This window comes from Sabethes cyaneus, chromosome 1 (assembly GCF_943734655.1).
Source record: "Sabethes cyaneus chromosome 1, idSabCyanKW18_F2, whole genome shotgun sequence".
Lineage (NCBI taxonomy): Eukaryota > Metazoa > Arthropoda > Insecta > Diptera > Culicidae > Sabethes > Sabethes cyaneus.
In genome coordinates this window covers 38497322-38553601 of record NC_071353.1, presented here as the reverse complement: position 1 = coordinate 38553601, position 56280 = coordinate 38497322, and the positions used below count along the sequence as shown (strand labels likewise).

Here is a 56280-nt window from a genome sequence, read left to right as displayed (position 1 = left end):
ACAAAGCTTTCGTAGGCGAACTGAAAGCTTTGGCGATGGCTTATGACTGTTTCAGGCTTTCGAAGCGCGTGAATGAAATTGACTGTGGAAAAATTTTACTCCTTAACTTCGAAGTTGCTAGACAATTTACTGAGTGTTCTTTGCGGTAAAATTATTGCAGTTTTATAAGGATCACATTTGCAGAAATAGTTGTAAAAATTATTAGGCCATTAGGCACCGTATTAGAGTCTGACTGAAAGTAAATCTGGACGCTTCTCGTTCAAAATTTTGGAATTTTGGACAATAGACCATTTCTTACGAATTGACAACAATGCTGATATTGATATCACACATTCCAGCGTTACAGGACACCATGTCCACCACGCAAATCAGTTCCTATTTAAAGAAATACCTGGCATACAACTGGAAAGTAAAGTCCCCTTAGGTTACCAATTTTACAAGCTATTTGCCAATAATTTGGTCTATTGTCAAACAATGACTTCGACGAAGCGGGGAGACAGTCGACAGTCAACAGTGCTAAAGAAATGCGTCTAAAATAGAAGAAACATACTGATTTAGTCGTCTCTTCAACAGTGCAGGGTGATGTTCTATTAATTTATAAATGGAATTAAATAAAAATACTGCAATCCAGTCATTTATGATTTGTTTGCGATACTCCAGCGCCGAATTACAGGCTGTTCCGTGCGTCCAGATTAACTTTCAGCCAGGCTTTGTTTTAGGGTTTTGAACTCGAAAGGTTAGGTAATTTCACAAAATATTCCAAATAGCTCTACGTTTTACGTTACCGTTGAGCAAAGCATTGTAGATTTCATGCTTTCTTGAAATTTTATTCTCCGTAAGTGGACTTTTGTGGTATTAAACCACCCAGGTAACCAATAAGCATTAGTATAAGCAGTAAATCAATCGTTTATTAGCATCCCTGGCGTTTTATACTGCAGGTTGCTGTTTATCAGCCTTTTGACTGCAGAACTGTACTTTTTCGTTATCTTCCAAGCAATAAGTGCGCCGAAGAGACCGAAACGATTTAAGTTAAAATAGAACTTTTATGAGCGATATCGCACTTTGGATGGTACAATTTTCCTTGCAATTGACAATACTGAATGGCTCAAACTTTAGGAAAAAAATATAACATATTTCTTTTCAATAAAAATATAAAGTTTCTGCCCAGGTAACCAGTAAGCATTTCCAATGCAATTTACATGCAAGCCAATAAGCATTTAACCGTTATGTGTTCGGTTGGGTACCCGGGTACCTTTTGAGACTTTATTGCCTCGAAAAACAAGGTTTACGACAACTCAGCCAGCTAAAACTCGTACAATGCTCCTAACTAGTGGGAATAAACCATTTGTCATCAACAGATTGCCTGTAGCAGCAGGGGGGGTCGAAGGGGGGGCCTTCGAATTTTTTTACCCCATAAGTGTTCGGATGGGTACCCGGGTACCCACCGAAATGAAATGCTTCTAACTTTATCAATTCTTGACCGATTTTGGATCTTGAACCGTCAAAAGATTGGAAAATTTATCTACTTTTAGAGCATGAGACTTACCAAGCCTGGAACCACGTCTAATTCCCGTAAATCCGGATCTCCGGTACCATGTTCCGGATCCAAAACAAATATGTACAATTGTCAATAAAACCACACAATATTGGTATCAAAATTCACGAAATCACTCCAGGAGTTGAGTTTTATCCATTTTCAGTTCATTTGATAAGCTGTCCCCGGAATGGCCACTCCGGAGCAGGTTCCTGTGGGGCTCTATGAGACCAGTAACATGTTTGGATAGAAACCCTAGCAATATGTATATCAAAATTCGTGAAATCATTCCAGGAATTGAAATTTATCCTTTTTGAGTTCAGTTGATGATATGTCCTCGGAATGGCCATTCCGCGGCAGGTTCCTGTGGAGCCTTATAAGACCTTTAACATGTTTGGAAAGAAACCCTAGCAATATGTATGTCAAAATTCATGAAATCATGCCAGGAGTTCATTTTTATCCATTTTGAGTCCATCTGACAAGTTGTCCTCGGAGTGGACATTCCGAGGACAACTCATCAAATGGACTCAAAATGGACAAAAATCAATTTCTGGAGTGATTTCATGAAGTTTGACATACACCTTGCCGAGTTTTCTTTTTATATCAAACAAGCTAGTGGCCATATCGGGCCCCTCGGTAAGTTACTCCGGCATGGTCATTCCTAGGACAACTCGTCAAATCGACTTAAATGGACAAAAATCAATTCCTGGAGGGATTTCATGAATTTTGACATACATATTGCTAGAGTTTCTACCCAAATATGTTAGTGGCCTCAGGGCCCCATGGGAATCTGCTACGAAGTGGACATACCGGGGACAACTCATCAAATGGACTCAAAGTGAATAAAAATCAACTCCTGGAGTGATTTCATGAAGTTTGTTATACATATTGCTAGGGTTTCTATCCAAACATGTTACTGGTCTCATAGAGCCCCACAGGAACCTGCTCCGGAAAGGCCATTCCGGGGACAGCTTATCAAATGAACACAAAATGAATAAACCTCAACTCCTGGAGTGATTTCACGAATTTTGATATACATATTGCTAGGGTTTCTATTCAAACATGTTACTGGTCTCACAGCCCAGATAACACAAAATCGTAATAGAAAGTTCACATTAAATCGTTTTCATGTCAATTTCATATTGGAGTTGTATAATGATTAGAGTATGTCAAATCGAAGTGAACAATAAGTTGTTTTGCAGTCGTGCGTGTCTTCATATACAATTCATGGCTGTGAATAATAAAGCAGGATAGACAATTGCAATATTTGATTATATCTATATCATATATTCAGGAGTATTTAGTTGCGTGTTATAAAAACTGCGCAAAATAGAATTACAAATAGTTGTCAAAATTTTCGCACGTATATCGCCTCCACTTTGGTACATATATGCTCTTATATGGCGTGAAATATAACTTTTTCGTTCAGATATGATTTCGTATACCTCAGTTGCAATCGAGATATACAAACCAAATGGTTTACTGGGAGGGCCCCACAGGAACCTGCTCCGGAATGGCCATTCCGAAGACAACTCGTTAAATGGACTCAAAAAGGATAAACATCCTTCCGAACACTTATGGGTGTTAAATTTCCCGTACACATAACGGTTAAGTTGCCATAAATGCTACTTAAATGCTATTTTGGCAAAATATGCGGCTACTTTACTGCTAGCCCTCTTATAGTGCTGACAATGCTTATTTGCAGCTAGTTACTGACAAGAAGAATTTAAATAGAATTGTGGATTCCAATTTACAACAGTTCTGCAGTCAAACATTTGCAATATCTGAATGCACTGTTTATTTTACTGTAGTGCAGCTAGTGATCGGACCTGGAATGTATTGACAGTAGTTTTTTCCGAAATTCGAACACAGATGTACCATCTTTTGCGTAGATTAGCAGGTGATGCCAGGTTTTGCTGAAGAAAAATCGGTAGTTTTATCATCTGTGTTTTAATCACAGAGGAAAGGGTTATAAATTATAAAACCGAATCAAATTTTAAGTCAACTTTTTGATTTAAATGACAGTTTGATCGACATTTATTCTTCATATAAAGTGATTCTCAGTTTTGCTAAAAAGTGACATTTTTTCTCGCATAGGTATTCTTGATTGCATTTGAAACAAAAATAATACTTTGTCGAATCGAATCAGTTAATGATGCATTTCAAATTTCCTCTATATTATTGAAGAACGCATAATCTTGACTTTTGTTATTCGCCTTTAGCCTTTATTTTTCCGAATTCTTTCATTTTTCGTCGTTTGGTTATTTTGTATTTTGTTTTTAATTTTTCGTTTTGTTTGTTTTGCTAAGTGTACTCCGTCAACTTTTCCGCCATTATTGTCATCTTCTTATCGTTTTTTGTTTGTTTTAATGTAATTATAGTTACTTTAACAGCTTGGGTCATTCGTGGTTACTGTGGGACTGGAATTTGAACTCGAGTCCTCGACATGAGAGATGTGAATGCTAACGACTACACCACGTTACGTCTCGTTTCTTTGTTGTCTTTTAACGTTTGTTGGTCTTTTTTCGTAATTTTTAACGTCTGGTATTCTATCATCGCCTTTTTGTCTCTTTTCAGTGATTCTCTCAGTGTTTCTCTGTTATATTTTTATCGTCTTTTTATGCTTTTTTTGCCATCTTTCTATCGTATTTTCGTTTTATGACATTTTGCCGCCTTTTCCTCGTTTTCATTGTCATTTTTTATCATCTCTCGTCCTGTTTGTTGCCAAGACAACAAAATTATTGTATTTTTCTTGTCTTTTCGTTGTTCTTTCAGCGTCTTTTTGATCACGTATATTCGCCATATTTTTGTAGTCTTTTTTGAATGTTTTACCGACTGTTTGACGGATTTTATCGTATTTTTACCATCTTTTCATCCATTGACTTTTCATCGCTTTCTGAAAGTCCAAGAGTTTTTATTTGTCACATATTGAAGAGGATATTGAACATTGATGCATATTGAACAAGGATTCCATGTACTTGGTTAAAAAGAACAACCTTATTCGCTTGATTTTGAAATTCTATCGCACAACAGAAATTTAATTACAGAGCTGCCAAAATGTGGGAAAAAATAAAAATGAAAATATTTAATAACCATTTTACCGCACTTCAACCAGGAAAATATCAGTATTACTATAAATATCTGCCGTCAAAGCGAAAAATGCTAGTTTTTATTAACAGCAATAAAGCAAATCTTCCATTTTTAATAAACTTCTCATTAAAGAAAAGTATTCTATTCGCTTCTTTCTCTCAGAAAGAAAAAAGTTATGCTTTTCGGGATATTATTCATTTCATGTAACCCACACGTAATTGTTGCCACTAAATGAAACTTTCAATCTTTACCGCAAAGTTTATGAAAATCCGTAGATTTGAGTACTTGATCCAAAGGTCCGTAGAAAATTCCTAAATCCGTAGAACTACGGATAAATCCGTAGATCTGGCATCACTGAATAGCGCCCCTATTCTGTATTTCGAACGAATCTTTATTTCGTTTGACATGTTTCGAACGAGATGTTTTGCCCATTTGATTTTGCTGGCGGAAACTTCGTTAGAAACAACTTTCGTTCGAAATTCCGATCCGTTCGAAATATAGAATAGAGGTGTAGATCAATTTGATGAGCTACTACTATTGTCGTTCATGATTTTCCATAGCTCTTTTCGGTCGATGGTGCGGCTTTGAAGTCAACGAACAAATGGTGCGTAGGAACTCTGTATTCACGGCCCTTTTGGAGGACCTGCCGCAGTGTGAATATTTGATCCGTTGTTGACTGTCCTTCAACGAAACTGACTTGATAAATTCCCACTAATCTGTTCGCAATTGGTGATAGATGGTGGAAAAAGCACCGTAGGAGGCATTGAGAACGGTGATCGAATCGCTCGATAGTTATCACAGTCCAACTTGTCGCCCTTCTTGTAGATCGGGCAGTTAGCCCGTCTTTTCACTCCTCTGGTAGTTGTTCTAATTTTTTCCTATCCGACAAATCCTCCAGAATTGTCAGGAGCAGTGCTAGGAAACCTCATATTGAATTTATGCAATACGTAATATGCAATACGCCTGAAATATCAGAGCCGGCGTTTAGGCCGGCAAACCCGTGCGGTGGCACAGAGCCTCGCGCTTGGTTATGACTAGAGAAAAATGTTTAAAAAATATCTAGCGGGCAATCCCTGCCATTAAATACAATACAACACATTTGTCTGTTTAGAAATAGTTGCATGATTTCCATTGTTTCCTTTTCTCTTCTATAATGTATTAAGAAAAAATCGATGAAATTAGGCCTCGCTGCTCTGGAATGGGTCGTTACATAATGTGCCAAACGGATCGGCTCAGTTTGCACGCCGATTGTTTACGGAGGCTTCGATGAAATGGGCACTTAGCTCTTTTGAACCAGTGAAATCTCTAGATCCAGATGGCATTCCGCCTTTATTAACAGAAAATAGACAACGTTATAAGGTCCGAGTTCATCAACCGTTTTCGAGCCAATTTCGCTTTGGGACGCATCCCGGAGTATTGGCGGAAAGCAAAGGTGGTATTCTTGTCTAAGGGGGATAAAAAGAGAAAAGCATGCATAGGGCTTTAAGACCAATAAGTCTGATTTTAACGCTTCTCAAGTTGATAGAGAAAATTCCAGATAATTATATTTGCAACGAGTTTCTGAAGAGCTCTCCATTGCATGGAAATCATACCAAACCAACATGGCAAATCTACGTAAACCGCACTGCGCTGAGTAGTGACGTTAATTGAGAAATCACTCAAATATCAGGAAACGGCACTTTGTTCTTTCTGCGATATTGAAGGAGCTTCCGTTTACACATCCCTCGTTTCAATTATTACGACTCTTTCAAAACGCAATCGACTACACTACAATGAGCTATATTCAAGCAATGCTTTCGAGCGGAGAAATCACAGCATCATTGGGAGATACGTCGGTCACGATATCGGTGATCAACGGATGTCCACAAGGAGTTCTCTCCCCTTTGATTTGGACACTGGTGGCATAGGCAGTCCATAAACAGTATAGAGCAATCGAAGCCTGTCTCAAAAGATGGTCATTAAAACTGCCACGGCGGCTTTTTAATCCAATGCCCTTGTCGTATACACAAAAAGCCTCGCTGCCTAATCTTCACAGGGCCTCGCGCGTTGTAACGCCGGCTCTGCCAGCGCAGCGTTCTCCTCATCCATGACCCTCTCACGTTCATCGTCAATCCAATCGTTCCGTTGATTCCGTGCCACATGCCCGATCGTGGTGTTCGCTACAATGCTAATAGCAGTTTTGATGGTGTTCCAACAGTCCTTGAAAGTGGTTTCGTCCAGCTTGTCCTCTACTGGTAGCGCAGCTTCGAGTGAGTGCTTAGCCAGTTAACCGAGGATGGCGTCGCTACCGAATGCTGCTCTCAACGGAGAGTTTTGGGCCCATTTCGTTGGTCAGTGAATGGAGACGACTTCTTCGTACAGCAGAGGAAACCACGGCCTGGAGCTGATTAAGTCAAGTCAAGTCGTTGGTCAGTGGGTGCGCGCTGAACCCTAGAATCACCGGTTTGTATTCCTCCTCGTGGTCGAGCTGAACACAAAATCCCCAATGACGATTTTGATATCGTTGATGATGCTTATGTTGATGCACATTGATGATACTGATGTTGAAGAACCGGGTCTTGATTCTAAACCTGCACATTCGAAGATTGATTGGCCACTACCATACGTTTCCGCATCTCGGCCGTCACTAGAAAAGCTACTAGCTACCCAGCTCGTGTGTTTTGCCGCAGATGGTATGTCCATATCTGAGCGTACGAACCGTTGAGATCTTCCAGCATACCTTCTGCTGAGGCTCGAGCTGCCCACTGGGGTCGAGCTCACAGGCTTCACCGATGGTATCGTCCTAATAGTGGTAGGCGAGTTCCTAGAAGAGATGGAAATGCTGGCATCTGACGCCATAAGCATAATAGAGGGCTGGATGGCTAGCGTCAAACTACGATTGGCACAACATTATCGTTGGGGGACAAGTGATTGGGATTGTCTTCAAACGTAGTGTGAATTACGTGGGTGTTATGGCTGACAACAGGCTGAACTTCACCAGCCACGTGGATTATGTTTGTGGTGAAGCGTCAACAGAGGTTATTGCGCTATCTAACATTATGCCGAACTGCTATGGACCTAGCAGCAGTAAGAGACGCCTAATGGCCAGCGTTGCCATGTCGGTGCAGCCATGATCCACTTATGCAAACTTCTAGCTGAGGACACAGGTGCCATAGGCAGAGGAACGTCAGGGGCGCTCGGGACAGAGTTACGCTGGACTCTATTAGGCGGTGGCAGGCGGAATGGGACCACGCTGAACAAGGCAGGTGGACCCATAGGCTGATCGGATGAATTTTCAAAGCTGAAGCTGTTGAATGTGTATAAACAACGTCGAGGGTTGCTAACCAATAGCTCAGCGCACTTCTTTTCTAGAAACTGTAAAAAATAGAACACCTATTTTAACTCACCTTGGTTTGGACCTACACCAAACACCACCAAACACCAAATACGGGCACGATGGAGTGCTTATGCACGTCCTCCCTCCTGAAGTAAACCTCACGGTAGTTCCGGGAGGGGTTCAGGAAACGGGGAGCAGAAAAGTTTTTAGTAGGTAGGCGCAAGTTGGCACCTTGCGAATAAGAGGCAGTGAACCATTGGAAAGTGGGGATTTTTTAACATAAAAGACGTTTATCTCAATATCTTCAAATGCCGCTGGGCTACATTCAATATTTTGATATCAAAAGAAAGGTATTTTTATGAGAAGATTCCAACGTGTGGTTCTTGCTTACGGCAAGCGTTTGTTCCTAGCAGTTTTGGCCAAATGAACGGGATTTTGCTTTTCGAAATTACATAAATATATAGATTAGTAGCTCTGGAATCCGTTGGGATTTTCCACTGTACCTTGTAGGGCTTATTTGATGCCTACAGGTGCGCAAGGCATCGACGATACGCATTATTCACCCGTTTACCAGCCAACAAATAGGAGCAAATGAACAACATTAATTCATTCAGCTTAAACTCGGATTGAATAAACAAATTTGCTATTCCAGCAACACCTTATTTGCTTTCATTGAGTGAAACAACTACCCATCTGTCAAAGTATAAAATGGTAATTAGTTAACTGATAATGTCATCACCAAATGCTGTAATTACCCAAGCAACCAAAAGTTCGAATTTCACTTAAGAAACAAACTTGAAAGTTCATATTTGGTTCAAATTTGGTTCCGCAGAACTTTCTTGCTGAACAACCAGACACTACATTTGTAAACCGAACTTCATTCTCATTAAAGTACCGCTAATATCTATAGTAACTTGAAAGTCCAACATGCAGCTTGAAAGTTCAACATATAACTTGAAAGTAACTTAGAGTTCGGATAATGGTGTCTAAGGAAGGTTAACAAGCTTTATGTCTATGGATCTATAGCTGGCTAAGCAGCTTTACCTGTAATTGACCGAACTCAAAGTTGCCTTAGGTTCGCTGCATAGAGCGCTAAGCAGCTTCTAAAGAAACTTTGGCAAAAGTTTATAAAACAGCACTTTTAGTTCTATTTTTAAACTTTTCTATTTTCTTCCTCCGCCTCCATCCTAACTTTTGTAAAGTCGGTTGCGTCGGTCATGCGATCAAGATAGACCATATAAAAAAAGCCTAACTAACACCGACCGCTGCTGGATTTGAACCCGGGCGTTCCGCGTTGCAAGCCTATCCTAATGCATTGCACCATCTCTGATGCCGCTAGTGGCATGAATTTTGCCGATGAATTGTTATTAAGTGTAAGTTCGTTTCGGGGCTGTGATAAATGAGAAATTAGCACATCGAGTAAAAACGATGCAAATCACATATTCCAGCAACGGAGCAGTGGTATGCGTCTAAGTCACCGAAAAGAAGTACTCGATTTCAAATCCCCGAGATTTTGGTTGGTGGTGTGTGGTAAGTTACAATAAATTAATATTTAAAAAAAATAGTCGGTTATTAACCGAAATTAAGGCGGAACCGAAAGTGGCTAACGTTATTGTGTTAGTGCGACAAACACTGTACTGTTGTACAGCTCATGTGTTCGTTAAAAACCTAAACGTTTATTTGAATATTGCATTAGTATTGGTAATATATGTCAAATAGCGGAGCTTGCAAACATATACAGCTGATCCGCAGCCAACCGCACTGACTACAAACATCCCGAAAAAGGGTTTGTTTTCTTTATCAAGGCATTCCGATTCAATCAAAATTAACAGCAGCAACTGAATAAAATGCGTAGGATCACTAAGATGTTTAATTAATACGCTTGCATCGGATTGCGTTTTTGATTCCTGCGTTTGCGTTTTGTTTGTTTACCTCACTCTAAGCTCATTGATGCGGCGAAAGTTGAAAACTCTTTAAAAGCTCATTGATGTGACGAAAGTTTGATACTGTGTTGCTGCTTTTTCAGAAATCGCTAGTTCAACGAAATATGTGCGCAACCAAATATCTATTAACTAATTCCAAATTATACATTGGTCGCTTTTATGAACACGTAATGATCGATATGATCAGTTAAATTTATTTTCCATTAGCAATTATGTTTTGCTGAGCGTTTATTGATACATAGCAGATCGATAACTTGAATTACAAGTTTTAGGAAATTATAACAGCGCTGGAAGCACTGATTACGTGGCGAAAGCGTTCTCTGCCAATACAGATGCATTTTTAAGGTGCAAAACAATACATGCTTCGAATGGTAGCCATTTACCCAGCCATCTTTGAGCCACTTTCGGTTTCCCCTTAAATGACTTAGTTAATGAGAAATGTCATGAATCTGCAAAACAAAAAGAAGTGGGAAAATATTCCCCCAATCTTTTTTTTATTTCTAAAATTATTGGAGTTTCTTTTTGGGCTGAACAGTGTTCTATATAGCGACTTAAGTATAGTTTTTGCGAACTTTCTAGTTCTGTTAGAAGTTACTTTGTATTCCCTTCGAAGTTTAATCATCAAATACGAACTTGAAAGTAGGGTTAATTACTTAAAAATGAAGTTGAATAGAGTTCTATTCATAATCATTTCGTTGGCTGATTAAGCCAAAAAATCCCCTTTTATCGGAACTTTTGGTTACCTGGGTACACTTACCAAGCTAGGGGAAAGATGCATTGCTAATGCAGCGTGTTCTTCGGAATTTCGCATCATACTCGAATACTGGACATCCTTCGGTACTGACTGCAGTTGCTCAGCAGTCTCTGACTGCAGATTGGATATTCGGACGTGTATCATTTCTAAAAGGTCTACTGACGGTGCATTTTTCCTAAAAAATATTCTGGTTAAAAAGAGTAATAAATATCAAAATTTCTTATGTTTCGTCAGAAACATGTAGCACGAACCATGCAATGTTGCAAATTTTCATCACGATGAAGGCTCATCACCTGCTCATCAGCGATTTAAATCTTATCAACTGGCAACTCTAACGTATCCTGATTGCTCGCGATGAATCGCCGACGCAAAAACTGGTGAGCAAAATATAAATTGATTACGTTCGAAAATTCTCGCTCGGTATCTCTGTCTCACACTCATCGCTTTAATCATCGTTAATCGCTGTCATCCAACCGAGAATGTATTTTGCGATGAAACGTAAACAAACATATTTTTTGGCTAATCTCAAAAGAAATATTGCTCGTTCAAATATAAAACGTTATTCGTATCACATATAATAATTATGAACTTGTCAAACGTCAACATATACTTGCAACGCCATTTACACAACCAGTAACTTCAAGCGGCACACGGACAAACAAAATGGTTTCAAGATTTAGTTTCAATGAAATGCAAACCTCGTGCAATATTATTATTATTAATTGGTGCCTCGAAGGTTCGACGCTATGAAAAATAATACATCTACTTCTTGTGTGACTAACGATGAAGGCTGATAATAAAAATATCGTCGGCTACTGTTCAAAATTTGATCCAGGTGCACTCAACGTGAATGTTGAAAAATTATGAATAGCATGTTAAAATAAGTTTATGAGATTAAAAGTCTTTTGGGTGTAGAAGAACGTTGATGTTTTGAAGTGCATTTATGTATTATGTCGCAAAAATGTATGTTCCAAGTATCTCAGGTGCTAGTCGAAAAACCAACATAAATGTTAGGTACATGTTTTTTTGACGGTATAATTCAATATCCGATAGCGCTTTTGACTGTTTTCCAAAATTGATAAATCAAAGCTACTCATCACGATGAGTCAAAACGCGAGGTATTCGTTTTTGATTGATATCACTAGCGATCAAATCATTGCATGAAAAAGAGTGAGTGGTAATTCGCTTTTCTCTCACTCGCATTTAATAATTCTCAGCTAGAAAAGCAATGCCAGAGAATTTGACGTTATGGAATCACCTTTGAGTGTGTTTCGAACCGAATCAGTACTTTTATCGATGAATAGCAAAACTGAATTATAACATTCACTAGCGATTAATACTGTCAAAGCAATAAAAAAGTCTTAGCGAAGCGAAGCACAAAATCACAATTTATCCATAGAAAATCTATGTTTGCTATTATTTTTATTTAGGTTTTCTTATTAAATAGCATTGTCAAATTGACAGGGTAGCTAAAATAAGATCATATCTGTGTATTATGCTTTACACAATCATAATTTCTATTATTACAATCAGATTTTGGACTCGATCCTAACCTTTCAATGCAGAAGAAGTACAAATTGGGATATTACGTGCATCATGCAAATGTTTGTTGGGCATTTATCAAACTAATAAAATTAGCTGATCAAATTCAAGTGTTACTTTTACAATTAATGCATTCTTTTAGTTCTTTATGTTGAACAATATTGGAACTGTGCACAATGTGTTTCATCGAACATCTCATTACGCCTGCCATGCCACATCGACATTCGAGAGCTAGGTTTCTTGCTGAACATTACAGTGCATCGAAATCTTTCGATTTATAGCGCAAGCTTTCAAGCTAGGTATCTAACACCGTATGAAGGAGCGAGAAAACTAGCTGACACTGTTCGTGGGCGTGATTCGATGCAGCTGACGTTTATTATCGTGCAGCGAAACAGCAACCCTACAGCCGGCGCTAATATGTGCGGTTGCCTTGGTTGCCAGGTCGCTACCATGGGACCGCATTTGTTTATCGGAAAAAACTTTTCATTTCCGGATTTGTGCCGGTTTGATCAGTCGGGTAAAACGTATGTTCGTAATAAAATCGATCGAAAATGGCATCATCGTTGAAACCGCTGCCGGAAAACGTATCCGGCGTGCTTCGGCGAAGATTGGATGCGCAGCGTGCACAAATCCGTGAACGTTGGCTTCCGCCACCAACTCCACAGAAGGAACTGAAAACGGTCGAAACTCCGGTAAGTGTAGTGTCCATCGCTAGTGATAGTGTCGCCGGAGTGAAGACCAAGCTTGGTCTCATCGATACCTGTTTCCCGGAGAACAATACCCCCGCATTCGAAACGATCACGGATTTTCCGGACTCATACAAACGACTTAGTTCGAAGGAAAAACTGCTGCTGCTGTTCGCCGAGAGCTTCCGGCGTCAGTACAAGGAGAAGTTTCCGCACCGGAAACCACTGGTGCTGGCCGTGCCGAATGAGTGCGATGTGCAGAAGTTCGTGTGCACCACGTTGCGACCGGCGATCTTCCTGTTTCCGGACTTGATAGGATCGTGGCAGGAGATTGCATCGTTCGTAGCGGACTTCATCGTGTACGAGCCAATGGTGGATCAAGTTAATATGGTGAGTACCACATAATTCTTGTTAAAATTTATATTGTTAAATTTCTATTGAAATGAGTGATGTAAGAGTTGGTAACGCTTGCTGTGCGTCCACTGTTAACGCGTCTAATGCAAACCAGTAAACAAGCAATTGAAAGTCGTTGATACTGATTCGCTGGTTGATTTACTGATTGATTCATTGTATTTTTGAACAGCTTGTTGTTTCAAAATTTGGTTTGAATCGAATTAGTTCCACTTAATAATTATCTAAACCCTCGTTACGCATTGTTTTTCCATGATTAAAACGCTGATAAAAAGCAAAAATTACCCTGAGATTACTAAAACACACTTCTAGAAGATAATAGGTGTAACAATCACTACCATAATGATACAATGATTGTACTATGCTATATATAGAGAATATACTGCCGTGAAATGCATACTCCTATTTATATAGGAAACTCCATAGAAAATGGGACTGTTATGCGATTCACGGCAGTATAGCATCGCATGCATGCATGTAATTGCTACAGCTTTACAAAATGGAAGTGTTGGTGAAAATAGTGTCGTATCTTACTTATTTTTTACTAAATAAAATCTAAAATTAGACAAGGAGATTATGTACCGTACCGCAATTCTTTTAAATCATTCTTTTCCCTCTACTACAAGTACAAACAAGTTCTTCTAAGCAAACAAAGAACAGACTTTTCATCCGAATCGGATTTTTTTTAAAGAAATGTTGGTCTAAGACGGAAACATGTGAGGCAATTTTTTTACATGTTTCATGGAGGGTTACTAATATTAGGAAAAATTTAATCATTGAACATATTCGTATCGATTGAAAATTTCAAACAATTTTGGCAGAGATCCTATTGAATACAAAAAAAATCAAACTGAAGATATAGACTTGGTGTAGACCTTATTTTCTGATGTACAATTGAAGTGTTTGATAGGTAGAAAAAAATCGAGTCCAAAAAATGTCCAACGAGCAATTTATTCTAAAGAATCTGTTAATTCTAGTTCATAACCCGTCTACGAGCTCTTAAACTAACATAAAGTACACTCAAGTTTTTTTTACACCGGGGTACGTAGTGGGTACGTACGGGGTAAGCTGCGTTATTTTAAAAAGTGTTGTAAAAAGCGTTAATTAAAAATCATCGTAAAATAAACCGCGTAAATACAAAAATCGACGTAAAAACCCCGCGTTATTTAAAAAATTACCAAAAAAGCTATTTTAAATCCAAAAGTTGTTGAAAAAATCGTTCGAATTTAAAAATCGCTGAAAAAACCGCGTTAATTTGACAAATAATGTAAAATAAACCACGTTAATTCAAAAACCGTCATAAAAATATACCGTGTTAATTGAAAAATCTTAAAAAATTGCAGTAACTCAAAACTCGTAAAAATAAACCGTGTAAAAAAGACTTGAGTGTGCTAATTTGTGCCCCTAAAGTCCACCCACCATCCTACACTCAAAAAAATCGACACGTCGCATCCACGAGAAAAATCACGTAAACTTCTGTACAGCAACTTACATGAACTTCATGTACTAATTAATGGGAAAGTTGATAAAATTTACCGGGATCGCACGTAAACTGGTTAGTATGAGTGCGAGTTACCAATAATTCACGTGAATGTTACATGAAAAGTGTGATGGATGAGAATTACCTATGTTTTCACGTAAACTTGACGTGCAAATTTTTTTGAATGTACTAAATCTTCTGGGGTTGTTCAGCCCATTAACGTTTCTTCGGCTACACTTTCTGTACGAACATTTTTCGGCTGACGATTACTGATTCGATTAAATCTGAAGAGTAACATACCACACATTACAACATGTTTTGTAACAATAGCTACAGCGGTCCATTTCCTAAGTTTAAACGTCCTAAGTTTAAATTTAGACGTGCGACTTGCCAATCATCATCACCAGTCATCATCGGCATATCCCAAGTAACAATTTTAAGGCGCTTGGTTTTATTTAGATTTTATTAGGGTTTTCTTGCGGTATCTACCACATAAGCACTGCTTATACTGCTTATAAAGCATCACGACTTAAATATAGGAGGCTAGCTCATTAGAGATAAACATAAAATGTGTAATCATCATCAAATTCGTCGGCGTAAACATTGTACTAGGCCTCAAATTGTTTTGCACGTGGTAAATGTTTTTTCCATTCATAATACTGAAAATTGCGTTGGGTTGTTAAGGAAACATAGTAGGAAAGTTTTCGGTGATGGAAACAATCACTTGGAGATGAATTGGGAAAAACTGTTTGTTTATTTCATTTATTTCATCTGTTTGTTTATTTGTCGAACTTACCAATGTCACAAAAAATAGCTGGTCGCGGAGTAGCAAGCCTTGTGTATTAAAGTCGTGATAAAGCATATTTATTGGGGTTGCTTATATTACCACGATAAAACTAGTTGACTGCGGCACATTTCTTATAACCTTCCCTTGCCTGGACATAGCAATGCAATATGTCGCTCCAATCAAAATTGATCTTATTGCGGCTGTTTGTCAAACCGCAATAAATCTTTTAGTTTTATAGTGCTACTAGCTTACCCGACAAACTTCGTATTGTCACAAATTAACCTGTGTTGAACATGAATCATGAAGCTCGGATGATCTTTGTCACAATCTCGAGCTTTGCAAGTTTCTGAGGAGTTCAACCTTAGATGATTCATTTTGGCAGTTACGTAACTATGAAATCATCCCAGGTAACCAATAAGCATCACCAATGCTATTCAAATGTAGGCCAATAATCATTTAAGTCGCCTTAAATACTACTTAAATGCTATTTTGGCAAAATATACAGCTACTTTACTGATAACCTTCTTATAGTGCTGACAATGCTAATTTACAGCTAATTACAGATACGAAGAATTTGAATACAATTTTGGATGCCAATTTACAATACCTATGCAGTCAAAAAACTAATATACAACAACGTGCAATATAAAATGCCAGATACGCTGATTTGCTGCTTATGTTAATGCTTATTAGTTACCAGGAATGGGTAGTTTAACATACAAATTTGCAATTTTTCCTCACATTAAAGTAGAAAACAACTCCCCTGTCCCTTCATTCCATAGCCAGAAAGCGGATAGTAATATTCGCCATGATTGTACAACATTTCGCCGAATATCATTTTGCGAAAAACCTTAAGCGGAATGTACCATTTCACGGAAAACTGTTTTGTGGAAAGTACCATTCCGCGATCCTCTCCTTACTCGCTGTCGCTCGTTCCAGGAAACCCAAGTAGACCTAGGAAAACAAAAAAACCTAGACAGTAGTGATTTCTGCAGGGAGTTGCCTCCCCCCAGCGGGCGGCGCTTCCGACGGCGGATCACCGGCAACACTCGCGGCCGTCTCGCCCTGAATGATCTAGAGTTACTATTGATAGTTTTTGTGGTCTTGTTATTGACTAATGTTTTATGGAAGAGTCTCGAATTTCTCGAGTTCGATTAGTTTTTGAGTTTCGCAAAAATTTCTGTTTTATTAGTATGAGAGTCCATATCCCCCTACCACAGGGGTGAGAGGTCTCTAACTATCATAAAATAAATTCAAGACTCCAAAATCTCCCACATGCCAAATTTGGTTCCATTTGCTCGCTTAGTTTTCAAGTTATAAGGAAATTTGAATTTAATTTGTATGGAAGCCCCCCCTCCTAACCAGGGGAGAGGTCTTAATTCATCATAGAAAAAATTGCTGCCCCCTAAAAGCCCCACATGCCAAAATTGGTTCATTTGCTTGATTAGTACTCAAGTTATAAGGAAATTTATATTTCATTTGTATTGGAGACCCCCCTCTTAAAAGGGGTAGGGGTCTTAATTCACCAAAGAAAAAATTTCTGCCATCTAAAACTCTCACATGCCAAATTCGGTTCCATTTGCTTGATTAATTCTTGAGATAAGAGGAAATTTGCATTTCATCTGTATGTGAATGTATTCAAATTGATTACGATCGGTGAAATATCAAAACTCATTTGATTACGTTTCGGCCTACTGTCTTTTATTCAGCCATCATCAGATACTATTGTCAACAGAAATAAAACAAATTTTAATTTACCTATTTTAACAAACAAAATGACAAAACTTACAAGAAAATAATCTTATCGCTAACTAAAACAAAACTTTTGTCGTCCACTGTAGTTTCATCTACGACGCTAAGTCCGTCCGCGTCGTTCCCTTTTGCTCTGTTCAAATCTTCTGAGCTTGCACAGGGCGCCGTCGTATGTGTTGGAGAAACTTAGAGCATCCCGTTGGAGGTTTACTGTATTGCCTTCGCGTAGCTTGATGTGTAGTGTCTCTGCGTTTAGTCGTTTGCTCTCATTGCTCTCTCTTTCTACACACTTAAAAAAAAGTACCGAGTTCGGTAAAATATCGTAAATTTTACCGAACTCTGAGCAGCAGAACGTTCGGTAAAATTTTTTTATGATGCCAAACATTACTAATGATCCGTAAACGTCGATTGGCACCATCGAATTTTACCGAACGTTCGGCTGCTCAGAGTTCGTTAAAAAAAATTAAGTGTGTAGTATAGCAGTGTCGGGAAACTTGAACACATGCCCGGATTCAACTGTATGCTGTGTGAGACCGGTCATTGATGATTTGGTTCGAATTGAATTTTGATGCTGTTGCAGACGCTTTTCTAGAGTTTGCGAGGTTTGTCCAACGTAAACTCTATCAGCACATGCGCCACATGGTACACTATATACAACGTTAGTTTGTTGCATTTTTGATATTCTGTCCTTTAGCTTTGAGAAAACTGTCTTTTAATTTGTTATTCGGTTTATGGGACACTGTGACGTCATGCTTCCGTAATACCTTCGCAACTTTTTCACTTACGCATGGAATGTAGGGAAGCGATACATTGCTTTTGGTTTTCTCAGTGTTGCTGCTGTTTTGTAGCGTGTTATAGAGTAAGTGTACTCTCTTGGCTAGCGTCCGATCTATTAGCTGTTCCGGATAGTTGTTTTTGAGCAGCGTGTTTTTTGCAACCTGTATGCTTTCCTCTCGTTTTTTGGGATCGGTTAGTTTTAATGCACGATCAAAGAGGGCTGTGGCTGTGTTTAGTTTATGTGTGTAGGGACTTTCTGAGTGGAAGTCGAGATACCGACCGTTCTTCTGCTTGGGATGCCATGATTTCTCTATACTGAGGAAATTTGTATTTCGTTTGTATAAGAGCCCCCCCTCCTAAAGTGGGGAGGGGTCCTAATCCATCATAGAAAAAAAATCTTGCCTCCAGAAACACCCACATGCCAAATTTGGTTCCATTTGCTTGATTAGTTCTCGAGTTATGAGGAAATTTGTATTTCGTTTGTAAAGGAGCTCCCCTCTTAAAGTGGGGAGGGGTCCTAATTCACCATAGAAAATATTTTTGCTCTCGAAAACTTTCACATGCCAAATTTGGTTCCATTTGTTGGATAAGTTCTCGAGTTATGAGGAAATTTGTATTTCATTTGTATGGAAGCCCCCTCCCCTCTTAACCCTTTATAAGGCCGTGGCAATTATATTGCCACCAACGAAAAATATTTGTTTTGCGTTTATAATGACATCAATATAATTATAGAAGCAAAATAAAAAATTTTTGTTGGTGGCAATATAGTTGCCACTGCCTTATAAAGGGTTAAAAGGGACAGGAGTCATAATTCCCCTTCTAAAGAGGAGAGGGGTCTCAATTTACCATAGAATAAATTCTTGTCACCAAAAACACCCACATGCCAAATTTTGGCTATGCCAAAATTATGCAGAAATTTGTGTTTCATTTATATGGGAGCCCCCCTCTTAGTAGGGGGAGGGGTCTCTAACCATCTCTAAAACCTTTCCTGGCCCCAAAAACCTCTACATGCAAATTTTCACGCCGATTGGTTCAGTAGTTTTTGATTCTATAAGGAACATCCCGACAGACAGACAGACAGACAGACAGACAGACAGACAGACAGACAGACAGACAGACAGACAGACAGACAGACAGACAGACAGACAGACAGACAGACAGACAGACAGACAGACAGACAGACAGACAGACAGACAGACAGACAGACAGACAGACAGACAGACAGACAGACAGACAGACAGACAGACAGACAGACAGACAGACAGACAGACAGACAGACAGACAGACAGACAGACAGACAGACAGACAGACAGACAGACAGACAGACAGACAGACAGACAGACAGACAGACAGACAGACAGACAGACAGACAGACAGACAGACAGACAGACAGACAGACAGACAGACAGACAGACAGACAGACAGACAGACAGACAGACAGACAGACAGACAGACAGACAGACAGACAGACAGACAGACAGACAGACAGACAGACAGACAGACAGACAGACAGACAGACAGACAGACAGACAGACAGACAGACAGACAGACAGACAGACAGACAGACAGACAGACAGACAGACAGACAGACAGACAGACAGACAGACAGACAGACAGACAGACAGACAGACAGACAGACAGACAGACAGACAGACAGACAGACAGACAGACAGACAGACAGACAGACAGACAGACAGACAGACAGACAGACAGACAGACAGACAGACAGACAGACAGACAGACAGACAGACAGACAGACAGACAGACAGACAGACAGACAGACAGACAGACAGACAGACAGACAGACAGACAGACAGACAGACAGACAGACAGACAGACAGACAGACAGACAGACAGACAGACAGACAGACAGACAGACAGACAGACAGACAGACAGACAGACAGACAGACAGACAGACAGACAGACAGACAGACAGACAGACAGACAGACAGACAGACAGACAGACAGACAGACAGACAGACAGACAGACAGACAGACAGACAGACAGACAGACAGACAGACAGACAGACAGACAGACAGACAGACAGACAGACAGACAGACAGACAGACAGACAGACAGACAGACAGACAGACAGACAGACAGACAGACAGACAGACAGACAGACAGACAGACAGACAGACAGACAGACAGACAGACAGACAGACAGACAGACAGACAGACAGACAGACAGACAGACAGACAGACAGACAGACAGACAGACAGACAGACAGACAGACAGACAGACAGACAGACAGACAGACAGACAGACAGACAGACAGACAGACAGACAGACAGACAGACAGACAGACAGACAGACAGACAGACAGACAGACAGACAGACAGACAGACAGACAGACAGACAGACAGACAGACAGACAGACAGACAGACAGACAGACAGACAGACAGACAGACAGACAGACAGACAGACAGACAGACAGACAGACAGACAGACAGACAGACAGACAGACAGACAGACAGACAGACAGACAGACAGACAGACAGACAGACAGACAGACAGACAGACAGACAGACAGACAGACAGACAGACAGACAGACAGACAGACAGACAGACAGACAGACAGACAGACAGACAGACAGACAGACAGACAGACAGACAGACAGACAGACAGACAGACAGACAGACAGACAGACAGACAGACAGACAGACAGACAGACAGACAGACAGACAGACAGACAGACAGACAGACAGACAGACAGACAGACAGACAGACAGACAGACAGACAGACAGACAGACAGACAGACAGACAGACAGACAGACAGACAGACAGACAGACAGACAGACAGACAGACAGACAGACAGACAGACAGACAGACAGACAGACAGACAGACAGACAGACAGACAGACAGACAGACAGACAGACAGACAGACAGACAGACAGACAGACAGACAGACAGACAGACAGACAGACAGACAGACAGACAGACAGACAGACAGACAGACAGACAGACAGACAGACAGACAGACAGACAGACAGACAGACAGACAGACAGACAGACAGACAGACAGACAGACAGACAGACAGACAGACAGACAGACAGACAGACAGACAGACAGACAGACAGACAGACAGACAGACAGACAGACAGACAGACAGACAGACAGACAGACAGACAGACAGACAGACAGACAGACAGACAGACAGACAGACAGACAGACAGACAGACAGACAGACAGACAGACAGACAGACAGACAGACAGACAGACAGACAGACAGACAGACAGACAGACAGACAGACAGACAGACAGACAGACAGACAGACAGACAGACAGACAGACAGACAGACAGACAGACAGACAGACAGACAGACAGACAGACAGACAGACAGACAGACAGACAGACAGACAGACAGACAGACAGACAGACAGACAGACAGACAGACAGACAGACAGACAGACAGACAGACAGACAGACAGACAGACAGACAGACAGACAGACAGACAGACAGACAGACAGACAGACAGACAGACAGACAGACAGACAGACAGACAGACAGACAGACAGACAGACAGACAGACAGACAGACAGACAGACAGACAGACAGACAGACAGACAGACAGACAGACAGACAGACAGACAGACAGACAGACAGACAGACAGACAGACAGACAGACAGACAGACAGACAGACAGACAGACAGACAGACAGACAGACAGACAGACAGACAGACAGACAGACAGACAGACAGACAGACAGACAGACAGACAGACAGACAGACAGACAGACAGACAGACAGACAGACAGACAGACAGACAGACAGACAGACAGACAGACAGACAGACAGACAGACAGACAGACAGACAGACAGACAGACAGACAGACAGACAGACAGACAGACAGACAGACAGACAGACAGACAGACAGACAGACAGACAGACAGACAGACAGACAGACAGACAGACAGACAGACAGACAGACAGACAGACAGACAGACAGACAGACAGACAGACAGACAGACAGACAGACAGACAGACAGACAGACAGACAGACAGACAGACAGACAGACAGACAGACAGACAGACAGACAGACAGACAGACAGACAGACAGACAGACAGACAGACAGACAGACAGACAGACAGACAGACAGACAGACAGACAGACAGACAGACAGACAGACAGACAGACAGACAGACAGACAGACAGACAGACAGACAGACAGACAGACAGACAGACAGACAGACAGACAGACAGACAGACAGACAGACAGACAGACAGACAGACAGACAGACAGACAGACAGACAGACAGACAGACAGACAGACAGACAGACAGACAGACAGACAGACAGACAGACAGACAGACAGACAGACAGACAGACAGACAGACAGACAGACAGACAGACAGACAGACAGACAGACAGACAGACAGACAGACAGACAGACAGACAGACAGACAGACAGACAGACAGACAGACAGACAGACAGACAGACAGACAGACAGACAGACAGACAGACAGACAGACAGACAGACAGACAGACAGACAGACAGACAGACAGACAGACAGACAGACAGACAGACAGACAGACAGACAGACAGACAGACAGACAGACAGACAGACAGACAGACAGACAGACAGACAGACAGACAGACAGACAGACAGACAGACAGACAGACAGACAGACAGACAGACAGACAGACAGACAGACAGACAGACAGACAGACAGACAGACAGACAGACAGACAGACAGACAGACAGACAGACAGACAGACAGACAGACAGACAGACAGACAGACAGACAGACAGACAGACAGACAGACAGACAGACAGACAGACAGACAGACAGACAGACAGACAGACAGACAGACAGACAGACAGACAGACAGACAGACAGACAGACAGACAGACAGACAGACAGACAGACAGACAGACAGACAGACAGACAGACAGACAGACAGACAGACAGACAGACAGACAGACAGACAGACAGACAGACAGACAGACAGACAGACAGACAGACAGACAGACAGACAGACAGACAGACAGACAGACAGACAGACAGACAGACAGACAGACAGACAGACGGACAGACAGACAGACAGACAGACAGACAGACAGACAGACAGACAGACAGACAGACAGACAGACAGACAGACAGACAGACAGACAGACAGACAGACAGACAGACAGACAGACAGACAGACAGACAGACAGACAGAAATCCTTTTTTATAGGTATAGATTAAAACGGAAATACCGAAAACTGCAGAACTCAAGACTAGGCATTCTGTCGAATCTCGACGGACAGGGTTAGTACGCCCTCGACGGATGACGGTGGTAACATTTTGGTTGTGTATGTGCTTTCACAACCACACTGACATCATTGCATGACATCGTACATCAATTCTTTAATATGGTTACGATTACTAACACTTATAAGCAATTGTAACTCCCTTGGAGTAAGAGATGGCGTTACTAGTATCGTCCTTTACATTATACATGCGAACCTTCTGTTATGCCCAGTTTTGACTTCTGGAGTCTTCGGAAATACGCTGACCAATCAGATTTATTGCTGCCATTATAAGGAATATTAGAGTTCAACAAAAACTTTTTATATGCCAACTTCTCTTAGAGTTCAACGCCGAAATCATTTTCTATTACCTTTGTTATACTGTAACAAAGGTTTAGGAAAAATACGAAATTGATCCGAGGCCTTATTGCCTATTAATAAAACTTATTGCCTGCACTAAAAAAAGCATTTCAAAAACTAAAAATCGATTTCCAAATGAACGCCATCTCAGAAATTGATGAAATTTTTTTTAAGATAGACAATCATATGGCCTACAAAACTTCCGTACATTACAAAATGGTCAAATTGAAGAGAAAAAAGTTTTCCCAACAAAAACGTTTTCAAGTCCTTACTGAAAAAAAAGATATTTCAGTCTTTCTAAAGTTATAGCATCTACAAAAACCCGAATTAATCCACCTAGCGGTGTGACGTAGCCTTTCTACTGCAACAATAATATTTTTTTTTATTTTCTTAAGAACATCTATAATTAAGTTGGCTATATTTTTAAATATCAGTTCTGTAGTCCTCAAAATCCTTATTTAACAGTTTCACAATTCACAAGAACGTACTGCGTGCAATTATATATTACAGGTCGGACTCGATTTGAACACGTTTTGAACGTACACACATTTCAACAAACCTATTTAAAAAAAATTTTTTTTTCACCCGGATAATCGAGTCCGACCTGTACATGTTTTTGACCAGGGATGAGTAAATATTTGTAAGTGTCCTTTAATTTACTTTATCAACACCTTCTTTTTTATCATATTTAGGGTAGATGCTCCAGCAATTGCGCCACTAAGCACAATATAACTTCATTTTTCCTGTTTATTGAGGCATATGCTTCAATTAATGCTTGTGGGATATAAATTTATCAAATACAAGGTATTTATCACAAGCAAGACAATTGCTTTCGTTGTACGAGAAGCCTTTATAAAGAAAAAATGAATTTTCCGATTCAATTATATTGTACCAACAGTTGCGCTAATGTTTCATTAATTAAGTTTGGTGTTCCTTTAATTGTGTTATTCCATATACATTGCTAGGTTGCTAAGTGAAAAAACATCGTAGCAAAACTATAGGAATGAGCGCCTATAGTTGTGCGTTCCAACTGCGCGAATAGTTGCGTTAGATTTTGGAAAATTTGCATTTTAGCAAATAATGCTTTAATTTTAAATGCTGTAGTCTAACTACCAATACTTCTAAGAACCTGCCCAAGAAACAATTTGGGTTTTATTATACTCTAATGATGGCATTTACGATCAAAATTGGTTTTGAAGACCACGTAAGAGTACAATAAAGTTCAAATTGTTGTGTGGGTGTTTTATATAATGAACTAAAATGCTACGGTGACGAAAATATGCATTAATAATGAATAGTAGCGCAACTATTGGTACTACCACAACTATTGGATCAACTACCCTAAGTGATTTAAACATGTATCTAAACACAAAAGATCTGTAAACGGCCTTAGCTTTTGCAACTTCAGAGCCATATAAGAAGTTTGTTTTGAATTGAAAATATTAAAAAATTGTTCATATGAAATGTGAAATGTTCATATGTAAAATGTGCGTACATGCGTAATATACACACTTAACAAAAAGCACCGAATTCGGTAAAATTTTACCGAAATCTAAACAGCTGAACGTTCGGTAAAAATTTCGATGGTGCCAATCGACGTTTACAGATCATTAATAATGTTTGGTGCAATAAAAAATTTTATCGAATGTTCTGTTGTTTAGATTTCGGTAAAATTTTACCGAACCGATTAAGTGTGTATCTTGATATTTTTACCACAGAATTCTGACTATGCGCTTAAGAATTATCATTTTTCAAAGACAAGAATTCTGAATAATTGCGAAAGTAATTATTGCGCGAATACTAAGGTCGCTTTTTACGTAGTTCGTTTTATACGCGAATTTCGGAATTTACGCGGTTTTTTTTACGCGAATTTCGGAATTTACACTTTTCTTGCGATTTTAATTTACGCGGAACGTATCCTTCGCGTAAAAAGCAACTTGAGTGTATTTCCCTTTTCACGTTTTAGAAAAAGGGGATATATAGAACAAAAAGATTGACCTCAAAATTTTTCTATGAGTGATTTAAATGCTTGATGCTCAATTATGTAATATACCTATCTGAAATGGAAACATAGCTGGGTAGAGCATTTGATATAAACGAAACAGAGAAATTAGACTTTTCCTTAGCTGGCACTTCTTCAGATAATTATTTTTGCATAAAAATGAAAACTTGAGCTTCTTATACAAAAGAAGTATTTTCATGAAAAAATAGTCATTAGCTTGATCACATCGTTTTTACGATGTTGCCCGTTAGAGGGTTAAGATAACGAGATGAGCTAAAAGAAATAGTGCAAAAGCAGCGCCATAAGCATGCTGGAGGTTGGTAAATATGATCGTTTTTCAGCGCTTGTCTTTTTCGATAGGCGGTCCTCTATGCGAAAAATTTCTTTGAAATTTGTATAAATTTATTCAACTCAGTAACATTTTCAATCCTACACGTCGCTGCTTAAACCAACTGCTCTTCTTTGCTTTTCTATTTTCTTGTCCGATTGCGAGTAACAGCAAGTGAAGAAAATGACAAATGAATTGTTTCTCACTCTTCTTGTATTTTTGCTTGAAATTTTCAAGCAAGTTGCAAAATTGCAAATACCTGGATACATACATACATACATACATACATACATACATACATACATACATACATACATACATACATACATACATACATACATACATACATACATACATACATACATACATACATACATACATACATACATACATACATACATACATACATACATACATACATACATATATACATACATACATACATACATACATACATACATACATACATACATACATACATACATACATACATATATGCATACATACATACATACATACATACATACATACATACATACATACATACATACATACATACATACATACATACATACATACATACATACATACATACATACATACATACATACATACATACATACATATATACATACATACATACATACATACATACATACATACATACATACATACATACATACATACATACATACATACATACATACATACATACATACATACATACATACATATATACATACATACATACATACATACATACATACATACATACATACATACATACATATATACATTCATACACACGAACATACAATACAATCAACTCTTGATTGATGTTTTGGTTTTACACGTTTTGAACCGTTTAATATAAGGTGTTTAAACGATTAAGTTTGAATAACTTTTGAATAAATCCTCCGATTTTCAACAACTCGGTTTCGTTTGATAGATTTCAATAGTAATTTTCCTATAATAATAACTTGTAGGATATTTCTTATTGAATTAATGTATATATGTAACAAAAACATGTTTTAAATACTTTGTTTTTCACATTTCTTTTTGTAACTTTCAAACCACAAGCCATACGTCATGAAATTTGAAAGTTAAGGTTTTGAAAGGACTTTCATATGCAATCAATTTTGTTCAAATTAGTTGTGGGACCTGTGAGATAATGAAGTCTTATATTTTTCGCATTTTTATACATAAGTTTTGAACTAAAAGTCAAACATTGTAACACCTAGACCTTTCATTTGACACTAAGATCATTAAAATCGGTCTAGCCATCTCTGCGAAAAGTGGGATAGAAAAAAGCGTTACATACACACACACACACACACACACACACACACACACACACACACACACACACACACACACACACACACACACACACACACACACACACACACACACACACACACACACACACACACACACACACACACACACACACACACACACACACACACACACACACACACACACACACACACACACACACACACACACACACACACACACACACACACACACACACACACACACACACACACACACACACACACACAGAAAATGCTCAGTTTTTGAAACTGAGTCGAATCTACTAGACTAGGTACCTACTAGACAATCTTTTTCGAAATTTGGTTTTCCAAGTGATTGCTATACCTTTATACCACAGAGAACAGACATTTATGTTCATATAAAATTTCGTTCAAATGGTGTGTAAACTTTTGAACAAAACACTAGTGACATCTCTCTCAAGGTGCACCCGTTATATTACTTCCATGTTGCCAATTATTAAATATCTTGTACTAAGTTTTACATATTCGAATTACTGGCAACTCTAATATCAGGTGCTCTAGCAACGGCTTGTTTATGCTTGTTCAATAAATATATTTTTTAAAGCTGGCGATAAAAACGCATTCGAAGAATCACTTGTTTCAAGGAGTTTAAAACCCACATAAAGCTACCGGAATAACGTGTTTAGAGTTTTTTCCATTTGATCGTCCAATTTTTCCATTTAAAACTGCCGATCACACCGCACAGTGGTTCAAACAGCGAAATACGTGATCGTGTGATATTGCGCCGAAACGTGAAGTTTTTCGCATGTAGTGTCTTTAGGAACATTTCTTGGTATAACAGGCCGCTTCTTGTGAGAGAAATCTTTGGGTGATTAATTCCCTTAAAAGGGAGATACGAAATTTATTTTCCCGTATATACGAGATACAGGTGTGGTACTTTCGGCAAAGTTGTAGTAGATATTAATACAAACAACTTTGTCAAAGACACCATACTTGTATCTCTTCTTGGAAATTATCTATTAAGCGTTATTCGTGGACAAACCCTTTAAAACAGTTTTTAAACCCTAACTTATTCTGGTCAATTTGTACGTGTTCTTAGTGTTCTAGAAAGTTGTTTATCTTGCTAAAATCAACGTTTCTGTAGAACATTATTATATGTTATTTTCCAAAGTTTCGGAGATTTTGAGCATTTTTGGTGAAAAATAGTACCTCTTTGAGCTTAAATGTTTCCCAAGGTGGCAAGTGGTGGCAGATCAAACAACTCTTACTTTAAAGTACAACAAAATACCTGTAAAAGCAAGTGTCAATTGACTGTATCTGTTTGTATCCTCAAAAGTTATAGTTGTTTTAAAAATTCATCTTAGCCATGTTTACAGAACAATTAAACTGTACTTCGGATGCAATAAACGCCATTTTGTTTACGTTGACAATCGCTTTATAACAAGTTAAGTTACCAGCCATTTTTCGCCTATCTTCGAGTCGAAAATGAATGTAGACTTAAAATTATTTGACATAATTAATAAGAGAAAAGCTTCCAAATAACTTACTTATGCCTATTTTGTCCAATTCCTTCGATTGATGTCTTTTCAAAAGGACACACTCTGGCTGGTACCGAATGGCCGAAACATTAATGGTCGAATCACGAATGGCCGAAATCCAAATGGCCGACTTTCAACAACAGTCACAAAAGGCCGAGTCGTGAAAGACCGAATTTTCTCGGAATGACTAAGTAAGCAGTACATTATATATAGTGGATTATGTTAAATAAAGGTGTAGGTGAGATGACTCATCATCGATTGCTGTTTTGGAAAAACGCTGAAGGAGAGAGCAATTCAAAATTGAACAAAATAGACTTAAGTTAGTTATTTGAAAGCTTTTCTCTTATTAATTGCGTCAATTTTGGATCTACATTCATTTTCGAATCGGAAATAGGAGAAAAATTGTTGGTAACTCAACTTGTTAGAAAGCGATTTTCAACGTAAAATGGCGTTTATTGTATCCGAAGTACAGTTTAATTGTTCTGTAAACATGACTGAGATGGATTTTTAAAACAACTATAACTTTTGAGGATACAAACAGATACAGTCAATTGACACTTGCTTTTACAGGTTTTTTGTTGTACTTTTAGGTAGGAGTTGTTTGATCTGCCACCATTTGCCACCTTGGAAAATATTTAAGCTCAAAGAGGTACTATTTTTCACCAAAAATGCTCAAAATCTCCGAAACTTTAGAAAATACCATAAAATAATGTTCTACAGAAACGTTTATTTTAGCAAGATAAACAACTTTCTAGAACACTATGAACACGTAAAAATTGACCAGAATAAGTTGAGGATTAAAAACTGTTTTAAAGGGTTTGTTCACGAATAACGCTTAATAGATAATTTCCAAGAAGAGATACAAGTATGGTGTCTTTGACAAAGTTGTTTGTATTAATATCTACTACAACTTTGCCGAAAGTACCACACCTGTATCTCGAATATACGAGAAAATAAATTTCGTATCTCACTTTTAAGGGAATTAATCACATAAAGATTTCACTCACAAGAAGGGGCCTGTTATACCAAGAAATGTTCCTAAAGACACTACATGCGAAAAACTTCACGTTTCGGCGCAATATCACACGATCACGTATTTCGGATTTTGAACCACTGTGCACCGCGGCGGCGCCGGCAGTACCCTTCTTAGAGCACCTTCCGGAAAACCTCCTGTCGAAACGAGGGCGACTAGAACTAGGTTACTCGAGGATCCTCGTTTAATTATACTCTTTGTTATTAAACTCGCGCTTCGAATTCATTAGCATTTTGTATCAGTGAATTAGTGTCTATGCTGGTGAACTGAAACGGAAAGCAGCAATTTGCTGTGTTTGCGAGAGACATTTTCATTTAGCTTTTCCGTCTGATATGTCCACTTACTGAAAATGACTAGAATCATTCTATAAACCTATGGATTTACAGAAAGGGAATTTACAGCAACGGTTTAAAATTCATAATTGATTAATTATCGTTTCCGATAAAAGTTGTTTACTTACGTTTAAGATTTGTTTGATTAGGTAAATAATGTGTTAGTTACCTTAGCAACTTTGTAACGCTTTGGTTATAACATGCATTGATGAAAAATCCCTTCCTGTTTGTGATGCGAGCGCCGCCTAACGGGAGCATTACCACATGCTTTCAAAATGGCGGTATAGTTTTTACACATCCTGTGAGATTAAGATGAATGTCTGTTCTCTGTCTTTATACTAGATATTTATATAGTAGAAAGGCAAAAAATAATGTATGAGTGACCTTTAGAAAATTTTCTGTATTTTTATAAAAAAATACTGAGAAAATAAAAATTATTTCCTGCGCTAAAAAAAGTATTTCAAAAATTAAAACTCGATATCCCAAAAATCGCCATCTCAAAAATTGATGAATTTTTTTCTGGAGACATATGGCCTACAAGTCTTCCATACATCGCAAAATGGTCAAATTGAAGAGAAAAAAATTTTCCAGAGAAAACTTTTTTTAAATGTACACACTGTAAAAAAAGATATAAACAGCTAAAAGTTTTGGTTAGAAAAGCAATTTTTTTCTCCTAAATATGACCATGTTGCAATCTATGGAAGAATTGTAGGTCATATAATTATCTATCTTTAGAAAAAATTTCATCAATTTCTGCGATGGCGTTTATTGGGAAATCGATTTTTAATTTTTGAAATGCTTTTTTTAGTGTAGGAAATAATTTTTATTTTTTTCAGTATTTTTTTATGAAAATTCAGAAAATATTCTAAAAGTGACTTATACATCATTTTTTTGTAAGTGCTATAATTTTGGAAATACTAAAATATCTTTTTTCCCGGCAAGCACTTAATAAAGTTTTTGTTAGGAAACCTGTTTTCCGTTCAGTTTGACCATCTTGCGATGTATGGAAGATTTGGCAGGCTACATAACTATCTATCGTTCATAAAGAAATTCAACAATTTCTGAGATGACGTTTTTTGGGAATTGATTTTTAATTTTTAAAATATTTTTTTTCAGTGTAGAAAATAATTTTTAAATTTTTCAATATTTTTTTATGAAAATTCAAAACATTTTCTAAAAGTCACTCATAGATCATTTTTTTGTAGGTCCTATAGTTTTCGAGTTATATTTTTTATTAAAAAAAAAGAAAAAAAATTGCGTCATATCCAAAAGTTAGCCTAGAGCAATTTTGGAAAAACTAAGTATGCAAAGTTGCTTATTTACATGAACTCTTTACACACACACAAAGTTTCATTGAATTCTGAGAGGGTGCTGCCAACTCCATAGACGAGTTGGCGTGAAATCCCTTTAGTGCAGTAAATCTGTGGGCTTAGACGTCTCTCTAAGATTTGACCCCTCCCCATCGACAGACCCCACGGTCGGCCATCAGAGCACAGGACAGCTACGGGGCCAGTGCAAAAATCCTACTGACTATCTAGCAGTACCGCCCAGCCGAGACTCGAACACATCTGCTACCTAAGCACTCCTGTTATTAGTACCCGTTGCTCATTCTAACCCCGAATAAAAATGTATAGCGAAAAAACATTAAATTTCACTGTTACAAACATTGAAAAACTTCGAAAAACCACATTGAAACAGTGAAAATCTTTGTAAAAGTTACACTGAAGTTACCATGAATACCGCTGTTTTCACAGTAAATTTTAATGGAAACCGCCAATTTTACAGCGAATAAGGGGGTGATTAAGTGATGTAACACTAAATTTTTCGGCTTTTTCCCATACAAATAAAAACCAAAAACAGTAAAATTTGTGGTACATTCACTATAAGTTTTACACTGTTTTACAACGAAGTTACAATGAAATTTAAGATAAGTTCTGCAAAAAAAAAAAATGTAGGCTTTCGGATTATTAGGACAAAATAAAACCGGCTGATTAATTACGGTATTTCATGTTTTTGAAAAGGTATGATGACAATGAATTTGATAGGCTTCGAACTATTATGATTTTCGATTCGCATTCATCGCTCATATTAGGAAAGTATTAGAGGTCAGTACACCTACTTAAACACATTCCACTTTTTCCAATTTACGCCTTATCTCTATCTGTTAGATCCTATCGACTCTTTATTTCATTACTGTCTTCTATCGTTCCCTCTGTCAATTGTAAACACCCTTATTCTTGTTTTCGTTCGAATGACATTCGATTCGTATTCTTGTTTTCGTTCGAATCAATTCGAACGTTCGAACGCCCCTTCCTTTTGCTCATACGAATATGAGAATAGTGCTTCCCGATTCATTCGAAGCAAACTATTCGTACGAATGCAGGATCCGGCCGTAAACAAGAATAAAGGTGAAAATCTACCGTTATAAAAACTTAATTATATGCCTGACACCTCATTCGATGTCAAGACGTACACAACGAGGTTAGTCTATTCCATAGGAACGCAGTCTTTCCCCGAGCACCCGCGTTAAGAATCGCGGCTAATATGTTGACAGACGAACAAGTAAGTCGCAAGCGCCTGCATAGCGTCGTCGTCCCGTCAGTAAAACGAATTAGATTAAACTTCTGGCTCGTCGGTTTCTACAGTAGACGGAGGAAGAGACACAATTTGTGTCTACAAATAACTCAACCTGCCAAGGATTGGACCTTAGATAGATTATTTCCTGCTTCGAAACAATTTGCATTGTTGCCGAATTATATGAAAAATTTTCCAAGAACGGTACAGTGAAGTTACAGCATAAAGTGTTGCAAACAGTAAAATTCATTGTAATCGTAAAGTTTTTACATTAATATGAAAAAATTTCTAAGAACGGTACAGTGAAGTTACAGCATAAAGTGTTGTAAACAGTAAAATTCATAGTAACCGTACTTTTTTTACATTAATATTCGTTATGCATTTCTACCCGGGACCCCACATTCAATTTCTGTGAATCCTTTAGATATTGTGACCGATCGTTACAGTAATATTAAATGTTTTTTAAATTGTTATACATGTTTCATATAAACGCCCACCTATTTTTCATACAAACCGAAACCCGTAAACAGAACTAAACACTAAACACGCTTCAAACATACACAACAAAACCGATGGGTTGACGTTTTACAGAACAAAACACAATAGGGTCGACAAAGCGCCAAATCAATTAAAAAGTTCCTTTGGGCCGGGTCCGGGTCCGGGTTTTCAAGAATGTGTCAAAATTGTATTCTAAAATTTGTATACCATCCAAGACCCAAAACCAAACATTGAGGTAACAATAGCGGACACATAAAATTTAAATACCGGATGATCTTGCTAAAAGGGTAAATTTGCCTTCCTTATGACCTTTTTGTGTATTTTGTACGCACTATCGTTTTGCGATTGGCGATCGCGTTTCCGGGAGCTTGCGAGCAACCGAAGGCACTCTATCACTCGTTTCGGCCTGGGCAAATTTGGCGGTTTCCTACGTCCAACCCGTAAAGGAGCATCGATTGGTCCTCTGAACGTTCGCGGTCATTATCGTTAAGGAGGACATCAACCCTCGGGCATCAGTCGTAAGCACAAAGAAAGATTCCCTTCTCGGTCTGGCAAAAGTCGGTCTCGTCTGTCGCTAACTGATTTTAGCCAAAGAAGGAAGCGCCTGTAAGAATACCTACCTGGAACGCCTTTCCAGGTCGCCCATTCGTCACCCGCCATTCCGGCGTCGACGCCCTTTTGCCAGCTGGCATTGGAGACGCCCGTAGTCCCACCGAGGATCAGCGAGCGCTCGCCGGTCAAACCCCACCACCACCATCGACAAGCAGAGATAGAAGCAGTGAGTAGTGTAATCCCGGGAACCACGCCATCGACACACTACACGTTACAATAAAACCCTTTTTCACAAGAAAGTACGCCGTTTCAGTGAAGAATTTTTAACGTGAAATCCCTTTAGTTTGCCCAGTAGCGCGCCGACCTTGCGACGAAGCGCGGATCTCGTGCTGCTGAAGTTTGTCGGGGTAGCAACGCACTTGGGAGTTGTTACAATATGTATATTACAATATTATGAGTACTTGAGCATAAGATTATAAAACCTGATTCTTAAATAAGCTAAAGAAACCTTCTAAACAGTGGGCCACTTGGCCAGAAGGCAGTTTTATAACGGTCATTAGGCGTTTGAGGAACCGTGATTCTTTTTCAAGAGCCGTTCGTTTGAACGCTCTTTTTTGTGAACCGGTTCATTTGAACGGCTCGTGAGCCGTTCGCCCATCTCTAGTGGTCATTAGAAAGTTCTGGTGGAGCTCATAGTTTTATTAGCGGTTTTATGAAATATATTATGAAAATCCCTGGAGGAACGTAATAAAACTTAAAATCATTACTTACGTATGTTATTCACAGTTTGCACTTTGTATTTGTACTTTGTGCCTATCCACTAAAAAAACTTATCTCCATCCATTTCTTGCCCTCCCGGGACTCCCAACCAGTATTACTTCCGGAAGAGGATGCGCCTTTGCACTACCTGTCGTTACCTGTCGAGACGTTAACCGATCCAGATATGGCCACCAACACAATATTCATCCTTTCACGGCCACCCTCGCAGGGTTTCTGTCCAAGCGCGGTGATGCTTTGTCGTACTCGTCACTCCTCACGATGCGTCTTTAGAGACGTATTAAGTGACTTTTGTAGTTAGTTGGTCATCCTTTCACCATTTCACGTACTCTCTTCTCAATGCATTTCATCCACTTCATGCATACTCGCTTCGCACCGCGGCAAATCTTGGACATTCAAAGATTACGTGCTCCGCTGTTTTTACCGTCCCTCTGCATTCCGGACAGACTAGTGTCGCGTCGTATCCGAACCAGTGCAGGTATTGCCTGAAGCAGCCGTGATCCGAAAGAAACTAGGTCAAGTGAAAGACGACTTTTCCATGTTTTCTATTCATCCACGTCGACAGAACCGGTGAGAGTCAGTGGGTCCATCTACCGTTTTCCGCCATGTTCCAGGTTTACTACCATTTGGTCAATGACTTATCCTTCGCCAGGTTCTGAGTTCCTCTCGTGTTTCTTCGCCCGTAACAGTCGGCTGCCACAAGCATTATACCGATGACAATCTTTTCAGCAATAACGCATACTACCTCGGACGGTATTGTTTTGTATGCACTGGCGACTGCCACGGCCATGAACCAGAACGTACGGTTCAGTTTTGCGCGATTCCACTTGGTTCGTAGGGCTATCTTGCAGGCTGGAACTTCGCATTGCAGTGTCGATGATGATACGTTAGCCAGCAGCGGCGGACTAGTAGCAGCCCCGTAGCTATTTGGCATAATTCTAGCTACCGCATTGATAGCCTTCGCCGCCTTCTCACAAGCGTCGTCGATGTGGCCGTTGAAATTCAATCGATCGTCCAGCTCCTAGACTCAGTCTTCAATCATTCTGATTGCCTTGGTCGTCTACCTTTCCACCACGCTTGCCACCGATAACACGACGTTATCAGCATAACTAACAATAACTAACCTCTGGGAAGCTTCAGAATTAGTACACCGTTATACATACCGTTCCTAAGCGTCGAGCCGAGGATGGAACCTTGTGGAACTTCCGCCGTAATGTTTATCATCTTCCGCCCTTCAGCAGTTTCGTAAACAAGCACCCGGTTCTAAAAATAACTTCTCAGAATTCTGATTGATAGATAATCCGCATTCTAATAGAATGGATAACATGCATTCCAGCAACCCGGCGTTGGTCTCGCAGCTAGCGGTATAAAATACGTATGTCGATCGTTACTGTTCGGACGACTTCTCGGCTCGCTCGACTACTTTCCTAATAGCAACCACCGTGGACTTTCCTTTCCGAAACTAGAACTGCTTGTCGTCAGGCCATGTTCACCTTTCGTGTACCTCGTCAAGTGCATCGCATGTATCCAACGACGGGAGGAGAAAGTTGGGTGCCGTTACGACGTCCGCCGATTGGAGAATCCTGAGATGTAAAAGGCTTTTGTCGAACCACTTGTATCCCGAGCCTCAGAGTTGCCACCCGGCGGAACCGTCGAAGAGCAATGTACCGGCATCAAGTACGCCTTCATCACGACCAGTGACGAAACCCTCGGCGCGCAGCGGATGGAGGGAGTGGATATTGGATGAAACTTGGAAGAAGATGACGAGCGTAAAGAGGTGAAACCGGTATTGAGCGAGCGCGAACGAGATCGGCTAAGACAGCTGCCCGTCAACGATACGCCGAACTGGAGAGGGCTGTTAAACAAGCCTGTAGGCGGGACAAGAGAGCCTGGACTAACTCCCTATCCGAACAATGGGAAACCGTCACCGCCTATGAATGGTGATTTCCTTTTGTTGTACGATATTTCTCGCCACCTTGGTGGTGCCAGGTTGAATACAAAGATGCCGCTAAAGGACAGAGCTGGTCAGCTACCGACTGACCGTACAGAACAGCTTAAGCGATGGACTGAACATTTTAAACAACTTTTTCGAGTTTCAAATGTCAGAAACCGACAAAACCAGCAACGTATGAGGCCTTTAGTACGTCGAATTGATCGCGTCAACTCGGAGGCACCATCGCTGGATGAAATTGAAGCATCCATCGATAGTATGAAATCCAATAGAGCGCCAGGGACAGACCGTATTTCAACCGAGATGCTCAAAGCTGTACTCTGTAAGGTAGTCCTCAACCGGATCCAGGAGACGATTGATGCTACTCTCCGGCGGCAGTAAGCTGGAATCCGTGCTGGCCGATCCTGTGTAGACCATATCACAATGCTCCGCATCGTATTGGAGCAGACCAACGAATTCCAGGACTCTCTTCTGCTGATATTCGTTGACTTCGAAAAGGAAAACGTTGACTTCGTCTCAACCATGAAAACATCTGGGGCGTAGATGAGTTCCAGATAAGCTAGTCCCCCAAGTAACAATTTGGGTTTTATTACACTCTTATGATGGCATTTAAGACCAAAATTGGTCATGAAAACCGCCATAAGAGTACAATAAAACTCACATTGTTGCTTGGGCCATCTCATCGAGGCTCAGTAGGAGGCGTTCTCGTGCAAGGTTTTGCACAACGGCGTCTTGTCCCACCCTATATGGGTTACTGCTGGCGTGAAACAGAGCTGCATTTTATCGCCGCTTCTGTTTCTCATCGTTATGGATGAGATATTAGATGGAGCAATTGGCAGTAGACCAAATCGAGGATTGCCTTGGAATCCACTAACGATGGAGCAGCTAAATGACCTCGATCTAGCCGACGACATTGTCTTGCTCGCACAACGCCGAACTGATACGCAGATCAAGTTAGATTACCTCTCGAGAGCGCCCAAGCAGCAGGTCTCACAGACAATGTAGCAAAAACTAAGTATATTGCCACAGAACAGAAGTGGAAGTTCGAACAATCGTTCGAGCAAAACCTGGCATCTACGCTCTGGTCTAAAACTCTACCAATAAGTAAGAACTTTGACTACTTTTTGTTTTGAGTGCACTTGTCATTCAAAATCTCGTCTAAACGAAATTCTTCAACTCGTCTAAATATTTCAGCTCTACTTCGCACATAGGAGTATTTGATGCAAAATGTTGGCCATAAGTCCAAAATTGAAAATGCATGATTTTATCAAAATATCGTATCTATTATCACAACAGGGCCTACTAGTCACGTTATTGTTCTATGCAGGATTGATTCATATTTTTTTTCACAGAGTGTGCTGTTATTTTGGATAGTAGTTTTCAAGAAGCATCCTATCGCTCGTGGGTATATAAACCTGAAAATCTGAATGAAATATTATTTGCTTAACATAAGTGAGCATTTTCTCCGTAAAGAAGAATATTTTTCAATAATTTTATCCAGCTTTTTACGAGCCGTATTGGTGAACCGTATAATCTGTGTTAGTGTGTTCGTAATATTTGGACAGTATTTTTAACATTTCGTAATTACATCGTACGTTTTCTTTGCGCACGTTCACGTTAAAACTAACGGAACGTGCGGAAAGAAAACGTGCCATGTATTTAGGAAATGTCAAAAATGCTATCCAAATATTACGAACGCCGTCCGTCATTATGGCATGTAAAAAACTGGATATGCATCAATATATCCATCAGCTTCTTCGAGCCATAATGGCGACTGCCATTCGACTCAGTTCGACAAGAACAATTATGTTTTCGTATATATGTATGCACGCATGTACATATGCATATACATGCATAGGCGTCACATACACAAACCAATTTTATGTCACATACACAAACCAGCTAGCACCGCCTAATTAGCTTCGAGGTACGATGCTAGTCTAACAAGCCAGTCGTCGTATGTTCGAATCTCGGCTACACTGAGAAAACTTTTCGTATAGTTTCTATGTGTCCCATATATAGATTTTTGCAATGTGCCCAGTAAATGATCTTTATGTGCCAAACAGTTTAGTGACTAAATGAACGTTCATTTAGTTAATAAAGAGGTACTAGCATTGTAGTACCGTAAATACAAAAGATACAGCAAAACTTTATTCAGCAAAATTGTAGATAATAACTTGTTCTATAAATGATTCATATATCACATTGTCAAATTTTGCTCCACTGAGACAGTACTGTCAACTGAATCAAAATTGAGTCAAAGTGATCGAACCATCCTTGGTCAAAAGGTTTGGTCCTCTCAACTGTGTATAGTATAACCTCTTAACCTTCCTAATGCATTAGAAAAAAGATTTGAGATTGCTCTCATTATCATTTTAATTCGAATTTCGTTTCGTATTTTGAAATAATTCATTGCCGCAAGCATCAATTGATGTACCGCAAACTTCGAATCACATCAGCTTGATGAAATAAGACTAATAGAAGTAATGCAGATATTTTGGACCAACATGGCCACTTCACCGGGAAAACATCTGGTACCTGATTCGCGACACATTGTTTAAATTTTAGGATAATTCATCTTACGGCACATCAAATCACATCATCTTGATAAAATGAGACTATTGAAAGTATAATAAAGACATTTTGAAAGCAAATGACCACATCACTATCGGATCTGGAACATCCGGTACCTGGTTCAGGGGAATTCTTTGGATTTTGGGATAATGCATCATGAGGCACATCAAATCATATCGCTTTGATCAAAAGACATTGATGGAAGTACAATGGAGACATTTTGGAACCAAATAGCCACTTCAGTAACCGGGTTTGGGTTCAATTGATGATTTTAGGGTATATACCCAGCAAACATTTTCGTACGTATATCAAAGTAACAAATATGATATATGTACCGATATATATCTAGAAAAATCGCATTCGATGCACGAAACCAGCATATGCGTACTGTTTTGGAGGCGATATACGTACTGCAAATTATATGAGAACAATTCACATTCATAAGTATTTGTATACGATGAAATCCGACTCAACATGATTAGTTCCATAATGTTATACAATTCTGTGACGAAAATCGTTTGTGAATCAGTTACTATCATTTTGTACGAATAAATGTAAACTAGGGTGCGCTTTATTAAGCTTTACGTACGATTTTGAGTTTGTTTAGCGATATTTAAGACGCTTTTCACACATTATTATACGATTTGTGGTTTGCTGGGTAAGCTATTTAACTTATAATGAACCGGTTAACGGGGTAGTTCTGGTTATATTGGAGCGGTTTGAAACAAAATCGCATGGCACTGAAAACTTAGAAGTTTTAGTTTTAGAAGCAACCATTACCATTGGAATAAAAACCATCTTATGTGTTGAAGGCATACCGTGTATCATAGCTTCTAAGGTATTACACATTTTTGTCCTGAATAACCCCAAACCCCATATGTACTGAATCATAATCCACCCAGTTAGCTTCGGGGTAAGATGCAAACCTAACAAGCAAGTCGTCGTAAATTCGAATCACGGCTGGTAGGTGCTGCTATAGAGTCAGTAGGATCGTTGCACTAGCCCCGTAATTATCCTGTACTCTAATAACCAGCTGCGAAGTCTGTCTATCTGCCCAAGTACCGGGTAGTTCCATTAGTGTTATTTTGCTAAGCCGATGTGATTTGATGTGCCGCAAAATGAATTATCTCAAAATACAAAAATGTCCCCGGAGACAGGTGGTTGATGTTCCGGAGCCGACGCTGAAGCGGCCATTATTCAACAAAATACTCCGAAATTTACCTTGGGTGTCAGTTTTGGGTCATACCTTTCAAGCGAGGCAAAGAAAACGAAGCTCGGATTGAAAATGGATGAAAAAGAGCAAGCTCAAAATTTGGGTCCTTCTTGATGATGGTTTCGTTTAGATGGACCGATAATACAAATTAATTGGGGAATCAAACGACATGCATTGTACAACGGGAGCAAATCATTTGAATTTATAAGAAGCAATAAATTGAAATAACTTACAGAAGACAACTATACAAAAACTTTTTAAATTAGGAATATCGCAAAAAAAAGAATTCATAACTACATATTTCATCACTTTACCCACTGTTCAGGCAGATTAGACGAGACACAGGGGGATTAAAATACCCAACTTTTGTTTTTGTTTTGGTTTGACTGAGCGAACTGACAGATTCAGTTGGTTCGACTAGTTGAATTTCATAACGGAGACAACAGCTAATAATAGTAAAATTGTAATAAAAATACAGTGTTTAATTGCTTCCTGTTTAATACTTCCAACCAGCAAGTGGGAGCAAAACCAAAACTGATAAATGCTATACGGACAATATGTAGAATTTGACAGCCTCAACAGTCCCTAGTGACGAGACTGGAGCATTTAGACGAGTTGGCAAGGATGCCAGAAAGAAAAGTGTTATGAATTTTCAAAATGTATCATCGAGACGAGAATCGAAATCAACATGCGGCTTGTGATCTTAAACACGTTTTATATTGCAAATTGCATCAAAAACGCGAAATGCAAGAAACTTGCAGACATATTACAAGTAAAATCCCCGCAACGAGCTGTCAATTACATATGTCAATTTATTGGGATTGACACTCGCAATAGTTGACATAAATATTTGACAACTCGCCGCTGGAATTTTACTTGCAAACTGTTTACAAGATTTTTGCATTTCGCGTTTTTAATTCCAACGATATGCGTAACCGGTGTATCGTATAAAACAGGAGTAAAATCAAAAGTCACGTAGGTATTGCGCTCTTCACACTCAATTGGACTGCACAGTTATAAAGTGCAACCTTCAAAACTGTGATGAAAAGTGTGCTACTGATAATATCGCTAGTAATCTTATATCGATAATATCATCAAACTTTATCATCAGGGAAGAATATCGAAAATTGGAGGGTTTAAAGTGAAACCTTCTTCTTGGCTTGTTATTATTTTAACATTTTTGTTCTATTTCTTACGTATTTTTGATTATACTATCATATTATCGTTAGTAATTATTAACGATAAAAAACTTTATCAATAATCGTTATAATAGATTTTGATCGGCATTTCCCATCATTACAACTCTCCCATCTGAGCTGACATTTGATTTAGCAGTGGCGCCAATACCAGTTGTAGGAAAAGCAAATAGTATTTAATTTTCCATTTATTTTATATATGCTGCATATTTGTTCAAGTTATAAATTATGTGCGGAATTATGTATTTAGTAACTATTTTTATATTATTCTTAGCGTCGATAACAACTCTACGTAAGCATTAGAATTCAAATAGGAATCAACCAAGATTCATGGGGTTTTCCCACGAAATTTTGGCAACTTTTCTCACCTACAAAATGTGTGACTGAACAAGTGTGTTCAAAATCCATCTTTCAATGCAAAGGGCAATATAGATTTTGATTTTTATTATTGATCACCTGCGATTAGCGGCAACTACATTAGCATGTTTGAGAGATGAAAAAACACCTATGCTAGTTTTGATCACACGGTGGCAACTTTGACGTTTTCGAACAAAATAGGTGAAGCCAACTCAACTGGATCACTGGATCACTTTTATGCTAGTGTGCGTGTAAAAGAATAATTAATACAATATTTCCGCAGCAGCAAACTTAGCTTTTGTAGCGGCATCATCTGTTTCTCGCCGGAAAAGTGAAGTTTTATGTTAGACGAATGTAAATTATTGTTGCCAATGCACTGTTTTTGAGATTCCTAGAAAATTCTTCACTTCTATATAACTAAACTGATAAATGCATGATTGAGTTTTTGTTGGTTTGGTCGCGTGAGCATAAAGATTATTAACACCTTTTTGCCATTTCCGTACAGGAATTCCATAGAATTGTTCTGGCAACTTTGCTTTGGCTCAGCTAGTCTAAAGTTAGAAAACAGTATACAGCAAAGTTTCGTTAATTGGTGGTTCGTTAATTGGGCGGTTCGTTAATTGGGTGTTCGCTAATTGGGCTATATGACAACTTGAATGTCAAAATTGTATGGAATTTTCGAGTTTAGAAATTTCTAACAACTGTCAGTCGGCCCAATTAGCGAATCAGCTGGAGTGCAATCGTGGCCCAATTAACGAATTCAGGCTGTAGTAAATTTTCCGTGTAAAAAGCCACTTTCCACCGCCAGGTTCGCTAGTATCTGTAAAAGGTTAGAGTTACGAGTTTTGATTTTAACTTCCACTTCTGTTCTGTGATATTGCAGTGAACACTAACAATCTCATCAATTTCACAGTAGCGGGGCAACAAGTTGAGCAGGTAGACGCCTTTCAATATCTTGGTAGCCAGACGACGCCCTATGATGGTACCAAGACTGATATAGCCACACAGATCAGGAAGGCCAGGGGTGTCTTTGCATGTCTGCGAAACAATGGGTGCTTAAACCAGATCACTCTACATACGAACACCTGAATTTTTAATTAAATCCGTACTGCTGTATGCCTGCGAAACGTGGTGCGTCTCAGCGAAAACAACGCAACAATACTCCTCGTACTCGCGTTTCTTTAGACGATGGATTCTTTTTCCGCAGCTCTAGTCTCTCTGTACCTTTTTCTGTTTTGACGCGTTGCCACAGTGAGCATGCGACTCCTGGCCTGGTTCTTTTCATCTGTCACTCTCTGGCATTCGGCATCAAACCAGCTGTTACGTTGTCTTCCACGCGTCGTGCCTACGACCTCTCTCGCAGCTGTTTCGATGGCACCATGGATGTTCCTCCACAGTCCATTTATATCATCTCCTTCTACCTGCTGTTCTGCGATTCGTTGGTTAAGCTTCCTGGCGTACTCCACTGCCACGCCGTCTGCCGTTAACCGCTGGATGTTGAAACGCAGCGGCTTCTCAGTGCGAGCTTTCGTCGTGTTCGACAGCCTTGCGCGAATCTTACTCACTACGAGATAGTCGATATTTGGTTCCCGAAAAGAACGTACATCGATAACATCCGAAAAGTGTCGACCGTCAATCAAGACATGATCGATCTGAGAGCTAGAGTCTCCATTGGGATGCCTCCAGGTGTGCTTCCGAATATTCAAACGTGGAATGTAGTTGCTACAGATGGTCATTCCTCTGGCCGCGGCAAAATGTATGAGCCTCAGACCACAAACGCGAACGCAAAAACTGCAGGTATTTATTAACCGATGCCAGCGAGTATCATTCGAGCCTGGTGGCCTGACAACTGGATATCCAATGAGGACCTCCATCGTCGATGTCATCAACGGCCGATAGCAACAGAAACTCGTGAACGTAGGTGGAAGTGGATCGGTCACACCTTGAGCAATCGAGCGAACGAAATCTAAAGAGAAGCACTTAACTCGAGCCCGCAAGGACAGCGTAGGAGAGACAGACCCAGAAGCTCATGGCGACGAAGCTTAGCGTAAGACATCCAGGCTGAAAACGAGAACCTGTCCTGGTGACAGGTAATAGCTATGGGGCGTAACCGTCAACAGTGAAGATCTCTGATTTCATCCTTTTGTTCTGCCGGACCGACGGACGTGGACACATAAGTAAGTAAAGTAAATGGTGAAAATAGTTTTGATTTTTCGTATTCTACTAAGCCGCTCAAAACCAAACCTAAACTATATTATGTATTGTTTATGTGATTCTACAACACCGCAAAGCATCTTTAGATTGGCCAGAGTTGTTTTGTTTTTATTTTTATTTGCTTAATTTTACTTGAGAAATTAGGAGTTGTTTGCTTCAAAACGCTAACACCCTTATTCTGTATTTCGAACGAATCTTTATTTCGTTCGACTTGTTTCGAACGAGATATTTTGCCCATTTGATTTTGTTGGCGGGAATTTCGTTCGAAAAAACTTTCGATCGAAATGCCAATCCGTTCGAAATATAGAATAGCGGACATCTCAAAATTGGGATGGAACACCTCGTGGTGATGAGTGATTCTTAGGCAAAAAAGTCTGAGGAACACGATGGTGCTAAAATGTTTAAGATCAATTTGTGACTCATTGGGAGAAAAATTTAATTTTAGTTTTCTCATCGAAAATAAAGATATTTGGCAGCACTATCGATAAAAAATAATATCTTTTTCGGATTCCTTAGATAATTTCGCTTGAAAATGCAGAAAACCTAAAATGAACAATTTGGCTAAATTTGGTTCGAATCCGCGAAGATCGATTACAGGTGACTCAGACACTTCGCTACGAATGACATTACCCTCTGACAATAAAGGGTAAGCTAGGAATATTAGAAAATAGCAGGGATCAGAATAATTTCGATTCTCCCTCCTCCAATATAAAACAAACATAAATCTAGGTTGTACCTATCAGCAAAAAGTAGCTACTGAATAAGATATAAAACCTGCAACTAAAACGCATTAGATATCACTGACTGATGTATAAATTTATAATGCTTCTAAATGGAGCGTCGAAATATGGTGAAGATGTTTGTCTAGAGATGCATACTTTTGTGCCGTTTTGCTTTTGCATGGTAGCCAAAGGTCAAAAGCAACGTCGACTTTAATTGAAGTATAGATATGCAGCTCACTGAGGCTGTTGTCGTTGCCATAATGGACATTATGTTTCTGACACTCGTTTCTAAAATCTTCAACGAATTGAATTGAATTGAAAGGATATTTTGTTCTGTCAAAATGAATGCCACTTTTTTCCCCATTTGAGGTAATATTGCATTTAAAATCCGTATATTTTATGGCGGCTCAGTTTAGCCTAAAAACTTTTCTATTACATGGTGCAGAAACGAAAGCAAATACGATCACTAACCAGTTCTCAAATTTCACAAAATTCTGTATAGAAGCATAGTTGATGGACTAATAAACGAAAATAATATAGACCAACCTCGTGTTTTTGTCTTGACCTTTATAATGAGGTCAGGCATTAAATTCTATTTTTATAACGGTAGTTTTTACAATTGAGGGAGAAGACGGTAGAAAAAAGTAATGAAACAAAGATGATGGAAAAATAAGTAAGGAAGTTTGTTCGGCGGAACCTCCAGCTTGGGTAAAGAGGAACGATACACAAACTTAACTAGGCGTTATTTGAATGACACTTCCTAACCTTATTTTCCGCCCTTTTCCCTTAACCCTTTATAAGGCCGTGGCAATTATATTGCCACCAACGAAAAATATTGGTTTTGCGTCTATAATGACATCAATATAATTATAGAAACAAAATAAAAAATTTTTGTTGGTGGCAATATAGTTGCCACTGCCTTATAAAGGGTTAATATCTTGTCCCACTCTGTTTGGATATTATAAACATCTTTATTTAGTTGTTTTTTTCTACTGTCACTTTCGTCAATTGTGAAAACTACCGTTATAGAAAATAATAATGACAATTTGAGCTACTATTTTCTCAATAAACTCTTAGTAACTTTTGTATGTCTCGTGTTGGGATGGCTTGTTTGTAAAAGTATACAAATTAACTTACGCGGCTTGTTTCGCAGTTCCCTCGATGATAGAAACTTTCCCATAACATTGAACTCATTCAAGAAAAACTTATCTGAATAGCTGGATAATTTCAAAGTAAAACAGATGAAAAAGGCGACCTGCAACACGCATTCTCACTTTCCTGCGATACGAACTACTTTCCAAACATAGCAGTAGAAGCAACGGACGGGCTGGCGAAAAAGACTGAAAAATAGCGTACGAAATGTTCTTTTCAGTTCTAGAAAATGTAAATTACTTTTTTTTTTGATATTGAGAAATCATTCGATAATTTATTTTTTTCCATTTTATCGCTAGGTTATCATCTCTGGTTTTAATAGTTTCTTGCATAGTTGTCACCGTAATTAGTATTTTGTTCTTCTTTATTTTCAACAGTTAATTCTTTAATATCTTCCTTAAATTCATTTAATAATTCATTACTCAACGCGCGCGCTCGCTCACGTGCTAATTTTGTTACTCCAACTGTACAAGATTTCGGTTGATTTTTGTAATATTTGTTCGAAAATTTGTTTCATTAAGGTAGGAGGAAAGGGGATCTTACGATAATCACATTGAACTTGTGTGTGTGTGTTTTTTGCGGATTTAATTGTTTGCCATTGTTTCTGTCTCGATTTCGGTAAGAATCTTCTTCTTATGCATATCGTTACCAAAAAGAAAATTTAATTTTCCGTTGAGCTTTGTTTTTTTTCTGTGTTTTGGTAGCTTTTTTTTTAAATTTTAGTAAACGTGCTTTAATGGAATCTATTTATTTTCCTGTATCTCAATTCAATAAAAATACATTGCAAAAGCGCGGTCAATCTTTGGTGGACTGTCGTTCCATGACATGAGGGAACGATAGAACGGAAAGAATGGTGAACAAGTTCTGAGCACGTGTTATGTATAGTTCACATTGTTTAGTGATTCGTTTTTTTGGATAATTGATTCCACCCGACTGGCAGAAGTACTTACGATTAACGTTTTCTATTAGCTTGTTACGATATATAATAATAATAATAATAATAATTATAATAATAATAATATCTCGATAACTTGTACATTTGGCATGTTTTTTGTTTCTTAGTCAAAAGAGATTCTCACGTCGTTTGTTTCTCCTAAACAATGAGTATTTTATTTACAGCCAAAGGAGTCACTGAGCACACCCGGAAAGGGACTCGGCTAGGAACCCTACTATCTTTACTACGTGACAACAGAAAAACGTTGCCTGATGGGTTTCCATTTTATCGAAAGATTAATAGCGAAAAAAAATGAAACATAAAATAGACTTTGTAAAAAATGGGGAAAAATTTAACTACTTATTCAATTACAACTTGCTTCCATCAGCGCTAGCTTTTACTTTTTCTTTTTCATTTTTAGCAATTGCTAATGATATCGAATTTTTTTTTGTTTAGTTTTGATTTTGACTGGACTTATATGTACAGATTGCGAATGCTCAGGGGGTGTTGAGTATCTACTTTCGCCGTCGCACTCTGCGCTCCTCTCCGGCACCGCTGCCGCTGGATGTGGCCTGTTGATGTTGCCGTTCCGCACTCAGTTTGATACTATTTAATAGAAACTTGAACTGTACGACCTGCATGGCGGTAACGTTTGGATCACTGCAAGATTCGAGCCATTTGAGGAACTTTTCACCATGTTCTACGGCTTCAGCGGAACTTTTTATGTCAACGATAGCATCCAAGGGCTGATTGGAGTCCTCCGAGATATCGCTTTTCAACTCATCGGTGGCAGCGACAGGTGTCTCGGAAGCAGTCGGGTGTCCATTCGAATGGACGACATCTTTATTTTCCTCTGGATCACTGTTGCCGTTCAAATTGCTGCTAACCACTGGACTGACGGATCGGCGAGCCGAAGCCGGACTTGCTCGATCGTTGCTGGCTTGGTTGTGGAACAAGAAATTGTCCAGAAGTTGTTGAGCTTTCCCGTTGCACTTAGACACTTCGGTTGGATCTTCCTCACCATGCGTATCCGGCTGTTCGTCTTCATCTTCCGCTTTACGGTCAGACTTCAGGCTAGTTGAAGGGCTGGGATTGAAACGATGGTGATCTTCCGGGGGTGTGACCAACTGGTTGACTGTGGAATTGTTGTGGTTGGAGAGATCCTCTGGTTCTGCCTTGAGGTTTTCCGGTTCGTTTGAGCTGTTGATGTTGAGATTGATGGGTTGAGCATTGTTGTTGAGCGAATCGGTGGAGTTTTGCCCTTTGGTAAGCTGTGAATAAAGGATATTCTCGTACGAAGTCGGAGCTGGCTTCGAGTTGGCGTTGGCGTTGATGGTGTTGTTGTTGGACTTGTCACCGGGGATCAGCGATGCACCGAAAGTTTTGTACCACTGCCAGAACCAGGAAGAGTTCTTAGTGTCTTCCGGAGTCAGCGATGGTGCCGATGATGGGGGGGTCGGTTGCGGGGTCGATACGATGGGTGGCGTCGGTGTTTGTGTTGACGGATGATGTTGGACCTGTTGATGTTGTTGGGGGGGCGATGAACTCTGCTGGGGACTTGCGGGGCGAGGCATTGACGAATAGATATTGTTCAGACCGAGCATTGCCTGTTGGGATTTAAGCCAATACCAGAGCGCTTCGTCAACCGGTGCATTTGGATCACGACCTAGAGGGGCAGCAGATGGTTGTTGTTGTTTATATTTGTCGTTTAGATTAATACCATGAAGCATACCGTTACCGAGATCGCCGGAAGATGTTTTTTGCTGCAGTTTGGCCAAGTTGCGCACTGTTAGTGATGGAGTTTTGTCTACTCCATTGGATTCCGAGAGACTGGATGTGCGTGGGCTCTGACTAGTATTGCCTTTCGGGCGTGCATTTCGCAGCGATTGAGCTGCACTTAGCCCTCCCAAGTTGGACATGGTCGCCAAGTTGTGGTTGTTGTTGAGCTGTGCAATTAGATTCAGGTTGTTGGCAATTTCGTTAAAGCTCAACGCCAAAGGACTCTGAGCCAGACTGGACATTCCAGACAGGTGGCTAAGACTGGTCAGTGGACTAATGGCAGCCATCGAAAGATCTGCCTTTGTCGGATCGCCATGTTTGCTAAGATCTGCCCCGTAACCTTTCAGATTGAGCTCTTTGGATTTGCTCAAAGCGGATATTTCCGCAGCTGTCTTAGCAAATGAACTGAAGTCCGCACCGTGCAATCCGTTCATGATGATGTCCCCTCCTGAAACACCTAAACCCTTGTCACCCCCGCTGAGATCCAAACCGTTCATCGGCCCTCTCGGACTCTTGTAGAAGCTATCATCGTATTTCATTTTCCCGTTCCCAAACAAACCCTGCTCAAGCTTCAGACGCTTCTCCGGAGGTCCACTGAATAATTCGGCAGCAGCTGCAGCAGTCAGTGCAGCGGCTGTTGCTTCGTTGGTCAATTTTTCCGCATTCTCTGCTGATTGGCGGGACATGTAACGAAGTTTTTCCTCATTCTTACACCAGCCTCGCAGGGTTGACTCCGGGACGCCGATATCTCTGGCCACGGAAGCCTTGGATTCACCGTCGTGAATCCGTTGAATAGCATCTATCTTGTCCGTGGCGGTAAGATGCCGCAGTGGGCGTTTGCCCTTTGTTGCCATCATCATCTTGAAGTGCGTCGTCGTGCGTGAATCTGAAAATGAATTTAGAAAAAAAGCAACCAATTAGCATCTGGCGAGTAACGAGAGGCCGCGGAGGTGGTAGTTTAAACAAGGGAAAAAGTGCGTCCTATGCGTCGGTCCGAAAAGCCTTCTTTGCGAAATATGCACCTATCGCTGCCCTGGCGTAAATCATCATGCATATTGGTCGACAGATCCCTCCTTCTCTGTTCGCTGCCTGCTTAGGATGTGAAATTTTCTGCGAAAAGGAAACGCATTTCGGCGAGAAAGCCCCCCCATACAATACCCAGCGTGAGAGAAAGAGATCTCCGGTAGAAAACTGCAGCATGATGCACCCTCGGGGAACATGCACACACGGACGCGATACCACCTCAGCAGCACATAATCTTTTTATTTTTCCTAGATGCATCGAAACGTAAAAAAGCGCCCTAGTGCGAGAAAGAGCAAACGTTCCCGCCCATCAAGAAAAGAGCTTTTTCCCACCGACGGAGTGGAGTCGTCTCGCTTCCACCTTCTTCGCGACGTAACCGTCTCCGTCCTGTTCACTCCTTAACCCTTTTTATACCGGGAGAAGCATCTGCGCATGAAAAAGATTTCTGTGTTTTGCACCCAACATGTGCTTTTTGGCAAACATGCGTCCACCAACACCACCAACGCCTTCTACGGTGCTCTCACTAGCACCGTTGATGCTGATGGATTGGGAGTTGGGAGTTGGGAGAGCAAGTTAACGAACTCTCGTGCTCTTTTCGGTAGGAATGTTCGTGCTGCAATCGGGTTTTCTTCGGGCTACGTTCATTCATAAAAATCTACAGCATGTTGGTCTACCGAAGGATTCTTATGCTCTCCTCGTTTGCTGGTGTTAGTAGACCACCTATGGACCAGATTTTTTCAAACCCTCGGCCAGTTGTTTACAAATTACACATAAAATTTGTGCCCCTGTGTGTTAGTGTTTGACACTATACACAGGCGAACTATCCGTCGTTCGCGAATCCGAAATATATAAAAGCAATTCGCCTTCGCAAAAGGACATTCTTCGCGAGCTCTGTGTTATGTAGTGATAGTGAGCCAAAGTATTGGTGCAGCGGAAAATTTATTTTCTCCTTGCGCTGTTAGATTATTTTGCTCTATCGAGCAGGCAACATAGAGCAGGCAATAGGACATAATGCAGAAGATGACCTGCTGCTTCGGCTCCTCCGCACGCGGGTTGGCTTGCAGGCGTGTTTCCGCGTCGTCTGTGGTGGACGGCGGATGGACGGAACGACAACCGTTCTTCCTGCTGGCTGCAGCAACGATCGCACATGCGGCCACAAATCAGTGGACAAAGAATCGCCGTTGAAGATTTGCTAGGGGTCACCCTTGTTCTTCGTCGATGATGACGATTCTGTGTGCAGGAGTTTTTATTTGCGATTCTCGATTTAGGTCTGTTTTCATTTTTCAGCTGATGCTTTATTTTATTGCAATTGCCACCAGCTCTCGCAGCCCGCTACAACATGCTCTGGTATTGTATTTGTGCGTTTGTGTGTGCACGTTCGCGCGAGGGAGAATGCAATTTTTCCTTGTCCCTTTTGAACTGTCTGACCAACGTGAATACCAAGCTGCGGAGGGGGAATGTTTTTTTCATATTTTTTTTCGTTGTTGCTAGAGGAAGTGGAATGGGGTTTCCTTGTGCCTAGTCGTCGTCGGGGCTCTGCAGGAGACGTGCTTTTTTATTATTTTCTTTCATCTGCACTGCCATGTTTCTGTCCTAATCGTTTCTGGATTTTGTGCACGTCCCGACGGGGACTAGCTTTGCGACGGCTGTAGTTCCTGGGTCGGTCGGTCGGTCGGCCGGCTGCTGGCCGTAGTTGGGGGAACACGGGAGCGAGCGAGCGCGCGCCGGGGCGACAGAAGATGACGTAAGGATTGGCTGGACCGATGAAGCTTCCATCAGCAGCCCAGCCCGGTGGTAAACAAGTAGGAGCGCAGAGAAGAAGAAGGAAAAAAACTCATTGCCCGCCTGGGATGAGAGAGGGCGACGGAAATGGGATGATGGTTTTTTGTCGATCGTTTACTTTTCTGTATGCCACTAGTCGCATTAATTTATAGAACTTTTACTTTCGTTTTGTTGTAAATTATTGCCCTAGTTTTGTAGTGCAGCTTTCCGTTGGATGTTTGCTGGTGTTGTTTTTCCAGCAGGAATTAAATTGATGGAAGTTCTGACACTGAACTCCTGAGTATATATGGTTTCAAGATTGTGTAAATCACTCCTTGAAAGTCAGAATAGCAAGAAATGACAAATTCAGAGTAATTCGGAGGCAATTTCAATGAAAACACACTTTTTTGATGTGATAATTTAGATTCACTATGACGGAGATAACCGGAATGTATGACCCTAGCGCCGCAATGATACAGTGGGATTTCGAATTTGGCATGGTTCGATTTTGGCATACCTCGATTTTGGCAACAAAAATGTCCGTTTTTGGCAACACAAAATATTTTACTTCCAAAAATATGCTTAAACACCAGTCAGTTCCCGCATACATACTTTAAATGACGAAAAAAAAAAATTGTCCTAAGTGTGCTCATGAAAAAAAATTTAGTCGGCACTGCTTCCGTAAATACTTGAACAACGCTGAGCGTTGATTGAAACGCAATCCCAAATCGTTCTGGAAATATGTCAGTGTCCAACGGAAAGATGACGGTCATGTTCCATGGAGACGACACTGCTTCAAATTTGGATGTGGCTAGTTAACTGTTCTCGTGGAATTTTTCCAGTGTCTTTGTAGATGAAAGGCTGTCTGAAGTATCTGTTGCACTAGGCAGTGTTCCCAATCTGGGTGATTTTCTTACTAAACTGACTAACGACGATCCTATGAACAAGCGAGACACTTTGCAGTTAAAAAGCTCAGCATCCAGTGGACCGGATGGCAGACCTTCAATCCTTTTAAAAAACTGTGTCGATGCCTTGTGTTGCAAATGCAACAAAAGTAGACAGTTTCTGATTTATTAATGTGTATTTAAGAGCAACGTTAAAAAAATGCTCATAGAACGAAATCATAAAATTTTGTACAAATAGTATAAATAATTTTCTTTTTGTTGTTTCTAGGTTAGGCCTTACAAGTTTATGTATTTAGTACGCATTTTTTACCGTAGGTATAAGAGAAACTTACGATTAGTGTTCTTTTAGTGCTTAGTTACGCAATCTGGTGCTGTCAATATTGTTTTCCGTACGTTTTTGTGCTTATTAGATTTAGACAATTCCGTACCAACAATTTCCTAGATTTTACGACAATTTCCTGGTCAATCTAGTTCACGAACAGCAACTTTAGTTTAGTATTTGTATCAAAATGTAATTGCAACTGCATGTACTAACCTATACGCTATGCTTGTCTATCGTACTACTGTTTATAACTTTCTAGCACCGTACTATTATAAGTTTTATTACCACCTATTATATTAAAGTTTTAGAGCTGTACTGTCAGTTTTATCAATTTTAAAGTGTACTGTTAACCATAAGTTTTAGCTACTTAAATGTATTTTAACATGGAAGCATTTTAACCTAGCAAAAAAACTAAACGTGCAAATCACTTACGAGCGCATCTCAATCTCTTTCGATTTTTGTTTATCTTTTCTTCCACTGATGTTTCAACACGATCCCGACGCACGTTGGCGGCACGTCATGCGAAAAAGAGTATTAAACAAAAGGTGCAGACTATCGCTGTAATTGGATGTGTTGGTGCGACGCAACGAAAGGTTGCGACACCTTCGTTACTCCAGTTTGACGTCTATTTAGGTCATTGATTAGCTCAGGTATAATTTCCTCTGCTTGGAAATCCGCCTACAGTTTTCAGTATACATACTGAATAACCAAAGAAACGTAAACAACTACAGAGAGATCTCTGCCCTATGTGTATTACTGAAACTCTTCGAACTTGTTGTGATTGTGTCAATTTCTTCGTTCGTCCAACAGTACATCGTTGTTGAGAAACACTCCATGCCCAGGTGTTATACCGCTACCAATCTACTAATACTTCCCTTGTAGGTAACGGATTGCTCAACGGTCGTCAACGTTCTCAGACAGATATCATCTGTACAGATCTCTCTGTTGCTTCGAACAAACCGAATTGTCAAATCGCCGTCGCAAAACTGGACAAACTCAACTACTCCTGTGGTTTAAATCGTATTCGTCGAATCGTGTCGGAACCAAAAGAAAGGCCTTTTCGTTCAGTCCGCTATGGTTCAAAGGTTCACCAATATCTGCGAATCACATGGCCTGGGGGAAAAGGTGGGTTCGAATTTGATTACTAACTGCCTCCCACTGTATCTTGGTTCGGTTCGCGGATCCTCTAGTACTCGAGTTTGAGTAGAGAGGAACGTTATACAAACTTAATAAGCGATGCTTTATTAACCGTCCATTATCTAATTTTTCGCTTCACTTCTTGTCTCTCCCTGGAGATACTATCAAAACGTTTGTTTCGTTATTTTCTTCTACCGTTCCCTTTGTCTATTGGTCTACTTTTTACCTTAGCAAGAGGATTCGATTAAGGAACATACGCTGCCGCACAAAGTTGACGATGTACAAAACGCTAATCAGATCGGTAGCCCTCTACGGACTTGAGACAGCAACTTTGCTTACGAAAGACATACGTGCACTTGTGGTATTTGAACGAGAGATGTTGCGGACTATTATATTAGGCGAAGTACAAACGGATAGCGGATAGTTGCGTAGGCGTATCAACCACGAGTTGTGCACCTAGCGAAAGTTGGGAGACTACGGTGCGATGTTCCGGCCACGTCGCAAGGATGCCGGACGACCGTGCAGTGAAATCCGTTCTCTTTAAGAACCCCACCGACACCATAAATAGAGGGGCCCAACGTGCTAAATGGTTCGACTAAGTTGCAGCTGACTTGCGTGTGTCGAGACGCTCAACGAATTGGTTAGTAGCCCAGGATCAAGTACAGTGAAGAAAAATTCTTGATACGACAAGACCCGGCTACCCCGGCTCTCTGCTGCTAGAAGTAATTAAGGCCACAGTATTGGGGTACTGCCACGATAGCAACGGAAAAATACGAATTACCAAAAAATCATTTTGGGTCGTAATAATTTGATTATTGTTTTGTCTGATTGGCTTACGCTTTTTGATTCGGTTATCAACCCTAGATTTTTCTTAACGACATTCAACGATGCATAATTTTCTCGTAGTTTTAACTTCAAGCTCGTTACGCCATATTTAAATGATCATCACTTGTTGTTTATTGAGCCGGCTCAGAATTGACTCCAGAAGCTAGAAATGTCGAAATACACTCAAAATCATTGTGACATTATGACAACATAGAGTTATTGTGATGTTCTTTGAGAATATGGTTTCCAAAAAATCCCATTTAAGGACTCTCGCTCTTATTTTTTCATGCACTGCGACAAGTTTTTGCGAGTGTATATTTAGCTATCGGCCCCAGTCGCCGCTCTCGCTCGACATTGCAATCCAAGCAGCTGACACCAATCACTCGCAAGGGCTCGCAGTCTTATCCGCGTGTGTAAGTGAGGGCGTAAGGTGAAAAAAAAAAGAAAAAAAAATGCAAAATAGGTATCCATATATCCTAGTATTCCGCTAGTCCGTGTTGGCTTTTCACAAGTTGTTGCCTTTGTAAGCGGGCTATGCATAAAGACACTTTGAGGCTGTGCGCTCGCTAGTAAGTAGGTAGCAGGATGTACGCACGCAGCATCGGTGGTTGCTTATCGTACGCTTGCGTCAGTTGCGTAACTCTGACGCTGCTTATACTCGCTCGCATGAGACTGGGCGTACTTTACTTCTTGCTCGATTTACAACATTGCACATTTCACTCGCCAAGTTCTAGGCGCCGTCTATTATACGCAATGCACGACATATCCCTTAATTTAAAAAAAAAACACATTGGCAGAAAACTGAAATTTGAAATCGATCTATAGCAATCGCACGTTCATATGTATGGCATATCGGCATACGTGACTTATCGTGTATGATATCGAAAGATGGGGTGCGTATAAACATACAAATAAAAAATAATTCAAAGATTTAAGGGTCACTAAAAATCATTCACAAAATAAGTATTATTAAGATTTGTTTTACTGGTCAATTTTAGTTCGATTTTTAAAAAGATTTTGCTTAAACTTATACGGAATGCGGTAGAATTTAACGGTGTAAAATACTCGGACGCCGATGCACGCCGCCGCCGATAGTAACGAACGGCGTCACGCCGGCGACGCCGCCGCCGCCGAATAAAAATGATTCCTGCGCCGCCGCCGCCGCCGATAATCTGACCGGCGCACACCGCTACGCAGGAATCTAATATGGTGCAAAAAGCGCAATATTTCTACGCTAATTTTTCTAATAATTAGGTTAGCTAACGATGTCAGCGGTCGATTCATGAAAATGATGCCAGCAGAGAATCTCTCATTGTTACTTAGATTGTTTTTGAGAAGTTGACGACACGAGAATCGTCGGTATTACGTAATTAACGTGATGTCTACCATGTTTTTTGTTTGTTTATGCCCTTGACATTCACTGGTAGGGACAACATGGTACAAGTAAGAAAGAGACAAATATATTTGCTTTTGATATCACAAATTCTCTGCCAATTTCTTACGCGATTACGTGTAAGTGTGATCGGGAGTAAAGTATTTCCTTCTTCTTCCTAACAATGTAAACAAAAATAAGCTGCACTGCTCGAATAAACCAAT

The 56280-nt window shown here is 39.9% G+C and overlaps 1 protein-coding gene across 1 annotated transcript; it reads right to left on the bottom strand.

The window, feature by feature from the left end:
- Window positions 1-47447: 47447 nt before the first annotated feature.
- LOC128733192 (protein distal antenna-like) lies at window positions 47448-49571 on the bottom strand. Its single transcript, XM_053826869.1, has one exon. It carries the CDS (start codon window positions 49569-49571, stop codon window positions 47448-47450), a length of 2124 nt encoding a protein of 707 aa, XP_053682844.1.
- Window positions 49572-56280: the final 6709 nt, after the last annotated feature.

Coding starts and splice junctions, on each gene's coding strand:
- LOC128733192 (XM_053826869.1), bottom strand. CDS start 49,571: ATGATGATGGCAACAAAGGGCAAACGCCCACTGCGGCATCTTACCGCC.